Raw genomic sequence first — 72,089 nt, 5'->3', positions numbered from 1 at the left:
AGACGTATAAATATGTTGTTGCTGATGTTGACGCCAATTAATGTTTACATTGTTGTTGTGAGATGGCTGAATATCCGGAGGTACTGGAAGCTATACATTTTATGCATTGTCAGTATTGCACGTTTATTGCCGAGTGCATGCAATACAAATAGATACAAACTGCACTACGAACACAGACACCTAAGTTTGATTCCCGGCCATGGCGAACATGAGTGGCGAGTGACCAGCGTGGTGAAGTATGGTGAAAACACCTCCATGACTGACATTGATTGGCAGGCCTGAGTCCAGCCGCTGCTTTAAAAAAACCAAAGATCGATGTAATATATAAATTAATGTGATTAATAAAAATGTGCTATTTTTGTATAAGTTATTCCTGGCTGTTAGGCGATGCGTGTGTATGTATTGCATACACACGCCTAAGTGGTCACACCAATGAAAGCACCACCCTTTCTCTCGCACATTCCACATAAACACAAGTAAACGTACGACAACAACAACAATAGCTGCCACGACAAAGACTTCCCCGCCTCTACTGGACAGCTGTGAAGAAGAGCTTCGTTTCTCATCGGGTCCCTCCAGGATAAAGAAAGATTCCGATTCTGACTCAATAGTCTTTAACAGACTGCCTCAACAAGCGCTGTCAGCGAGCACCGATGAAGGCTGGTGTGACGAAGGCTGGTGTGATGTTGGTGTGACGAAGGCTGGTGTGATGAAGGCTGGTGTGATGAAGGCTGGTGTGATGTTGGTGTGACGAAGGCTGGTGTGATGAATGCTGGTGTGATGAAGGCTGGTGTGATGTTGGTGTGACGAAGGCTGGTATGATGAAGGCTGGTGTGATGTTGGTGTGATGAAGGCTGGTGTGATGAAGGCTGGTGTGATGAAGGCTGGTGTGACGAAGGCTGGTGTGGTGAAGGCTGGTGTGATGAAGGCTGGTGTGATGAAGGCTGGTGTGGTGAAGGCTGGTGTGATGAAGGCTGGTGTGATGTTGGTGTGACGAAGGCTGGTATGATGAAGGCTGGTGTGATGTTGGTGTGATGAAGGGTGGTGTGATGAAGGCTGGTGTGATGAAGGCTGGTGTGATGAAGGTTGGTGTGGTGAAGGCTGGTGTGATGAAGGCTGGTGTGATGAAGGCTGGTGTGACGAAGGCTGGTGTGATGAAGGCTGGTGTGACGAAGGCTGGTGTGATGAAGGCTGGTATGATGAAGGCTGGTGTGATGAAGGGTGGTGTGATGAAGGCTGGTGTGATGAAGGCGGGTGTGATGAAGGCTGGTGTGACGAAGGCTGGTGTGGTGAAGGCTGGTGTGATGAAGGCTGGTGTGATGAAGGCTGGTGTGATGAAGGCTGGTGTGATGAAGGTTGGTGTGGTGAAGGCTGGTGTGACGAAGGCTGGTGTGATGAAGGCTGGTGTGACGAAGGCTGGTGTGATGAAGGCTGGTGTGACGAAGGCTGGTGTGATGAAGGCTGGTATGATGAAGGCTGGTGTGACGAAGGCTGGTATGATGAAAGCTGGTGTGACGAAGGCTGGTGTGATGAAGGCTGGTGTGATGAAGGCTGGTGTGATGAAGGCTGGTGTGATGAAGGTTGGTGTGGTGAAGGCTGGTGTGATGAAGGCTGGTGTGATGAAGGCTGGTGTGACGAAGGCTGGTGTGATGAAGGCTGGTGTGACGAAGGCTGGTGTGATGAAGGCTGGTATGATGAAGGCTGGTGTGACGAAGGCTGGTATGATGAAAGCTGGTGTGACGAAGGCTGGTGTGATGAAGGCTGGTGTGATGAAGGTTGGTGTGGTGAAGGCTGGTGTGATGAAGGCTGGTGTGATGAAGGCTGGTGTGACGAAGGCTGGTGTGATGAAGCTGGTGTGACGAAGGCTGGTGTGATGAAGGCTGGTATGATGAAGGCTGGTATGATGAAGGCTGGTGTGATGTTGGTGTGATGAAGGGTGGTGTGATGAAGGCTGGTGTGATGAAGGCTGGTGTGATGAAGGCTGGTATGATGAAGGCTGGTGTGACGAAGGCTGGTATGATGAAGGCTGGTGTGACGAAGGCTGGTGTGATGAAGGCTGGTGTGATGAAGGTTGGTGTGGTGAAGGCTGGTGTTATGAAGGCTGGTGTGATGAAGGCTGGTGTGACGAAGGCTGGTGTGATGAAGGCTGGTGTGACGAAGGCAGGTGTGATGAAGGCTGGTATGATGAAGGCTGGTGTGATGTTGGTGTGATGAAGGGTGGTGTGATGAAGGCTGGTGTGATGAAGGCTGGTGTGACGAAGGCTGGTATGATGAAGGCTGGTGTGACGAAGGCTGGTGTGATGAAGGCTGGTGTGATGAAGGCTGGTGTGATGAAGGCTGGTATGATGAAGGCTGGTGTGACGAAGGCTGGTATGATGAAGGCTGGTGTGACGAAGGCTGGTGTGATGAAGGCTGGTGTGATGAAGGTTGGTGTGGTGAAGGCTGGTGTTATGAAGGCTGGTGTGATGAAGGCTGGTGTGACGAAGGCAGGTGTGATGAAGGCTGGTATGATGAAGGCTGGTGTGATGTTGGTGTGATGAAGGGTGGTGTGATGAAGGCTGGTGTGATGAAGGCTGGTGTGACGAAGGCTGGTGTGACGAAGGCTGGTGTGATGAAGGCTGGTGTGATGAAGGCTGGTGTGATGAAGGTTGGTGTGGTGAAGGCTGGTGTGATGAAGGCTGGTGTGATGAAGGCTGGTGTGACGAAGGCTGGTGTGATGAAGGCTGGTGTGACGAAGGCTGGTGTGATGAAGGCTGGTATGATGAAGGCTGGTGTGACGAAGGCTGGTATGATGAAAGCTGGTGTGACGAAGGCTGGTGTGATGAAGGCTGGTGTGATGAAGGTTGGTGTGGTGAAGGCTGGTGTGATGAAGGCTGGTGTGATGAAGGCTGGTGTGACGAAGGCTGGTGTGATGAAGCTGGTGTGACGAAGGCTGGTGTGATGAAGGCTGGTATGATGAAGGCTGGTATGATGAAGGCTGGTGTGATGTTGGTGTGATGAAGGGTGGTGTGATGAAGGCTGGTGTGATGAAGGCTGGTGTGATGAAGGCTGGTATGATGAAGGCTGGTGTGACGAAGGCTGGTATGATGAAGGCTGGTGTGACGAAGGCTGGTGTGATGAAGGCTGGTGTGATGAAGGTTGGTGTGGTGAAGGCTGGTGTTATGAAGGCTGGTGTGATGAAGGCTGGTGTGACGAAGGCTGGTGTGATGAAGGCTGGTGTGACGAAGGCAGGTGTGATGAAGGCTGGTATGATGAAGGCTGGTGTGATGTTGGTGTGATGAAGGGTGGTGTGATGAAGGCTGGTGTGATGAAGGCTGGTGTGATGAAGGCTGGTGTGACGAAGGCTGGTATGATGAAGGCTGGTGTGACGAAGGCTGGTGTGATGAAGGCTGGTGTGATGAAGGCTGGTGTGATGAAGGCTGGTGTGGTGAAGGCTGGTGTGATGAAGGCTGGTGTGACGAAGGCTGGTATGATGAAGGGTGGTGTGATGAAGGCTGGTGTGATGAAGGCTGGTGTGATGAAGGTTGGTGTGGTGAAGGCTGGTGTGATGAAGGCTGGTGTGATGAAGGCTGGTGTGATGAAGGCTGGTGTGACGAAGGCTGGTGTGATGAAGGCTGGTATGATGAAGGCTGGTGTGATGTTGGTGTGATGAAGGGTGGTGTGATGAAGGCTGGTGTGATGAAGGCTGGTGTGATGAAGGCTGGTGTGACGAAGGCTGGTATGATGAAGGCTGGTGTGACGAAGGCTGGTGTGATGAAGGCTGGTGTGGTGAAGGTTGGTGTAATGAAGGCTGGTGTGATGAAGGCTGGTGTGATGAAGGCTGGTGTGATGAAGCTGGTGTGACGAAGGCTGGTGTGATGAAGGCTGGTATGATGAAGGCTGGTATGATGAAGGCTGGTGTGATGAAGGCTGGTGTGATGAAGGGTGGTGTGATGAAGGCTGGTGTGATGAAGGCTGGTGTGATGAAGGCTGGTATGATGAAGGCTGGTGTGACGAAGGCTGGTATGATGAAGGCTGGTGTGACGAAGGCTGGTGTGATGAAGGCTGGTGTGATGAAGGTTGGTGTGGTGAAGGCTGGTGTTATGAAGGCTGGTGTGATGAAGGCTGGTGTGACGAAGGCTGGTGTGACGAAGGCAGGTGTGATGAAGGCTGGTATGATGAAGGCTGGTGTGATGTTGGTGTGATGAAGGGTGGTGTGATGAAGGCTGGTGTGATGAAGGCTGGTGTGATGAAGGCTGGTGAGATGAAGGGTGGTGTGACGAAGGCTGGTGTGATGAAGGCTGGTGTGATGAAGGCTGGTGTGGTGAAGGCTGGTGTGATGAAGGCTGGTGTGATGAAGGCTGGTGTGATGAAGGCTGGTGTGATGAAGGCTGGTGTGGTGAAGGCTGGTGTGATGAAGGCTGGTGTGATGAAGGCTGGTGTGATGAAGGCTGGTGTGACGAAGGCTGGTGTGATGAAGGCTGGTATGATGAAGGCTGGTGTGATGTTGGTGTGATGAAGGGTGGTGTGATGAAGGCTGGTGTGATGAAGGCTGGTGTGATGAAGGCTGGTGTGACGAAGGCTGGTATGATGAAGGCTGGTGTGACGAAGGCTGGTGTGATGAAGGCTGGTGTGACGAAGGCTGGTGTGGTGTAGGTTGGTGTGATGAAGGCTGGTGTGGTGAAGGCTGGTGTGATGAAGGCTGGTGTGGTGAAGGCTGGTGTGATGAAGGCTGGTGTGGTGAAGGCTGGTGTGATGAAGGCTGGTGTGATGAAGGCTGGTGTGATGAAGGCTGGTGTGACGAAGGCTGGTGTGATGAAGGCTGGTATGATGAAGGCTGGTGTGATGTTGGTGTGATGAAGGGTGGTGTGATGAAGGCTGGTGTGATGAAGGCTGGTGTGATGAAGGTTGGTGTGACGAAGGCTGGTATGATGAAGGCTGGTGTGACGAAGGCTGGTGTGATGAAGGCTGGTGTGACGAAGGCTGGTGTGGTGTAGGTTGGTGTGATGAAGGCTGGTGTGGTGAAGGCTGGTGTGACGAAGGCTGGTGTGATGAAGGCAGGTGTGATGAAGGCTGGTGTGATGAAGGCTGGTGTGACGAAGGCTGGTGTAATGAAGGCTGGTGTGACGAAGGCTGGTGTGACGAAGGCTGGTGTGGTGTAGGCTGGTGTGATGAAGGCTGGTGTGGTGAAGGCTGGTGTGGTGAAGGTTGGTATGATGAAGGCTGTTGTGGTGAAGGCTGGTGTGATGAAGGCAGGTGTGATGAAGGCTGGTGTGGTGAAGGTTGGTGTGATGAAGGCTGGTGTGATGAAGGCTGGTGTGGTGAAGGTTGGTGTGATGAAGGCTGGTGTGATTAAGGCTGGTGTGACGAAGGCTGGTGTGATGAAGGCTGGTGTGGTGAAGGCTGGTGTGGTGAAGGCTGGGGTGGTGAAGGCTGGTGTGATGAAGGCTGGTGTGATGAAGGCTGGTGTGGTGAAGGCTGGTGTGATGATGGCTGGTGTGGTGAAGGCTGGTGTGATGAAGGCTGGTGTGGTGAAGGTTGGTGTGATGAAGGCTGGTGTGATGAAGGCTGGTGTGATGAAGGCTGGTGTGGTGAAGGCTGGTGTGATGAAGGCTGGTGTGATGAAGGCTGGTGTGACGAAGGCTGGTGTGGTGTAGGCTGGTGTGATGAAGGCTGGTGTGATGAAGGCTGGTGTGATGAAGGCTGGTGTGGTGAAGGCTGGTGTGATGAAGGCTGGTGTGGTGAAGGCTGGTGTGGTGAAGGTTGGTATGATGAAGGCTGGTGTGGTGAAGGTTGGTGTGGTGAAGGCTGGTGTGGTGAAGGCAGGTGTGGTGAAGGTTGGTATGATGAAGGCTGGTGTGGTGAAGGCTGGTGTGATGAAGGCTGGTGTGATGAAGGCTGGTGTGGTGAAGGTTGGTGTGATGAAGGCTGGTGTGATGAAGGCTGGTGTGGTGAAGGCTGGTGTGATGAAGGCTGGTGTGATGAAGGCTGGTGTGGTGAAGGTTGGTGTGATGAAGGCTGGTTTGACGAAGGCTGGTGTGACGAAGACTGGTGTGATGAAGGCTGGTGTGGTGAAGGCTGGTGTGGTGAAGGCTGGTGTGATGAAGGCTGGTGTGATGAAGGCTGGTGTGATGAAGGCTGGTGTGGTGAAGGCTGGTGTGATGAAGGCTGGTGTGGTGAAGGCTGGTGTGATGAAGGCTGGTGTGACGAAGGCTGGTGTGATGAAGGCTGGTGTGATCAAGGCTGGTGTGACGAAGGCTGGTGTGGTGTAGGCTGGTGTGATGAAGGCTGGTGTGATGAAGGCTGATGTGATGAAGGCTGGTGTGGTGAAGGCTGGTGTGGTGAAGGTTGGTGTAATGAAGGCTGGTGTGATGAAGGCTGGTGTGATGAAGGCTGGTGTGATGAAGGCTGGTGTGATGAAGGCTGGTGTGATGAAGGCTGGTGTTATGAAGGCTGGTGTGATGAAGGCTGGTGTGACGAAGGCTGGTGTGATGAAGGCTGGTGTGACGAAGGCAGGTGTGATGAAGGCTGGTATGATGAAGGCTGGTGTGATGTTGGTGTGATGAAGGGTGGAGTGATGAAGGCTGGTGTGATGAAGGCTGGTGTGATGAAGGCTGGTGTGATGAAGGCTGGTGTGACGAAGGCTGGTATGATGAAGGCTGGTGTGACGAAGGCTGGTGTGATGAAGTCTGGTGTGATGAAGGCTGGTGTGATGAAGGCTGGTGTGATGAAGGCTGGTGTGACGAAGGCTGGTATGATGAAGGGTGGTGTGATGAAGGCTGGTGTGATGAAGGCTGGTGTGATGAAGGTTGGTGTGGTGAAGGCTGGTGTGATGAAGGCTGGTGTGATGAAGGCTGGTGTGATGAAGGCTTTATGATGAAGGCTGGTGTGACGAAGGCTGGTGTGATGAAGGCTGGTATGATGAAGGCTGGTGTGATGTTGGTGTGATGAAGGGTGGTGTGATGAAGGCTGGTGTGATGAAGGCTGGTGTGATGAAGGCTGGTGTGACGAAGGCTGGTATGATGAAGGCTGGTGTGACGAAGGCTGGTGTGATGAAGGCTGGTGTGGTGAAGGTTGATGTAATGAAGGCTGGTGTGATGAAGGCTGGTATGATGAAGGCTGGTGTGATGAAGCTGGTGTGACGAAGGCTGGTGTGATGAAGGCTGGTATGATGAAGGCTGGTATGATGAAGGCTGGTGTGATGAAGGGTGGTGTGATGAAGGCTGGTGTGATGAAAGCTGGTGTGATGAAGGCTGGTATGATGAAGGCTGGTGTGACGAAGGCTGGTATGATGAAGGCTGGTGTGACGAAGGCTGGTGTGATGAAGGTTGGTGTGGTGAAGGCTGGTGTTATGAAGGCTGGTGTGATGAAGGCTGGTGTGACGAAGGCTGGTGTGATGAAGGCTGGTGTGACGAAGGCAGGTGTGATGAAGGCTGGTATGATGAAGGCTGGTGTGATGTTGGTGTGATGAAGGGTGGTGTGATGAAGGCTGGTGTGATGAAGGCTGGTGTGACGAAGGCTGGTGTGATGATGGCTGGTGTGATGAAGGCTGGTGTGGTGAAGGCTGGTGTGATGAACGCTGGTGTGATGAAGGCTGGTGTGGTGAAGGCTGGTGTGATGAAGGCTGGTGTGATGAAGGCTGGTGTGATGAAGGCTGGTGTGATGAAGGCTGGTGTGACGAAGGCTGGTGTGATGAAGGCTGGTGTGATGTTGGTGTGATGAAGGGTGGTGTGATGAAGGCTGGTGTGATGAAGGCTGGTGTGACGAAGGCTGGTATGATGAAGGCTGGTGTGACGAAGGCTGGTGTGATGAAGGCTGGTGTGATGAAGGCTGGTGTGGTGAAGGCTGGTGTGGTGAAGGTTGGTGTAATGAAGGCTGGTGTGATGAAGGCTGGTGTGATGAAGGCTGGTGTGATGAAGGCTGGTGTGATGAAGGCTGGTGTGATGAAGGTTGGTGTGGTGAAGGCTGGTGTTATGAAGGCTGGTGTGATGAAGGCTGGTGTGACGAAGGCTGGTGTGATGAAGGCTGGTGTGACGAAGGCAGGTGTGATGAAGGCTGGTATGATGAAGGCTGGTGTGATGTTGGTGTGATGAAGGGTGGAGTGATGAAGGCTGGTGTGATGAAGGCTGGTGTGATGAAGGCTGGTGTGATGAAGGCTGGTGTGACGAAGGCTGGTATGATGAAGGCTGGTGTGACGAAGGCTGGTGTGATGAAGGCTGGTGTGATGAAGGCTGGTGTGATGAAGGCTGGTGTGATGAAGGCTGGTGTGACGAAGGCTGGTATGATGAAGGGTGGTGTGATGAAGGCTGGTGTGATGAAGGCTGGTGTGATGAAGGTTGGTGTGGTGAAGGCTGGTGTGATGAAGGCTGGTGTGATGAAGGCTGGTGTGATGAAGGCTTTATGATGAAGGCTGGTGTGACGAAGGCTGGTGTGATGAAGGCTGGTATGATGAAGGCTGGTGTGATGTTGGTGTGATGAAGGGTGGTGTGATGAAGGCTGGTGTGATGAAGGCTGGTGTGATGAAGGCTGGTGTGACGAAGGCTGGTATGATGAAGGCAGGTGTGACGAAGGCTGGTGTGATGAAGGCTGGTGTGGTGAAGGTTGATGTAATGAAGGCTGGTGTGATGAAGGCTGGTATGATGAAGGCTGGTGTGATGAAGCTGGTGTGACGAAGGCTGGTGTGATGAAGGCTGGTATGATGAAGGCTGGTATGATGAAGGCTGGTGTGATGAAGGGTGGTGTGATGAAGGCTGGTGTGATGAAGGCTGGTGTGATGAAGGCTGGTATGATGAAGGCTGGTGTGACGAAGGCTGGTATGATGAAGGCTGGTGTGACGAAGGCTGGTGTGATGAAGGTTGGTGTGGTGAAGGCTGGTGTTATGAAGGCTGGTGTGATGAAGGCTGGTGTGACGAAGGCTGGTGTGATGAAGGCTGGTGTGACGAAGGCAGGTGTGATGAAGGCTGGTATGATGAAGGCTGGTGTGATGTTGGTGTGATGAAGGGTGGTGTGATGAAGGCTGGTGTGATGAAGGCTGGTGTGACGAAGGCTGGTGTGATGAAGGCTGGTGTGATGAAGGCTGGTGTGGTGAAGGCTGGTGTGATGAACGCTGGTGTGATGAAGGCTGGTGTGGTGAAGGCTGGTGTGATGAAGGCTGGTGTGATGAAGGCTGGTGTGATGAAGGCTGGTGTGATGAAGGCTGGTGTGACGAAGGCTGGTGTGATGAAGGCTGGTGTGATGTTGGTGTGATGAAGGGTGGTGTGATGAAGGCTGGTGTGATGAAGGCTGGTGTGACGAAGGCTGGTATGATGAAGGCTGGTGTGACGAAGGCTGGTGTGATGAAGGCTGGTGTGACGAAGGCTGGTGTGGTGTAGGCTGGTGTGATGAAGGCTGGTGTGGTGAAGGCTGGTGTGACGAAGGCTGGTGTGATGAAGGCAGGTGTGGTGTAGGCTGGTGTGATGAAGGCTGTTGTTTTGAAGGCTGGTGTGGTGAAGGTTGGTATGATGAAGGCTGGTGTGGAGAAGGCTGGTGTGATGAAGGCTGGTGTGATGAAGGCTGGTGTGGTGAAGGTTGGTGTGATGAAGGCTGGTGTGATGAAGGCTGGTGTGGTGAAGGCTGGTGTGATGAAGGCTGGTGTGATGAAGGCTGGTGTGGTGAAGGTTGGTGTGATGAAGGCTGGTGTGATGAAGGCTGGTGTGACGAAGGCTGGTGTGATGAAGGCTGGTGTGGTGAAGGCTGGTGTGGTGAAGGCTGGGGTGGTGAAGGCTGGTGTGATGAAGGCTGGTGTGGTGAAGGCTGGTGTGATGAAGGCTGGTGTGGTGAAGGCTGGTGTGATGAAGGCTGGTGTGATGAAGGCTGGTGTGATGAAGGCTGGTGTGATGAAGGCTGGTGTGACGAAGGCTGGTGTGGTGTAGGCTGGTGTGATGAAGGCTGGTGTGATGAAGGCTGGTGTGATGAAGGCTGGTGTGGTGAAGGCTGGTGTGATGAAGGCTGGTGTGGTGAAGGCTGGTGTGGTGAAGGCTGGTGTGGTGAAGGTTGGTATGATGAAGGCTGGTGTGGTGAAGGCTGGTGTGGTGAAGGCTGGTGTGGTGAAGGTTGGTATGATGAAGGCTGGTGTGGTGAAGGCTGGTGTGATGAAGGCTGGTGTGATGAAGGCTGGTGTGGTGAAGGTTGGTGTGATGAAGGCTGGTGTGATGAAGGCTGGTGTGGTGAAGGCTGGTGTGATGAAGGCTGGTGTGATGAAGGCTGGTGTGGTGAAGGTTGGTGTGATGAAGGCTGGTGTGATGAAGGCTGGTGTGACGAAGGCTGGTGTGATGAAGGCTGGTGTGGTGAAGGCTGGTGTGGTGAAGGCTGGTGTTGTGAAGGCTGGTGTGATGAAGGCTGGTGTGATGAAGGCTGGTGTGGTGAAGGCTGGTGTGATGAAGGCTGGTGTGGTGAAGGCTGGTGTGATGAAGGCTGGTGTGGTGAAGGTTGGTGTGATGAAGGCTGGTGTGATGAAGGCTGGTGTGGTGAAGGCTGGTGTGATGAAGGCTGGTGTGGTGAAGGTTGGTGTGATGAAGGCTGGTGTGATGAAGGCTGGTGTGATGAAGGCTGGTGTGGTGAAGGCTGGTGTGATGAAGGCTGGTGTGACGAAGGCTGGTGTGATGAAGGCTGGTGTGACGAAGGCTGGTGTGACGAAGGCTGGTGTGATGAAGGCTGGTGTGATGAAGGCTGGTGTGGTGAAGGCTGGTGTGGTGAAGGTTGGTGTAATGAAGGCTGGTGTGATGAAGGCTGGTGTGATGAAGGCTGGTGTGATGAAGGCTGGTGTGATGAAGGCTGGTGTGGTGAAGGTTGGTGTGATGAAGGCTGGTGTGATGAAGGCTGGTGTGACGAAGGCTGGTGTGATGAAGGCTGGTGTGGTGAAGGCTGGTGTGGTGAAGGCTGGTGTGGTGAAGGCTGGTGTGGTGAAGGTTGGTATGATGAAGGCTGGTGTGGTGAAGGCTGGTGTGATGAAGTCTGGTGTGATGAAGGCTGGTGTGGTGAAGGTTGGTGTGATGAAGGCTGGTGTGATGAAGGCTGGTGTGGTGAAGGCTGGTGTGGTGAAGGCTGGTGTGATGAAGGCTGGTGTGGTGAAGGTTGGTGTGATGAAGGCTGGTGTGATGAAGGCTGGTGTGATGAAGGCTGGTGTGGTGAAGGCTGGTGTGATGAAGGCTGGTGTGACGAAGGCTGGTGTGGTGAAGGTTGGTGTGATGAAGGCTGGTGTGATGAAGGCTGGTGTGATGAAGGCTGGTGTGGTGAAGGCTGGTGTGATGAAGGCTGGTGTGACGAAGGCTGGTGTGATGAAGGCTGGTGTGATGAAGGCTGGTGTGACGAAGGCTGGTGTGGTGTAGGCTGGTGTGATGAAGGCTGGTGTGATGAAGGCTGGTGTGATGAAGGCTGGTGTGGTGAAGGCTGGTGTGATGACGGCTGGTGTGGTGAAGGCTGGTGTGATGAAGGCTGGTGTGACGAATGCTGGTGTGGTGTAGGCTGGTGTGATGAAGGCTGGTGTGGTGAAGGCTGGTTTGACGAAGGCTGGTGTGATGAAGGCAGGTGTGATGAAGGCTGGTGTGATGAAGGCTGGTGTGACGAAGGCTGGTGTGATGAAGGCTGGTGTGGTGAAGGCTGGTGTGACGAAGGCTGGTGTAGTGTAGGCTGGTGTGATGAAGGCTGGTGTGATGAAGGCTGGTGTGACGAAGGCTGGTGTGATGAAGGCTGGTGTGGTGAAGGCTGGTGTGATGAAGGCTGGTGTGATGAAGGCTGGTGTGGTGTAGGCTGGTGTGATGAAGGCTGGTGTGGTGAAGGCTGGTGTGGTGTAGGCTGGTGTGATGAATCCTGGTGTGATGTTGGTGTGATGAAGGCTGGTGTGGTGAAGGCTGGTGTGGTGTAGGCTGGTGTGACGAAGGCTAGTGTGATGAAGGCTGGTGTGATGTTGGTGTGATGAAGGCTGGTGTGATGAAGGCTGGTGTGACGAAGGCTAGTGTGATGAAGGCTGGTGTGGTGAAGGCTGGCGTGGTGAAGGCTGGTGTGATGAAGGCTGGTGTGACGACGGCTGGTGTGATGAAGGCTGGTGTGACGAAGGCTTGTGTGATGAAGGCTGGTGTGATGAAGGCTGGTGTGATGTTGGTGTGGTGAAGGCTGGTGTGATGAAGGCTGGTGTGGTGAAGGCTGGTGTGATGAAGGCTGGTGTGACGAAGGCTGGTGTGATGAAGGCTGGGGTGACGAAGGCTGGTGTGGTGAAGGCTGGTGTGGTGAAGGCTGGTGTGGTGAAGGCTGGTGTGGTGAAGGCTGGTGTGACGAAGGCTGGTGTGATGAAGGCTGGGGTGACGAAGGCTGGTGTGGTGAAGGCTGGTGAGGTGAAGGCTGGTGTGGTGAAGGCTGGTGTGACGAAGGCTGGTGTGGCACACGAGGAGGTGGGTGGCCAGCATCACGCCTGGCTGCTTTTGTCTTTCTAGTGGCGATGTTTACACGTCACCAACACACAGAGACAAATAACACAACATGTGTACACACCATTCTTGATCTGTAATTGTATTGCCGTTAGTGCAATATCATCCTGTAAAACCTGTTAATTTTAGGAATAATGAAGATAATACGCGTGCAGTAGGTATGCACAACTACGAGGCGGTGTGGCTGTCGGGGTTCATAATCGCCATGTCAGAGCACTGAGCCGGTACTCATGCGGCCCTGGCTTTGAATCCCAGAAGACACTCAAGATTATGCCGGGTTCACAATTGCGGCGGTGAGTTGGTGTCCCAAATGGAATATGTTTGGTGATCAAGAACAACGTATCAATGCTGATTTCGTTAAATGTATAATGATGATAGTTTAGGTTTAAAAAAAATCAAATTTGTGAGTTCGATTCCTGGATGGAGGTGAACTCATTTTGGGGCTAATGAAATGACCACCTCCTTGTTGGACGTCACCAGTTTCATGTTAATTCGTTTATTTTACCAAGTGTGAACTCAATAGACCAGGGTAGTCTCATTTCCAAGAGTGACGTGGGGCATTGGTGTGCCAGTAGGGGGCTATGATTGCTATGTATAATTCCAATTTAGAATTTTTTGAGTAACAATTTAGGAACAGCGCTCATACAATGATCAACCTGCCCTCTGCTCCTGCCATAGGAATGTGGAATTTCCATTGGTGGTTCAGCTCCACCAATATAGTTAGTATGAGTACTACCCATTGCTCATTGGACACTCTTTGAATTTGCAAGAGGGTCCTTTTTTGGGTGTTTGGTTGAATCCTTCTTGAGTGTGGGAATAAATCCGAGAACCCAAAACCAGAATCGACACATAAAAGAGAGGAACACTTAACAATCTGGATACACAGTTCGATCATTTGACTTACAAATTAAGTTAAACTGCTGTCAATCATACAATTGATAGGCAACGGGCAAAAACAAAATCGGTTAATATTTTGCCATCAATTTTTCGTATCAGCATTTAACGCCACTACTTTTATTCAAACATATATTCGCCTTAAAGCTTTCGTGACTGCAGGAATTCATCTTCTTGGTTCTTTCGGTAAAGTCACGTAGAAGGGAAGTAATAAAATAATAAAAATAATACATATTTTATTATGTTTCATTTTTATTATTGTATTACTTCCCTTCTACGTGACTTTACCGAAAGATCCAAGAAGACATATATTCGCCACCAACGATCACGGCTCCCCTTTCGTTGCCTCCCAGCAGACTTTTCGCCCCCCCCCCCCTCACCAAATTCACGTGGATCCCCGCCCTCCTTTGCCCCTCCACCGCAGCATCAAATGCAACGCCGGCAATGTACCACTCACGAGCCAATTAGGAGCAGACGGCAATTGGACATGACTCTAAGGGGGTCCGAAAACGTGCGCCTGATGGATGGTGCCCAAGTTAATATTGTACGTGTCACGCCTGCCATATAGAATGTGATACATTTGCCACCGCAGGGGTATTCTCAGCAGCGCAATCTACATTATTACTCAATATATATTGCCTCTTTCTGCCACTCACTCAATATCGCTCCCAAAAATATACCGCATAATAAAGAATAATATTGGCTCTTCAAAAATGCATGAATTTTCGCTCTCTCTTTTTTTTGACTCGTTGCTCTGAAATACTGGTGCTTATCTGGTGAGAGATACAGTTTTGCGTGTGTAGCAGAAAGGGAATCTGATTAAATGTGTTTATTGTCAGTGTTTGAATGATTTTTTGCAGACGCGGATGCGGTAATACATATTGATGTGGATGTGCGTGGGTGCGTGCATGCCTGCACATTACAAAGTACATACCCCTATGGTAGCGTAATATCTATACATGCATATTTCATAGTGTATAAGTGTACATATTGGGCAGCGAAGGCGCAGTGGTTAGCGCACTGTGCCACGAAACCAGTCGTCTGTGTTTGATTGTCAGACGCGGCTATCGGTCAGTGGCGACCAATGTCCCGAACTGGTTCTGGGTGGAGCCCCTCGGCACTAACCCTCAGTGACCAGTGTGGTGAAGTATGGCATGGGGGGGAGGGGGGGTGCTTCATTCAGTAGTGAAAATATTTGCATGTTAATTTATATATAGAAAAAATACATCATGATTATATAGAATAGGATGTCTTAATCGCAGAAATGTAATAATGTATCTGCTCCATAAGAACAGAACATGTTATAATATTAAGTAGTATCGCATGAACGTGCTTTAATTTTAGTGAAGTTATTTGAAATAACGACCGCATTGTTACTGCTATTTTTCTGTAGTAATATGGAACTATTCTTTGGGTCTTTCGATAAAGCCACGTAGATAGAAACATAATTAAAAATAATATATCACGACGTCTCGATCGCAACGCAAGCAATCGTCATCAGGTGAAAACATATAGCGAGAGAGCTGCTGAGGCAGGAAAAAATATTTGCATGTTAATTTTAATTTTATTATTTTTATTCTATCTACGTGGCTTTACCGAAAGACCCAAAGAATATGAATTCCTGCAGTCACAAAAGCTTTAAGTCAAGATGTAATATGTAACTCTTATATGTGTATAATCACATTACTATTATAACGATGATGTTATACGATTAAAAGTATGCTATTATACTCCGAACTTAACTTCTCAGTCGACATTTTCTAAAATGCTGTTCGGCTGGAAGTAGGGACAATTGGCATAAGGCACTACCACTAGAGTACGAGGAATGTCCATCCATAATTACCTCGTATTATTGAGTCCAATATTTACCCTATTATACTGTGAACTTTCTTAGGACTAAATAAGGCGAATTGTAAATGTTGTGGGTTTACTCTCCAACACATCGGTGTGCTGGATTCATATTATTGGTTCTTTCGGTAAAGTCACGTAGAAGGGAAATAATAAAATAATAAAAATAAAACATAATAAGATAAAAATTCTCACGACGTTTCGGCCACAACGCAAGCAGCCGTCCTCAGGTGGAGAACAGGGCTGTCGGAAAGAACCAAATTGGCACGTTCTGTTTACGTGACAAACCTTACTAATTGGCTGTGTCGGGTGGTGGCGGGTTTAACGACACATTTATATATTTACGCGATCTTGCCCAAAAGCACCTCTATTGTGGACAAATAAGGCGAGATGGCCTTCACAATTCCCCGAACAGCGTTCTGGAACGATTTTGCTGCAATGCAGCACAGTTGATGCTGCACTATGCACGCGATGGTCCACGTGTCTTGTGACCCTCAGTTAATGGACCCCTATTATATTCCCTTTGCATATTCATTTCTGTTTTTAATTAATCTTACTTTTAAAATAATACATTTAACAGAATTCAATGGGGGGTGGGGGGGGGCACAAGACACCTGGACCACCCTGTACAATGTTAAATACCTCGCCTGGTATGCAGGAGGTCGTGGGTTCGACCCTGACGACTGTATATTTGGAGTTTGTATGTTCTCCCTGTGGTCGTGTGGCTTTTTTTCAGGGTCTTCCGGGTATTCCCTACACATTTAGAAACACGCGTTTAGAGTATTGAGCTGCTATAAATTTCCACATGACGAGCCACTTAGTCGAGATATTGTTTGTGGCCAGGTCACTAGCTCAGTGGGTCTTACTTGGTAAAATAAAAATTAAAACTGTTTCTTTTTAAACAGTTTAAAACTATACTGTATAAAGCATATATCAATAATAATCACTGAAAGGGTATATACATAAACCAACGTAGTCAATTTCACAGTAAACCAAAATAGATGTTATCTTGTAGACAGCTGTCTACGTTGTGTGTGGGTTGTGTGCTCGTGGGCTGTCTCAAACGAGTTAAAACAAACTTTCAAGTACATTGTATGCGTCTTGTCGCAGTACACTCTCATGCCATCACTGCGGCCTGCGCCTGAAAGTCAATTCAAAGTGGCTTTCTCATTATCGAAGCTTTCAAACTTACGCCCGGGACACACAAATCTAGCTTCGCATCCACACGATCCATATCGGTGCCTTCGGCAAACCCACGCCGACCTAGGGCGACAAAAGTATGGTAGAATATCCTCCGTGACCGCCAAGGTGTGGGGGGCGGGGGGTGGGGGTGGGGCGGGGGGTGGGGGGCGGGGGGCGGGGTGTGGGGGGGGTGTGGGGGGGTGTGTGGGGGGGGGGGAGAATTATCCAGCAGTGGATGGAGCAGAGGGCCTTCGCCTACGAACCGGCGTTCGTCGCGTCCCGTCGTGCAACGCCAAACCGAGCGCGCTTCCTTTGAGCGGCGCAGTCCACGCGAGAGGCGTTGTCAGTGCTCGTTTGGTAGCAAAGAGCCCCCTCCCCACCCGTCTCCTCTGACTACGAGAAGACGGAGCCAATGCCCAGGGCGAGGCAATGGGCAGGGTGTAAGAATTTAATCACGCGGTTTTACGATTTAAATGAGTCGCACATCGCGGATTCTCAGCACTGTGGTGGCAGCCTAGCTTCAACACGGAGCACTCTCCTGCGTTGTGAACGCAATCCAACCCACGGGTTGGAAGTGTTCGAAGCGTCAAGCTTTGTTCGTCCGTCCCTAACGCGGGGGTTCAGGTAGACACGGCCCAGCAGGGAACTAAACTGCCCTGTAGATTCTAGATTTTAAGCTTTCGTGACTGCAAGGATTCATATTCTTAGGTTTTTTCGGTAAAGTCACGTAGGTAAAAAATTAAAATTAATAAAAGTAAAATAAAAAATAAAATAAAAATCACGACGTTTCGGAGGCAACACAAGCTTCCGTCTATATACAAATACTGTGTTCTTGGAATTGCTCTCACTTGATACAGCTATCGTGCTGTGACGGTTCCACCTGAAGACGGAAGCTTGTGTTGCCTCGGAAACGTCGTGATTTTTATTTTATTTTTTATTTTACTTTCATTAATTTAAATTTTTTACCTACGTGACTTTACCGAAAAAACCTAAGAATATGAATACTGCCGTGTAGAGTTGCGTTGTTGTTGTTGCTGAGGACTCCTCACCCAAGCACGGAGAACCGGCCACATTGGCCCAAACGGTTGTCCAGGCCCTCTCCGGCAGGGCCGGCCGACCGAGCCGCGTTGTCTCACCGTATCCTACGGACGGGCCCGCGCTTCCTTCTGATTGCGCGTATGTTGAACTTTTTTTGCACCGTACGTAGCCGAGCGTGCGAAACAAACCTAAACGAAACTACATTTATAACACGCTTTCTTTAACTCACTCTGCCTGTTGTTGTTGTCGTTGTTGTATCCTCAAATCTTGTAACTCAATTGTAACCCACTTCCCAATGTGCTATCGTCTGCACACTTGGTATACTTATGTCATACGGATGACAATACTATAGTCTATCATAAAAAAATATATATTTTTTTTTACATTCTTTTTTATATGTTGTGTTTCGGCTTGGGTCTAATTGTTCACAGTCAACTGACGTTGGCTGTAATTGGCTACGGTTCATTACGTTATGGCAAGCTTCGGGGCCACTTTCTGGAGTCGTGGAGTTCTGCCATCACTAGTATTTCATAAAAGCGTGTTTAAAAAAAAGTTGTTTTTAATATTACTTATTTTATTTTACCAGGCAAGGCCCACTGAGCTGCTATATCGCGCATTTTCATAAGTGGCCACAAATGAGAGCTCAACGAAGTGGCTTAACGTGATGTGAAAATGAATAGCAGCCCAATGCTCGACACGCATGTTTCTCAAGTGAGGAAGGACACAAACCGGAGGGCCCCGATAAAAATCCACGCGACCACGAGGAGAACATGCAAACTACAAATATACAGCATTAGGGTCTGGATCGAACCCACGACCTCCTACATACATGGCGAGGTAGTTAACATCTCGCCACCACAGTGCTAATCAGAGGTGCGGGATTAGATACCTCCAAGGCTCAAGGCGAATTGGGAAGCATGACAGAATCCATGCGTATGCAGATTTTTTCTTCCTCGTTTTGTTTAAAATGTACGCACCTCAAACAACATGTGTGGGTGGCCCAATAGTTTCACCGTTGATACCCACGGTAGAATTACCCTTCCACTGCTGCTCAGAAATCATGGGTTCAAATCCCAGGTTCCACGTTTCCTTTGTGTGGCGAGTTCACATGCAGAGACAGATATCCAATCATCCCCCTTCAGCAGAGGTCGCAACTGGGTACCCGATACCCGTACCCTACCCGATACCCGGCTACCCGTACCCGGCCAAGTACGGGTACGGGTACCCATTTGCGACGCTGGTGCGGCCGGGCACGGGTAAGGAATCAAAACCCGTTTGCGACCTCTGCCCTTCAGCCTTAGGGATTGTAGTCCCAAGTGCTGGACGCTAACACCTAGAAATGCTCCTACGGCAAATGAGGGAATGTCGAGGCGAGGGCCGTGCCCAGCCACCTTTGTCTTCACAGCGCGCACTTTTCGCACCACATCAGGTGCTCGTTTGATCACACGTCTCTAACGTTGGTGACGAACATCACATGGAACGGAATCATGGTCAATTTAGAGCCCAACCAACTATGCGAGCAAGACTGATTTAGGAAAATGTTTGTTCTACCGTGGACCATCGAGAAACTACTACACAGCAGAATTTGGAGATTGTGAAAAAACCCCAACAACATTGTATTGAGTGGACATTGATACAGTCACCCAAGCTCTCACAAATCGATAGCAATAACTGTAGGGATCCCGGGACACGTTCAGATAGCACTTGCCACTGGTGATGAGTATGGCCAGCTATCGAACCCTGTTTGCCAGAATGCTAGAGAAGTCCACTAATCACAGCACCCCCCCCCTTCTCCATCCCCAGTAGCCCTCCCCCTCCACTCACACACTCTCACTTAGATGGTATTTTTTTTTCTTATACTTGGTGCAGTCAGACCCAGCAGTAAAAGCTTATTCAGCAAATAGGCTGAATAAACTTTCAACATGCAATTATTTGTCACGCAAATAAATATTATAGTGATTTCCACTTCACTGAGTCTCATCACTGAGTCAGTGCAGTGCTTTCCACTGCACTGAGCCTCATATCCCATGTAGCTGGGTAAAGGTGCAGCCCTGAAATGTCTTGCTCACGTCACTGCTGGAAGAACGACCGCGACTAGAAAAAAAAATCTCTCTCGAGTGTACCTTGGCCTACTCTTCCACACTGGCCAGACGTATTGGAAGAGGTGGGAGTCCCCACACCTTAGCTCACCATGCGCGACCTGCCATTTCTACTGCTGGGTGGACAGAGGCATCTGGGGAGAGTTTAGAAATCAGCACCATTGTTTCAACTTCCACGCCGGGAGATCAAATCAGCGACTTCTGGATTGCAAGGCCAGCGTGCAGACCATTAAACCACTGCAGATTGTTCACATAGATGCTAGAAAATTAAACAGCGGCAAATGTACTGTACAGCTTAAACCAATTGCACAAGCAAGCCTGATTTCCGAAAAGTTTTTCTACCTGGACCACATACATCCTAATCCAGAAGATTTTGCAGATAATTAAAATTCATTTGATCCAGGGAAATTGATGCAGTAGAATATGTGCCATGTGTACTCATGCATTCCTCTTGTATTTCTGTTGTCATTCCTGTTTATATGTGGGGGGGGCGGAGACGCGGCCCAGCGTCAGCGCACTCGCAGAGGTTCACGGCTCGAATCCAGCAAGCCGCCCCGGTTATTACCATGGGTTTATTTACCGTGAAAAATACGACACACCTCATGCACGTGGCCGCCGATGTAACAGGATGCACCGGAGATGCCCCGGCAGTGGCTCAGTGGGCGAACGGCAGGCGCGTGCCAGCGTGCGTGCCAGTGTGCGTGCGTGTGTGCCCACCGAGCGCTGCAGACTGCGATCCTGGGCTTGATCTTGGGTTCAAGTTGTCACATTCTAAGAAATCGCTCCTTTCAGAGATGAAACCAGGTTTTCAAAAAGCTGTCAACATCCCCTGCATTAACAACACATTATCATTATTGTAGCGTCGTTGTAATTTATACCGCTCCACCACCAACTCCTCCCCAACCTCCTTACTCACAGAGGGCCCTATGATGTCTATCTCAGATCAAGAGGGTGTAAGATGCAACAAATGTGCGCTAATTATCTTGATGAAGATGAAGCAAACAGTTATAATTATTTTTCCACTTACATCCAAGGCAAGCCCTTTCATTGCTCTTGGATGTTGCCTTTCGTGTTCAGCCGTCAAACATGCGCCGAAGTCATCTGGGCCGATCGTGGTAACGCTGACGGGTGGATGAGCACATGGCCAGGACAGACGGACGGACGGACAGACATACAGACAAGCTGCTGGACGTATGGCCGGCTGGATGGATGGACAAACACGCGGTCAAGTAAAAAATATCTTCACAACGAGTGGACAGAGACGGCTTAACCATTATGGAGGCAAAAAGGTTAGGCTTCTCTAACGTGCATAATTTATCATGAATACAATTGTCAATGTGATATTCGTGCCATTCTCTTAGCACAGGGATATCATTAAGGTGCTGTGTTTCACAGACGGATATCGTCTGCCAGTAACGGACAATGTTGCTTTGTGTAATTCCACTTGAGTCATTTGCAGGTAATTTTTTCAACTTGGCAAATTGGCCTACTAATTTTTAATGACGTCAGTCAGACCTTTAACGTCCACTGCGCAGCGGACGGCGTGTATTGGAATGACTAATGAATACATCCGAAGTATTTACCAAGGGCGGCCAGCCGGATCGGAATCGCGAACCATCTGCAGCAAGTGGCACACGCTCTGCCCGCCGGGCCACATCGCTGTGCTACCAACAAAGCCATTGGGGGCAGCCTCCAAAAACGCCACGTATTGCTAAGAAAGAACTTAGTCACCAGAGATGAGCTGTCGCCGAGCGATCAGTATGCTCAGTACTGAGCCAGTGTAGCGCAAAATTGACAGTTCATTTCCCACAGCTGCTTAATAATTTCTTGGTGGAAATTATGATTTATTAAATGTATCGTCCGGATGTTCAAAAAGCTGCAAATTAATTAGCAACACTTCATTAAAGTCAGCGTGAGTCCGCATTCAAATTTGGAGAAACTGCCATCGTGTCGAATGTAAAGGTGCAGCCCTGCAATTGCCGGCTCATGCCACTGCTAGCGGACGGGGCCTCCACTACGGCGAGCTCCAGAGAGACCGTCTCGTAGAGTGTTTTGGTCTACTCTTCCATCCTGTCCAGATTTCTTGAAAGACATACAATTACCCACATCTTACCCCACCAAACACAACCTGATGATCGACTAAATACGGTGTACCCATTTGTACTTCTAGGGCAGGGGTCGGCAACCAAAATAACAAGAAGAGCCATTTCTTTACAATTCGGTACAAAATTCAGTATTTCAAGAGCCGCAATGCATCTGAGTACATACTGTACATATGTACATATCGTCAAGAAGCAGCCCGTAAAGAGCCGCATGCGGCTCCGGAGCCGTAGGTTGCCGACCCCTGGTCTAGGGGGACAGAGGAGGTGTGGGCGTGGGGGTGGGGGATTTAACAATCTGAACTCTTTGTTTCAACCACCGCGCAGGGAGATCAGATCGTACCGGCGACACCTGGATTGCAAGTCCAACCCACTACTGCCCATTACACCAGCGGCAGCCAGCGTCCTTCCATCGCGTGAACGGGTTTCCAATTATCAACGTGGGCTGTATCACAATTGATCAACATACGAAGAAGCATCGATTCGTTTAATGGACTGGATTTGCCAGTGTGAATCACTTTTTTTCCCCCTCCGGGAACACACTCGGGCCAGGACATTCCTTCCCTCTCCTGGACACACAATCACAAACTGCTTTTTTTTTTTGCACATTAGCCTCGTTGGCAGGTTGGCCAAATGCAGGACGAGGTGTTTCGACCGTCCTCTCCCCAGCTCACGCGATTTCACACACAACGTGTTAAATGGAAGCAGATCGTGGCACAACACAGTTTTATTCCATCACAAAGAGCGCCCTTTATTCGCGGACCAGATGTTCGGTTTTGGCGTCGATTCGTTTTGTCTTTTATGTGTGATCGGCCGTTGTAGCAAATTAAGATTTTTTTTGGGTCGCCTTTTAAGTTTTCTGCTTGTTTTTGTTCCCAATTTAAGTCATGTCCAGGTCACGTTCACCCATGTAAGAAGATGCTGTCACTTAAAAAAAGGACAATTTGTGGACGAATTGTCCAAAAGTAATGTATCTATCACCCGCACTCCTTTTTGAGGATGCGTGAAATCTACTTGTCAGCAAAGCGCACGCAAACACACCAAATGCGATCATTTAAACGGGAACGTGTTGAAGCCCGCAGTTATCGCCTCGTCGAGGTGAGATGGATGTGCCCATCACAAAGATCGTAGCGGCACAACGATCCCAGTGCAGCAGTTTCCCATAAAACGAGTCACGTCGAATATCCTGCGTCCCTGACTTGTGGAATTTGTTGTGGATCGAGACTCACAAGCGGCGTTTGTTCAGAGTGCACGTTGTTCTCTTCCCAGTCAAATTTACGATGTTGTTTGCTAAACTCCGTGTCATCCAGAAATATACCGAAATATACCTATTTAGCATCCATAATAGAGGGTTGTTTTGGGTTAGATCGCGTAAATATATAAATGTGTCGTTAAAACCCGCCATCACCCGACACAGCCAACTAGTAAGGTTGTCACGTAAACAGAACGTGGACAATTCGTCAACTAGTACAGCACACCGGTGTGTTGGAGAGCCAAGCCACAACATTTACAATCTGAATTTTGATTTAAAGCTTTCGTGACTGCAGGGATTCACATTCTTGGTTATTTCGGTAAAGTCACGTAGATGGGAAATAATAAAATAATAAAAATATTAAACAATTAAAATTCTCACGAAAAATTGCTTGCTGTGGATTTCACACCTGATGACGATTGCTTGTGTTGCAGTCGAAACGTCGTGAGAATTTGAATTGTTTTATATTTATATTATTTTATTATTTCCCTTCTACGTGACTTTACCGAAAGAACCAAGGATATTTACAATCTTGAGTACGACGTTTAGCTAGTAATTACAAGCCCACGTGTTAAACCTATTTAGCAACTGACCGCACATCCCGATGAATAAGAAAAACAACGTAAAAAAGTCCACATCTTCAAATTTACTGCGAGGCACTGCTAATCTATGTGGCTGAAGGCTCCACAGTGTTAGGGGCTGTCCATAAATGACGTCACGCGATTTTGGACGATTTTTGACCCCCCCCCCCTCGTCACACGGCGTCACAAAAAGGCAGACACCCCTTAAATATGACGTCACAAAGCTCTGCCCCCCCAAAATAAAACATTCTTCAAATCGCTTTAAACTATTGTCATTGTAGTGCGTATTTAATGTGGCGCTGCACTCTGATGTTGTAGGAGAAAACATTTATTAAAAAGTCTTTAATTAAGTAGAACGTGTTGTCTATATTTATTTAAAGTTGCGCATTTTGATGTGACGTCACATTTCTCAACCCCCCCTCCCCTCGTCACACATCGTCACAAATGTCTGACCCCCACCCCCCCCCCCGTGTGCGTGACGTCATTTATGGACGGCCCCTAAGGAGCTGAGTCGACCACCAATTGAGATTTGAAGCGGCAACCTGATCGTTTGTGGGTGTCGAGCGCTTTGCCAACAGCGCCACGTGGTCAGACATCCTGACCGAGTGAGTCTTGAGACACTTGCGAACACTTCCTGCATAGTTAATGGCCCGTGAGGAGTACTGCCTCGTATAGTACTGTACTGTGTTGTAAATACAGAACAGAGCAAAGTCGCATATCCGCCCGGCCCAATTAACCGCCCTCCCCCAGTGCGGCATTTGTGTGCCCGGTGTCAACTGTCAATCCACAGATGTCCCACATATCCAAACTTTTCACATATCCACCTACACCTCAGCCCGGAGCGATTCAGACGCGTGTGTGACGTTGTTACTGCGCTCAAACCGGAGAAGGGAAAACGTAGCGAGATGAATTCCTTGGAATGGCACGGAGAGACCCGTCGATTGTTAAGAAAGGTCCCGCTTGGTCGGTGGGTAGGATGCGTGGCTACAAATAATAATGATTGCCGGCGGCGGTCAAGGCCAATTGCAGAGTGGCAGCCCGAAGGATGGGGATGCGCCCGAGAGGACCCTCCGTCAATGCAGCCACGATATCCGCTCACGAGGAGAAACAAAATGTGGGTTTCCACTGAGGTTGACATTACTTACCGAAGCGCGAGAAATCGGGGCTCGGAGAACGTTCAACAAGCCACTGCCGCACAATAATGGCCCGAGCAGAGAAAGGGAGAGAAAGAGAGAGAGCCGAGGAGGGAGTTTGGGGAGCTGAAATGAGAGACGCAGGACAGATGAGAGAGACATTTTCTCTTGCCCTGCAATTGCCTGCTCACGCCACTGCTCACAGAAGGGCCTTCACTGAAGGGAGCTCTAGAGAGCCCCCCCCCCCCCCCCTCTAGTGGGTATTTGGCCTACTCTTCCACACTGGCCAGACGTATTGGAGGAGGCGGGGGACACCCACACTTTACCCCACCACATGGGCGATTTGCCGATCGACTAACTGTGGGTGTCCACATCTATACAGCTGGGGTTTGAGGTGGGGGTATTGAAACTCCCTGCCGCGCCGGGAGGTTGACTCTTACATCCAAAACGTGAGAGCTCCTCATGGAGACCGCGCGGCTATCAGAGGCTGTCCCGTGTGCAGCCACGTGACTTCAGCTTCATCGCGAGCAAATAAAACAGATTAGAGAAAGAGAGAGAGAGAAAAAAAATCCCCGATGGGTAAATGAAACAGGGATATTTATCAGACCAGTTAGTGTAATACAATACAGACTTTAAACAGATTGATACAAACACAGTTCTGGAAATAAAGCATGCATAACGTCGGTGGAAAATAAGGTAATAAATAAAAAAGCAATCACATGACATGAAGCATTGTGTAGCCTTGAGCTGTGTGTTGCTGGCGAGACGGCTGACCTGTTATAGAAATAGATTTTTTTTTTTCTGAAATAATATCACATCAAAAATATCATCGTCGTCATCGTCGTCATCATTGGTTATTATTAAAGGTCACCGTCTGGTGTAACTTGACCTGCTTTTAAAGGGAGGGGCATGCACAGCTCATGGAGGGGGGGGGGGGCAGCACGACCCAGCCGATGTTAAAAACACTTTAAACAAATGTTAAACGCTGCGCAGAATGGGTAACGATGCGAGATCCGCCTGCGTCTTGCCGTCGCGTGTTCCGCTCTGGCTCTCATCCGCTGTGTACACGAGTGGGGGCGGCCTGCTACTCCCATCGCTTCACGGCCACTGGTGTCAAATATAGCAGATGGAAGTGAGGGGGGGGGGCTGGCTAAGCCTTCCGCAGGGAGGGGGGGGGTGAGTGAGCCTCCTACGGACCCCCAACACCAATACCATGCCACCACTCCTGGTCATCGCTTCCTTCATTTTGCCACGTTCAGCAGTTGTTGAAAACTTGACATCAATCCTTCTGATGTACGCACTTAAATGCTATCTTGCCATCTGGTATCCCAGATTCAGATTTTTTAAAATCCTGGATAGAATCCCAGCGTCGAATATCCCTCCATCTGATATCCCACCATTTTGCGTCCCATCATCTGGTATTCCACCATCTGGTATTCACCATCCGGTATCTTACCATGCGGGTTCAGATCCTTTCCCTTAGCTCCTGACCAAACCATTCCGCACGCTGCATTGAGGCCTTTGCGAAATTAGGGATGCATATTATTGAAATAATAAAGTGTCTACTCATTGTGCATTGCCTGCAGTCACACTCGGATCAGGCACGTGGTCAAAGGAGATAGAACACAAGCTGAAAAGTGCACAAAGCAGCACGGAGAGATGCGTGTTTGGAATTTCACAGAGTGACGGGAGGGCGAGCACGTGGACCGGAAAGCTGACAAGCAGGCTGTGCACTTCGCCTTGACCGTTGAGAAAAGTGGGCTTGGCCAGGACACGTCACTTAGTCTAAGTGACGATGGTGTTCGAGACCTGTGATAGAATGCCAGCCAAAGGAGAGATGATGATGATGATGATGTCAACCACGGCGATGGAACTATACAACCAGCTGGCGTGCAGGGGCTCGAGAAGTTTGTTGCAATGGAAGGCCGTGAGTTATTCCCATGACTTGATCCAGAAGTGGATAGATCATGGCCCACTGTGATTAAGTAAAATTTGTTCTGAGATGTCAAAAAAACACATTTCACTATTTGAACGCTGACGCTATCAGTGTAGACATAGGAGCACATATGCCAGGGAACAAAAACAATTTACAGCAATAACACGTTTACAAAAGTGTACTTGGCTAAGACATCACTACAACCACACGCATCCTTGGATAGACAGCGTGTAGGTTACTATGACCTCCCGTTTAAACTGAGCCACAATCCTGCCAGACAGCATTTCCTGGGCAGGCACGTTGATGATACGAATGCAAGTACTAGCACCGGGGGATCCGTGGCACATAGTGTGCACACACGTCCCTCTGCCTAAGTAGCCAAGGGTGGTGTACACACGTGGCGCTTGGCTCATTCGCATGGTCGGGAGTTCAAATATTGGATGAAGTTCCACTGAGATTCGTAATCCTTCTGGGATCGTTAACACGAGCATCGCTGCGTAACGAAGTCAGCAAATCTTATCTAGAATGTATTATGAAGCGCTTTCGTCAAAGCGCTTTACAAGAATTGTACAGTTCATTAATATTGGCCGATGGGGGAAAATGGACGGGATTTGAGTGTTGAAGAGGCGAAGGGGTGGCAAGAAAATGGTAACGATAGGGAAAGTACAGAGGCGAGGTTAGGAAGGGGGGGGGGGTAAAGATTTGTAGGAGAAGGACAGGAAGTAGTAGAGGGCACGCTCGAGAGAAGAGACGAGTCTTAAGGGAGGAACGAACAATGGTGATGCCCTGTCAAGAGGTTTGTCTGAGCAGTATCACGAATATTGTTTGTCGTGAATAACAGCACTCTGGAGCACCACGGCTGGAGGCCGTACGTCTTTGTCGATGTGCATTGGCTATTGCTCAAACCTTAGTAGCTGACTTGGCATTATAATTTTTTATTAGTTTTTTTTTAAAATATATATTTTAGTCCATAAGAGTTCAAGTAAATCTGAAAAGTTATGGATGCATATTGTCAATAACTGTAATCTATTTACACGCAAAAAAAACCTACGTTATATTGGAATAACCTTTGGAAATTGAATAACAATAACAAATAACTGCGAAGTGAATTTAAGTACTCGCACATGTTATGGCAAGTGTTGTTAGTGAGCAGCTGTTAGGGCAAGCATGTCTGACGCGGCACACAGCGGGTGTTATGGCCAGCACCACACCCAGCTGCCTTTGTCTCCCTAGTCCTGATATTTACTCACCGTGCATCATTCATTGAAGGCGGGCTCGACTTGGGGGAGGTACGAACCTCCTCACGCATCAAGGGCGTCGCACCAAGCCGCCTTCGTATCACGAGTGCAAATGTCTAATCGCCGAGTTCGTAGCGCAGTGCGCTAACCACTACACTCCCCACTCCCAGCACACGCACACGCACACATACCCACACGGGATAGGCAGTGCTACTTTAATGGGACTATGCATGCGCAGCTCTGGGTGTACGCGAATGCTAAAATTGCTGCGTACTTACAAAATATATGGTCAAATCCGTTTCGGCAAAATTGCTGGGAAATGATATGTAAATGCTGCGAATAATGTACTTCCACATTACACTCAATGCGCTTCGCAACCAGCTTATGTTTGCATTAAAAAAATAAATTACTTTATTCATATTATACGGTGTGTATTGAATTAATATATAACACGTAATGGTCTGTGTATTTTAGAAAATTGAATTTATTCCAAAAGTAAGTACGTTATTTAAATTGTGTTTGAGAGGCTTAGGCAATTGCTGCAGGATATATAAAAGTGCGTTCCCTTTTAAAAATTGTGCAATTTTGTTCAACAAAAACATTTTGCTGCGTCCATGATATGAAATGCAAACCGTGCTTGTGTTGGATTGTTATAGCCTCCAGAAAGGTGCCGCGAATGACGCGACGCATTGTGTTCAAGCTCATATGCAATTCATTAGATAACGGGGGGAGGTAAAGGTGCAGCCCTGCAATTTCTTAATCACGCCACCGCTGGTGGAAAGGGACTCTGCCCTCAAAGGGAGCTCTGGAGGGCCTCTCTTAAGAGGGTGATTTTGGCCTACTCTTCCACACTGGAAAGACGTAATTGAAGAGGTGGGAGTATCCACACTTTACACCGCGGTGGCTAGGAGATGTTAACTACCTCGCCTGGTATACAGGAGGTCGTGGGTTCGATCCCGGCCCTGACGCCTGCTGCTGTATTTTTGGAGTTTCCATGCCTCACTCCCCGTGGTCGCGTGGATTTTTCTCCGGGTCCTCCAGTTTTCCCCGGCACATATAGAAAAACGTACGTTTAGAGTATTTGGCTGCTATACATCTCCACGTGTTAAGCCACTTCGTTGTGCTGTCATGTGGCCAGGCCACTTCTGCAAAAAGACCGACACAGCTCAGTGGAACCTTACCCGGTAAAATAAAACAAAAATATCTGTTTAGTTTTACGCCACCGAAAGCATGACCCGTCTATCGGCCGACTTACGGTTGCACCCTACTTACAGCGCAGGGAGGGGGCATTTCATAATATTGTTTCAACTGCCGTGCCGGGAGGATGAACTGGCGATTTCTGGATTGCAACTCCAGTGTGCTGCTGCTGCTCATCGTTTACACCGCGGCAGCTTCTAAAACTTGACAAGGGCAGGGCGTTGATTTGTAACAGTGTATACGTGTGTATGTGTGTGTGCGAACGTACACATATGAATACATTATCAATATTTAGTCATAGTTATGAATATGTAATGACAGGGTAGTGTGCTCTGGTTAGAGTGATCAACTCGCAATCAGGAACAGGGGAATAATCCCCTCTTCACTCGAGGCTAGACAAAATGAACACCACTTCTAGATTTGAAGCTTTCGTGACTGCAAGGATTCATACTCTTTGTTTTTTTCGGTAAAGTCACGTAGGTTTAAAAAGAAAACAAATAAATTAAATCACGACGTTTCGGAGGCAACACAAGCTTCCGTCTTCAGGTGAAAAATTGCTGCAACAGCAAAATTGCAGCAATTTTCGGGGGGGAGGTTTCACCTGAAGACGGAAGCTTGTGTTGCCTCCGAAACGTCGTGATTTAATTTATTTGTTTTCTTTTTTAACCTACGTGACTTTACCGAAAAAAACAAAGAGTTTTAAACCCCACTTGCCTTGAGTGGCGGTGCAATGCGCGAGCTAGCCCCTGCCATGGTAATGTCGAATTTCCACTGCTGGCTTAGCACTACCAATGTCGATGAATACTAACCTAATTCTCACGTGCACAAGGGAGTCCCCGTTGCACATACAGTATACACATTATGATCATCATCATCAGCCATGGTCAATCCACTGCTGGATGAAGGCCTCCCAAAGGCACTGCCACCTCTCTTGATCTTGTGGTAATCCACCCAGCACCTGCACGAGTTGATTTCATCGTTCCATCTCCCCGGCGGTCGAAATCGTTTAATTGTTTCATACCATCAATTACATGCGAATAGTATATATATTTATATATCGTGTAGACTATTGTAACAACTGCTGGTGCTGAGCACCTATTCAGACCAATGGTGCCTGCCCACCTTTATTCCCCAGTTCTGTTGCTCTTAACAACGTGAATGCACAACTTAATCATTTTAGGCTGAATCTACCTAGAGGAGGCCCAGATGCAGCCAGCTTCAGATGCCACTCTCCACTCGTGAATTGCATCCTGGTCAGGAGTTGAACCCACGTTGAGTCGATTGTCGTGCAGTCTGCTGACAAATGTACCAGCACTACACCCATATGTATATATGCGTACACATTCAATAAGTTAGATGCAAACGATACATATTTTATAAGGGATAATTACATGTAATAGGTGCTGACATTTGACAATGTATTAAATTAGAGTGTACATATGCATTGTCTCATGTATTATGTATCTCGTGTGTGCACTTCCATTTATAAACAAAATGCCGCACATGACATAGCGTGTGATTTATTGAGATGTACAAATATATTGCACATAACATGAGGCTGAATAATACATAATGTATATCAAATTTGGAATGCTTAATGTTTAACATTCAAATTAGCTCGTGAATACGTAGAGGAGAAATACAATATTCAGCAAATTTACAGTCGAACATATTTACTTAATGTAATCGATATTCTGTCTTTAAAATGTGTAGCCTATCCCAATCCTTCTATAATTGTCCGGAATGATGGATATTGTTTTAGTTGAATACACCGACTCTCAAGACGACATTTCAGAAGGATCCTGCCTTGTTACGTGAAGCTATTTTCCAAGTTTGCGTGTTTCTAGCGTGTGGAATGCAACCACAGTAAAAAGCTAAAGGTGCAACCCTGCAATAACTTAACCCGTGCCACTGCTGTCCACAAGGGCCTGCACACGCGACCTTCCTCAACGACTTTGGCGTGTCCCTTCATACCGCGAAACGCCCCCAATCGAGGCTATTTGGATTACTCTTCCATGATAATTGTTTTTTTTACCCTTTTATCTGGCAACAAAACTGACACCTCTTTTACGAAGAGTCATGTTTGCATAGACCACAATACCTGCAGTCATAATGCAAACAAAAAACACAACTCTGATAATGTATGCACCGTCGTTGAAGTTGATTGGTCCACACCCGAGACAGCTTTCCTTAGAGCCTAGTCTCATATGGGTTGGACCAGATGACGCCAAAAGGCGCACAACTCAAAGACAATGCACCATCAGAGTATGAGAGCTCGTGGTAAGCATTTACACCATTGGTACTTCATTTGCCAGTAAAAAGATATGATAATTGTGGTCTATGCAAACATGACTCCGCGTAAAAAAGGTGTCAGTTTAGTTGCCAGATAAATGGGTAAAAAAACAATTATCATATGTTTTACTGGCAAATGAAGTACCAATGGTGTAAATTACTCTTCCATGTCGGTCAGACGTTTCAGAAGAGGTCCCCACCCTTCATCCCACCGCACGCGACCTGCAGATTGACTTCAATGTGGTGTACCCATGTACACAGCTGTGTGGACAAAGGTTGAGATTTACGAAACCCGGAGTTGAACCGGCGACCGCCTCAGGATTTACGTGCTCACCATGACACCGTGGCAGCATCTCGCACGTCGGCCTACTTGCTGTGCTGCCCTCCGAGCACCTCCATGCCCGTTGACCGCATCTGTGTATTGTCCACCAACCCTAGCTCCAAACGGTTAGATTAAGCGGTGGCTTACGACTGCTCCCACAGTGGTCACGCAGGCCATCGAACGTGTGTCTTGTGTTTGTCTCTCGCAGATACAAAGCACGTATTGTCCCTCTCGAGCGGGAGGCATTTTAATGTTCCAGACAACTTTATTATAATAAAAAAAATAGATATACATTTTGGCACGGGACTGCCTTTCACCCTGCTATAAACACAGCACAGACGGCGCTCCATATACAAACAACGTTCTCACAGGCTTCAAAATCACTTGCACGTCAACTCCCGTCATCGTGTTTTTTGCTGAATAATCACAATTTTTATTGTATTTTTCTTTTTTTTACATTTTAACAAACAGGCGTCTACGATTTATGCTAAGCAAAGTCACAACAGCAAACATCCTGAAACGCGAAACTTACAAATGCTTTAGAAAATATTCACACTTGAAGAAGAAGAATAATGATAACAATGTCATCAGTGTCGCTTGGTCGATGCTTTATATATATATCCTCCGGCCGTGACCGCGTTACATGGGGACGATGTCGTTTCTTCTGCACAGGTTTTCAATGGTCGTGACGTCGAGGTGCGGGTGAAATCTGCGGAGGCAACGATACACGCACCGGGGTCAGCAAAGTGCCGCTCAACAGAAAGACTTTCGTCGGCGAGGGGGGTGGGTTTGGTATGTGCGGCAGTAGGCTGCGGCGTGGACACCGTGCAGGAGAAATTCGGAACGTGCGCCCCGGGGAGACAGCATCGTGCAAGCGCATCACAAAGCACGCTAACGCACGACTTGAAACAAATACATTGCGAGCGCAGAACGCGCTTATACGCGGCGTGAAACACATGCAATGCTAACAGTGTTAACTAGAGACTTGGCCACGTGATCTCTCTGCGTAATGTGGCCAGGGTAACCTGGGTGTAAGAGGGGGCACGGGGACCAGTGGTGTTATGAACCACTGGGTTAGAATTATGTCGAAAATAAAAAAAAACCGAAGCATTGTCTGCACACTCAAGTCGGCTCGTGTGCACGTGCTGGGTGGACTGACACGCCGCAGAATCGTGAGAGGCGTTACAGACATTTAGGGCTACCTTCATTCAACAGTAGATTTGACCACGACTGATGATGCAAGGGGAAACACAAGGTGACCGTTTGTGAATTCCAGCTTGACGAGTTTCTCCCGCCACGTTTAGACTTCCGGAACAGGCTGCTTTGTAAAATACAGAGAGGCCTTTGGGGCTTCTACACCGAATTCTAAGAATCCCAATTGTGCCAGCGTTGCTTCGGGACATCGTGACCATCCGGGTCGGCACTTGTGCAGCACTTGTGCAGCACTAGCGCTGCAGGTGTGGCCCTGGCTACCTTGTCCTGAAACAGCCAGATTACGTGGCGGTGCCGCTGCCGTTGCCGCCGCTGCGGCTGCTGCTGCTGCTGCATTGGCAGTGGCCCACAATGCACACGTCAAATTTCGACTTAAAGCTTTCGTGACTGCAGGGATTCATCTTCTTGGTTCTTTCGGTAAAGTCACGTAGAAGGGAAATAATAAAATAATAATAAAAACATAATAAAATAATTCTCACGACGTTTCGGCCACAACGCAAGCAGCCGGCCTCAGGTGAAGAACAGGTCTGTCGGGGAGACAGCGTCTGAATGTCTGAATGACGCTGTCTCCCCGGCAGACCTGGTCTTCACCTGAGGACGGCTGCTTGCGTTGTGGCCGAAACGTCGTGAGAATTATTTTATTATGTTTTATTTTTATTATTTTATTATTTCCCTTCTACGTGACTTTACCGAAAGAACCAAGAAAATGCACACGTAGCCAAAAAACTCAACACAGTCGTCAATAACACCGCGGCCTTAAAATGACAAAGTGCATAATAGGCGGCGTTCAGAACAATGCCCCTTCTTCGTAGCACATAGATAGGCCAGAGTTGTCAAGAGATGGGATTTGATAACGTGCTCATGTCCTTCATCTGTATGTCCACTCTACCTCTCTGGCCCTCCCGATGTGCTGCCAAGAAGCGCCATTGCCTAAAACGTCGCCTATTAAACACTCTTGATAAATCTGCAATGTTATCGGCGAAAGATGGTTTCTCCCCTATTTTTTAAATGAAGCACTTCACAAAGAGAATTGTAGGTGTCCGGCTGATTGAGCGAGTGCTGTTAGTGAACACCTATTACGGGTTGGGCTATCTCGGATGGGATGGGCAGGTCGTCGGGGATAGCAATAGCACCAGCATTGGGTCCTCAGTTTAGGCTGAGTTGACCTAGGAGAAGCCCAGGCCAGATTCGCCAACCAGTTTTAGTTAAACCCCAGATTGTTGGGCTAACAGAGCAGTGCGACCAGCCATACTGCTCTTAAATTCCGCTGCTTGATAATAAAGGGCGATCCATTTATAGTCACCCCACTGATTAATAATGATGCTCTGGACTTTCTTGTGAGCAGCTGATTGGATATTGTCAAAGCGATGGCTCCGTAATCGTAGATGTGGAGGAGTTTTAACATTTTTTTTATGAACCTAATTCGGATTCATCAGAGAGACGTAGAGACTTTGAAATGAATAAATGTTTTTTTCCCTACGCAACTTCATTCATATTATTTTAGGGAGGTTTCTTGTTCATGTTTTTGCTTGTTGCGGTTGCACCCGAGTCAAGAGCCGCATGGCTCACAGGGTTATAGCTAATAAAAGAAACTGAAACTAAAATGGATCCCCTGGTACAACGAAGACCATACCAACCGCCTAAAACCGACAGTCACATCACGGTGCCGATATATATTGCAATGCCGCAGCAGGTCACGTAACCCAATGCTGAGGCAGAGGGCACGATGTCGGGAGATACCTGCACTGAACTGTTACCGACAAAGCGTTGCCCAATACAACCGCGTCCGCTAATCTCCGCGTTTTTATTTACGCCACAGGCCCACACATCTGGTGACGTTTTCGAGTTCTCATGAATATTTGCCGGGCGCATGGCAGAGCGCGCGTGTGGCAATGCGTGCCCTAATTCGCGGGGCATTTGGGGAAGTGAGCGTTGCAAACCTGAACGTCTTCCGACTTTAGCGAGCGCCGATTGAGGCCAACGTTACATTACACCTGGCCACCTTCGTCTCCCCATTTGCTGTTGCTCATCGATTGCTGTTGCTCATAGACCACCAGGTAATCATTTAAGGCAGCGTTGACCCAGGGATAACTCAAAGCATGTTCAGATTCCAGTCACTGCGCTAGAATTCTAGCGCAGTGGGTGAACCACTCCATCTCCTCACCCCACTCCCCTTGTCACACACAAGGTACAGACAAAGATCCCCCGTGTAGCCTACACAGGCTGTTGGGGAACATGCTGGTAGTGAGCACCTATGAAGGCCACACGAGGGAGTGGTGTGGCTACCAGCACGCCTGGCCATCTTTGTCTTGACGGTGCTGATGTTTACACACCGTACCAGCTACTCACTTCAGGCTGGATTGACCTATCGGAGACCCAGGATCGGTTCAAATTATTGCCAAGAATGTTAACTGTGGTCAGGAATCGAACCCAGGTTACCGGGTTTGTAAAGCACTATGCCAAAAATCCTCCCTTGTAGCTTACAGAGGCTGGTAGGGCAAGTGCTGTTGGCAAGCACCGATAAAGGCCATACACACACTCATGAGAGCACACACAAAAGCAGAACTCACTTTCTGAAGATGGCATGGAGAGGTTTTGAGTCATTGCTGGCTTCTAATTCACCGTCTCGTTCTGAAATAGACAAATATACATTGGTCACTGTCAATGTGAAACGGTGTGTTGTGCTTACAATAACTTGCACACAAAGACAAAGATCCCCGTATAGCCGTAATAGACTGTTGGGACAAGTGCTGTTAGCAAGCACCTATGAAGGCGGGCACGGTACACGAGGGGGTGGGGTGACCAGCCCCACACCCGGACGCCCATGTCTCCCAAGTGGCGATGTTTACACACCACACCAGATGCTCATTTGAGGCTGAGTCGACCTAGGGGAGGCCCTGGACCGGTTCAGATAATCGTTACTGGTGTTTGGGCGTGAGCAGGAACTGAAGTCGAGTCGCCGGGTTTCGTAGCGCAGTGTGCTAACCGCTAGACTACCACTCCCCACGTGCACACAGACACACCCACGCAGACAAATATCCCCTTTTATATCTATAGACTGTAGGCGCAAGTGCTGTTAACTGACCACCTTTGTCTCCCCTGTGCCGACGATGACCACACTGCACCAGTGTAATAATGCCTATGGGCAGTCCAGACCTGGGTCAAGTACATCTTTCCATGTGGTGATGCATCATGAGCAGGGATCGAACCAGGGTAAACAGGGATCATAGCACGTGGTACCAACCAACTTGTCAATTCTGCAGATACCCCTACACACAATGTAATCATCGTTGTCTGGAGAAAGCCATTGTGATCGCGTGTCACAATCCAAATTCCGTAATTACCCATGTGCAAAGTGCAAAAAACACCACCTGTCATTATGTGTATAGAGTAACACAGAACCGTATTACAAAAGAGATAATTGATCTTAATGAACTCTCGGCGGGTTTAGAGAAATGCAACTCAAAGGACGAATGTCTCTTGTAGAGACACATCTATAAGTGCTCCGCAGCCCCACGAGACTTTACAGCTTTGATGAAGAGAGAAAAAAAATAAAACATTTTAGGCGACTTTCAGGTGTGCCGTCCGCAGCGCGAAATGTCACTTCGAGACTCCGCCCAAATGTTTCAAAACAACGTGAATGGATTGACGGCACAGGAGCGCTACGGTGGAGCGCGTGACTGTCCTGGTAATTCATGAAGGAACATCACCTGGACTGTCTTCGACGGCCGGGACATTGCCTCGGTGCATATCCGAGAAGCGTTTGGGGGGATTTCGGTGGCGTGCTCTCTCTCTTCCTATAACGAAGGAGCAGTCCCCGCGCACTGCGCTACGAACCCGGCACTCTGAGTTTGACTCCCGTGCCACGGCTAACGCCAATCACGTGCGATATGCAAAATTGTCCTGCCCCTCCCCCTTCATCAAACCCCAATGACCAGCATGGTCAAACAAGCTCCATTACTGGCACTGGGTTGGAAGGAATGGATCTAGCAGTGGATTTACGAAGGGATATAAATTATAATGTTTTAAATTATTATTATTATTAGAGTATTATTAATATATAAATTACATAAATTGGACCTTCCGTTTCATGGCCGATATGTTCATACTCACAAGTCGACACTGTGAGCGTCTCAAAGCAGTCGCGTCTGACATTCTGCAATTTAAGTCGTGACCAATTTCAAAAATTGCCGTTTGAGTTGCACCGTGCGTTGCGGCTAATGGTCTACCCTCGAAAACTACGTCGCCGTTTTTAAACGTCCCTTTCAGAGGGCGCAGCGCAATTTTGCTCTTCCCCGATCGTAAACAGAGGCGGCTCAGTGGCGAGTGTGCACTGGCAACTTGGGCTATTTAGCTGCGCAAAGATCTGCCGCTGAGCCGTCGTAAGCAGAGCAAACTCTGCTGGGCGAAATGCTTTTGAGCATTACTTAAGGTGCAGCACTGCAATTGCTTGCTCGTGCCGCTGCTAGCGGAAGGGTCTCCCCGCAAGAGGGTACTTTGGCCTACTCTTCCACTCTGGCCAGACACCCCGATTTACCCCACCACGCTCGATGTGCCCACCGACTTTGGTGTGGCTAGTCACACTTCTGGTTGGACACAGGTGGGAGGGGACTGAAGAAGCCTCCAGCAATGAATATGCTTTAGCCCCTTATCTACTTAGGCATGCAGTTAAACGCAGAGGGGGTAATTGTGTACGTGCGCATGTACGTATGTTAAACAATTTTTCTTGCACTGTGGTGTGGCTAGTGCCATGTTCGCCTTGCCCCCCTCCCCCCAGATTTGACGTCGGCCGCAATGCGCCACCCGTTCGCCGTTTGGGCTGAGCCAAGCTAGAGGAGTCCCAGGCCACATTCTACATTGAGAATTTCACTTGTTTGCCAAATGCGTGCCAATGACGACATTCCGGCGAAAGGGTTCACATTGAATTTTGCCAGTTCACTTGACTTCCGCCCATCACGTTGATTGACACATAGTATTGTGTAATAACAGACAATGCACAATAACATGCAAGAGCTGCAAATAACATAAACATTACAATGTCAATTAAATTGTATCTGCTTTGTACCATCTTCTTTTATTTGTGTTCCTTTAAAATGTATTCTTTGTACAGCTTTATGTAGAGTGACGTGTGCATATAATTTGCACGTTAATCTTGAATTGTAATGTTTACCAACAATACACTGAATTGATCAATTGTATCAATCGTCAGATCTGATGAGGGCAAGGGCCAGGTTCAGATATAGATGCAGTAACAGCCGCCATTTGCCACGATGACATCACCACAGTTCTCTTGCCAGGCTATGTGCACTTTGCCTCCAAGTACAGTTAATCATGTACATGCACACTATATATAGTCATATATATTATATTCTTGGTTCTTTCGGTAAAGTCACGTAGAAGGGAAACAATAAAATAACAAAAACATAATACAATAAAATTCTCACGACGTTTCGAATGCAACACAAGCAATCATTAGAATTTTCTTGCTGTGGATTTCACACCTGATGACGATTGCCTGTTTAATATTTTCCTTATTTTATTGTTCCCTTCTACGCGACTTTACCGAAAGAACCAAGAATACGAATCTCTGCAGTCACGAAAGCTTTAAGTCATATATATTAGCAAGATATTTAGATGTTAAACATATAATCACTCCTGTTGGCTTCTGGGAGGGTAAGATAGGCTATTGTTATTACTACTACTCTGGGTGTCGTAGCGAAGAAACGAGGCCTTGCCGACTGAAGGACACTTGGAGGAGTGTCAGTGTGCACACTGGGAGTTGACATTGCCCAAGCCCCAACATGGTTGTGTTTTGCAGAAGTTGGTCAAGCTCGTTGGTCTGGATATCATCTCAAACAGGCACGAAGCTAGACCTATAGCTGCAGAGACACGTTCTGTCAGTGAGCACCTACTAGGGCTAGGACTGCACAAGCGGGGGATGTTGTGGCCAGGACCATATCAAGTCACCTTTGTTTTGCCATTGCTGATATTCCCACACCATAATAGGTTCTCATCTAGTACCAAATCAATCTCGGAGAGGTCCAGCACAGTTTCAGATTCCAGCTGCCACCGTTGCAATCCATGATAAGGAATCGAACCCAGGGCAGTGGTATGAAAGCAATGTGCTGTAATCACTGCACCACTGCCTCCCAGCAACACGAACTAGCAAACGCACACATGGTGCAGCGTGCACCGATGAACTACGAACAAGGGCTGGCGTTTCCAGCACCGTGCTTGTACACACACGTACACACACATACAGCGCACTGCCAACATCGCCGGCTCACGACGAGTCACTCACCCGTTGCTCTTCCACATCGCAGGTCTAGCGAGCGGCCGAGAGGGTCGGCAGGAAGGCAGCACGTCTCAAACGCTGCTCGCTGCTGTTGCTGTTGCTGCTGCTGCTGCTGAATCCTGATGCTGGCGCCCCACGGTGCGAGCCGTGCCGGCCCAACGGGACAGGTGAGCTGCAGCGGTCGTGCGGCCAGGAAGGCCGGGTGGTGGTGATGGTGGTGATGGTGGTGGAGCGAGCCGTGGTGAAGCTGCGCCGCCGCCGCCGCCGCCGCCGCCCCGGAGCCGCCGCCGCCGCCGCCGCAACGCAGCGGCCTCGGGGAATCTGGCGCCGTGGCCGTTTCGGCCAGCGACCAGATCTTGGCCTTGCAGGGCGGGTGCGGCGTGCGCTGCCGCCGGCGCCTCTCGTCCTCCGCCTCGGCCTCGACCTCCGCCGCCGCGACCGCGGCGGCCTCTGCGCGGCCGCCCTCGCGTGTCACGGGCGACGGGGGGGCCGGCGGGGACGCCGACGGCGCGCCGCGCTCGGCCTCCCCGGGCGGGCCCCTCCTCCGCGGCGGTTGGGGCGACCCCGCGGCCGTCGCGGCCACGGCGGCGTCCTCCGGCCCGCCCGGGTGCCGCTCGCCGGACGACCGCGCTCGGTCGCCGCCATCGCACCCCGCGTCCTCCGCCTCGCTCGCGTCCAGCTCAAAGTCCACCTCATCGTCGTCGTCGTCGTCCTCGTCGTCGTCCTCGTCATCGCCCCGCCCCCTGCCCCTCTCCGGGGTGCCGGCCCACGGGGAGCCGGCGTCTCCGCGTTGGCGCGCGGCCGCCCCCGCCGCCGCCGCCGCGGCGTCGCCCGACCGGCTCTCGGGCCGGCCGTCCCGGTCGGCGTCGCCGGGGGCCGGGGGGGCGCCGCCGTCGTCGTCGCGGCCCCAGGGCTCCCCATCCTCGTGGTCGCCGCTCTCCGGGCCCCGGCTCTCCTTCTTGAGGCGGCGGCGCGCGTTCGCGAACCACGTGGAGACCTGCGGCAGCGGCGGCGGCGCGGGCGGCACGGGAGGCGCGGTTAGAGCGGCGCGCTCGGAGGAGACACGGCGACGCGCTCGTCGTGACGGCGGGAAGCTTCGTTTGTCAGAATTCAACAACACGCCGCGATGTGCGGCATCGCACGCGTAAGCGTCCGCAGCCTTGTCCAGACCACCGGGTCAATAGAAGTGAACGTGCGGCCGGTTTGTTGTTGAGACCGCCAACTCAAAGTGTTGGCGAGGGCTATCGAGATACTCGCTGCACTTGAGGGATGGTGGCCCACTCTAGAGATTTGAACCCAGGATCTCAGCTGTGCTGACTCAGCACTTTGACCTTTGAGCCACCCAGCCATCAGACCTTCGACTACTAATTCGTCTAAATGGTTTCATAACCAGCAAATGAAGGGTGTGCGAGCACGCCAGGCTGTGGAGTCCTATGAAACCGTGTAACGTTGAGAAACGTGCACTGCAATTAACTCTTGTAATTCATTTGCTTTCCACAGCTGCGTTCAAATCGTGTGCAACTGTAACACTTAAAACTTGGGGCCGTTGCACAATGGACGGAAACGCAACCGAGCTGACGAGCGAGAGAGAGAGAGGGACACGCGTTTCATCTCGGCTTAACTGCACCCGTATCGAAAATTATAGGGGCGTCAGGAAAACTAATTTTCTCGTGGAAACTAAATATTAACCTTCTTAGGAAACGGTTACATGGTTGTCAAACTTGCAAGTGGATTGTTTTGTCTAGCCTTTGAGAGTTATCCCACCATGATTGTCTGAACACAATGTATAATTTACAAATTAAATAAAACGCGGTCATTCTCAAGCCACCAACGGCCGAAGGACTCGATCGTTTTCTTTCTTTCTTCTACTCATCATACTTTACTACTCTGGGCAATACATGCTCGGGAAGGGAAACGGAGCCCAGGACTGACCCCGGCGTCAATCGTCACTGGCGCTCACCTTGGCAAGGGATCAAACTTATGTCACCAAATTCGTAGTGACGGTGTCTCCCTATCCAAATGGGCAATCGGACAGTGGCTCACCTCCGCTGTCGACCCTGAGGCAGTTGTGGAAAATTCCACATTGCTGTGGTGGGTTCTAGTTGATCACCCGCATGCCTATTGGGGGTACCAGTTTTTCCATGGGACAGCCACCAATAATGTCCTCACACAGATGAGTATATATTGTAAACACATTCCTCCTGCTGCGGAGGGAGCTGGTAGGAACGTTGGGTTGCTCGGTCAATGGCCTGCAGGGTCAACGGCGGCGTGGCGTATTCCGCAAATATGCCCGAATGTGAGGGCGGGCACAAGCCGGCGTGAGTAGGTTAAACGTTGAGTTTTATAAGGGCACCACGGGGTGACCAACCCCTCCCCACCCAGCCCCACCCTCCCCACCCTCCCCACCCAGCCACTCCCCACCCTCCCCACCCAGCCACTCCCCACCCTCCCCTCTCCACCCAGCCCCACCCCTCCCATTTGCGAATTCAAGATTGCAACTTGAATTCGCAGTATTTCAATCGTCAGTTGGGTGTACACTACGGACTCTAATCTGTAATTAACCGCAAGAGGTAATTTGCGTAAAAATGTATAAGCCGCATTTTATTTTCTTGCGTACATTTTCGCAATGCGGTCTCTTTCAGATCATGCGCGTATATATACGCACCGTGTGAAATAGTGTTGACCGAAATTACTTTTAAAAGACGAAAACCCGAATAATAGCTGGACGTTTTACGTTTAAGAAAACTCTTCCAAAGGAATCATGTCGACTGAAATGTCCTTAAAGTCACATTGCAGGATGGGTTTTTATTGATATGTGGTGGTTACACACATCCATTATTATTCACTCGGAGAATGCGATATAGCTACAGTGTGACTGACATTTTGTTGCTTTAGGTATATTAATTAACCTTCATTACACACTAATACGTGTTAGTATTATTATAACTCAGCAACGCAATGCATGCAGTCTCACTCACACATGCCAGCACGTCATACGGAGCACAACGGACTCACTCCATGTCCATTGTACTTCATATAAATATTACCCATTTACTGTCATCCATGATTAGGAATCGAACACTCGCTAGCAAGTGTCTATTAAGGCCACAAACAAATCAAACACAATATATACAAATCAAAAACAATGTATCCTTACGCGCGTAATTTGGCGAGCGTAATTTGGTGCGCATGGCATCACGGCGCTTGCACCAGCCTAGGTGCACTTTGAGGTGATGTGAAGCATCAAAGGTTTTGCTAGCAGGAGGACACGGGACAGACCCTGGTGCCATGGGTTAACTGACTGAGATGAGTGGCAGATGCACCCCCTGTGCTCCCCACTGCGACAACTTTATGCGTTTTAGCCGCCGCCCGGTGCTCCGCTCGTTGTTGTGAGCTGCTCTCCGTTGTTGCTGGAGGACAACTGCCTCCAACTGCTCGGCAGCATCCCTTCACAAGCCCCCTTCACAGCTGACAGAAAACCCACTTGCACCACGTGGTGTGATGTGACCTGGCCGAGCAGTGGTGCGTTTGCTCATTGTCACAGGAGTTTGAGGTTCGAGCTCAGCAGGCTGCCCTGGTTAATACTGCCGGCGTACTAACCCTTGGTACCATGCACTGAATTGTTGTCGCGACGTTCGAAAAAAAAGTGTAGGCCATGTGTGCCGGCGTCAATATCCAAATTAGAAAATTGCTCCCGAATTGACTTTGATTAACACACCACAGAGCAACATTGACCGCGACTGTAAAACCACCGCGGTATGTGAAACAAAGCGCCTTTTGCAATCGCCTCAAGCTATAAGAACAACAAGTACTCATGTACTCGTCAAGAAGATGAAAAGCCCATCTCTTCTGTAGTCCGTGCAGACAAACACAAGCACCAAGACCCCCCCCCCCCCCCCACGTATAGCTTTAACAGACTGTTGGGGCACGGCACACACGTGGGCAAAGGTAGCCAGCACCGTGCCCAGCCCTAGAAAATACTTTTTGGGGCAAGTGCTGTTCGTGAGCACCACACCCCCACCCGCCTTTGTCTCCCCACTGGCGATGTTAACCTAGGGGAGGCCCAGGCCCAGTTCAGATAATCCATCACTGCTGTCGGCAGCGATTGGAAAACCGAACTTGGGTCACCGGGCGACCCAATGCGTGCTAACCGGCCGCTCCGCCGCGCGCTCTCTCTCTCAGCACCACCAACCTGGGTGAGCGTCATGCGCGTGATGATGGCCAGCATGATCTTCTCCCCCTTGCTGGGGTAGGGGTTCTTGCGGTGCTCGTTGAGCCAGGCCTTGAGGGTGCTCGTGCTCTCGCGCGTCGCGCTCTTGGGCCGCGACGGGTCTCCGATGCCGTAGGGGGCGTAGGGGGAGGCGGCCGCGTAGCCCCCGTAGAGGCTCACGCCGGGAGGCACGCAGGCCAGCATGGCGCCGTGCGGCTCCTTGAGCTCGTACGGCGAGCCCTGGACACACAACACAGGCGCTGTGAACACCAAGAGAGCCACAGGCGGACACGGGGGTGAACGGCCCTTACGCGGCAAACACGGCAGGGAAGGGGGCGACGCTGGCGGGGGCAGGGGGGGGTGAGGGGGGGGGGCGAGGGGGGGTTAGTGGGGCAGCCAACCAGACTCTGGCCCCAACATGAACTGGCCAACCGGGCAATATGTATGTTGAACTTATTTCGCACCGTACGTACCCAACAGCAGCGTTAACGCTCACATACCGTCAAACCGGACAATGTGTGTGTGTTGAACTTATTTCGCACCGTACATGCCCGACAACAGCTTTAACACGAACATTATCAATATCATAAAAAAAAAATTGGAATCAAAACATTTATATTTTGGAATATTAATTCATACTAAAGGAATCCGATGAGCTGTAAAGTTCTTTTTCACAGATGTCCAGTAACAAACTAACAAACTGACCGACCAGACACGAGTCCTAACCATAACAAACGAGTGGTCTGTTTTATATTCATCGTGCTTACATATGTATTGTTGTTGTTGTTGTGTTTACACTTGTATAGGGTACATGTAGGGTGTGCGTAGGTGCTGTGTTTGTAAAATGGGTCACATCTGTTTGGATGCAGCGCTAGTAACTGGGCTTTCAATCGTGAGCATAAAAGCCGACGGACTAGTCAGTCAACTCAGCCAAATCATCATCATCATCACCACCCTCCACAAGTATCATAAAGAGCACCCCATTGTTAGAAGTAAAAGGTGGTTGTCATGCTAACGATACACTTATCCATTCCATAATAATATTGTAAAGCCCAGTAAACCCACTGCTGGATGAATAACTTTCCAAGCCACGTTTGCCAAGGGGGTTGTTTGGACCATACGTCACCACGTAGGTTACTGTGAGTTGGTGAAGGGCATGGGGGGGGGGGGTGACCTGGTAGCGGTTCAGGTGTCTCTCGCACACGGATGTTCACCATGTCCGGTAATCAAACTCAAGCCGCCAGCGTCACAATGCAGTGCGCAATTCACGAACAGCGATGGAGTGTCAGCCAAGGATCTGAACGCGTCCGAGAGAGAGAGAGAGAGGACGCCAACCGTGGAGATGGAGCTGTGATCGCAGCTCGTGCGTGAGCGGCTCGGCAGGGTTTGACACCGCAGGATCGGGACCAGCAGCTTGGGGAGGAGGCCTTTGCGCAGCAGTGGATTGATACGGACGATATATTTGTATATATTTTAAAAAGTGATTTGTTTACCTTTCTCTCCTATCGTGTTTTTGTATTGCTTGTTGTTGTAACGTTCTGCACCCGCTCCTACTACTGGGCATCTGTGAACAAAATAGCTTCATAGCTCATCGGGTTCCTCCAGAGTAAAACGCGTTCCTTCGGAGTGGGCAGGTAGGAGCTTGGTTGGACAGACAAATATGCACGACAGACAAATAATCCCTGGTGGGAAGTGTGGAACCTGTTGTTCCTACCTGTATAAAATATTCTGATTCTGATAATGACGAGCCACTGCCTACCACCACCACCTACCACCACCACGCCCGACTCCAGCGATGTGGATTCTCAGCCACCGCCTCTCTGCGCCATCGACAGCCACTGCCACGCAACGCCCCGGCAGGAGAGGGCATCATAGGTAACGTCGAGTTTGAGAAGCGTGGTTTATTTTACAAGGGCACATCTTGTCTCGGCGGAATGAACAATGTTTTTACAAGTAGACTCGTGATTCTACTTACAAAAAAAAAGATACGAGCCGGAACAACTGCGTCAATCATGCCAATAACCGTAAACTGTTACGGCCACGTCAAGGCGTGTTGGTACAATATCTAACACCGGCGGCAAATTAAGCGATGGGCGTCGCATCCTTTCCCTCGGAGCAGAAGGCACGATAGACACACGCAGATTGTACTGTTACTCATTCTGTTTCGCAATTAACAATTGTTTAGAGTTTAACATTGTATGTTGAGCATGTACGTATGTTGAACTTCTTGCACGCCGTACGTAACCAACTGTGCTAATCAGAGGGGCGATAATGGTACCAATGCTGCTGACGATGGCGGTGCTGATGGTAGCGATGATGATGGCAGTGATGGTGAGGATGGTGCTGGTAGTGATGATGGTAGTGATGGTAGTGATGGTGATGATGGTGGTGCTGATGGTAGCGATGATGATGGTAGTGATGATGGTAGTGATGGTGAGGATGGTGCTAGTGCTGGTAGTGATGATGGTAGTGATGGTAGTGATGGTGAGGATTGGCTTTGACTTGCCCCCCCATCTAAGTATTTTTCCACGCACCCCTCCTTAAAAATGTTCACGCTCGAGTGTTGCATAGAATGTTTAGCACTTTTTTAAAAGTATAGTGATGCTGCTCCCCCACCATAGAAACGTGGAATTTCCCACCACTGACTTCAAGGCCACCGATATAACCGACATGAGTTGTGCCCCACGCACGTCTTGAGCGGGGAGACACACGATCATGTTTGGAGCCGACAGATCGCAGGGTGCGCAAGCCCAAGCCAAATACGGAGGTTCCGAGACGCAACGAGGCGAAACACGCCAAGGTGATAGGTGCCGCGGTGGCGAGATGTTAACTACCTCGCCTGGTATACAGGAGGGCGTGGGTTCGATCCCGACCCTGACGCCTGTTGTATATATGGAGTGTACATGTTCTCTCTCTCTCTCCGTGGTCGCGTGGATTTTTCTCCTGGTCCTTCCGTCTTTCCCTCCACATTTAGAATCAACGTGCGTTCAAAGTATTTGCAATAGTCAGGTCACTTCTGATGAAGAGCTATGAAGTGAGCTCAGTGGGCCTTACCTGGCAACATTTTTTTAAATAGTTTTTATTTTGTTTAGTTCAAGTCATGAAACCGAACCTGCAATACCTGGTCTACCCCAGCAGAGTGCACATACAGACAAAGGGCCCTCGCTCTATAATTAAATCACAACGACGATGTCACCCTCCGTCTCAACGTTAACTTCACACTCTCGCAACGAGGTTTCTCGAAAGAGGCTTCGCTTCTGCCAGGGGCTGTCCGGGGGCGCTGAGCTCCAGATAATATTTCCTCTGTTGGAGTCTCGGTGCTGGGCTCCTCCACCTCACCAACTCGCATCGACCGGCGTGGTGAAGTATAGTCAAACGACCGACTCGGTGTGGGAAGCTCCTCATTTAGTAGTGGAATGACAAAGGCCTGGACATTATTGTTGTTGCTTTTTTTGTCCTTCGAACAGTGATCAATCAAAACAAGTAAAACAATTCAAAGTAAAATGTTAAATGTAAGTTGATAGCAAGTAGCCTAGCGTAACGTATTCAGCTTATCCCGACGAACATTTATTAAACCAAAATTAGAGCTCCTGCAAAGAGAAGCTGGGATAAGAGAGACCTAGAGCCTGTGGTTACGGAGATCATAATTGCTATCATTATAGTATTGTTATTATTACGATTTTGCAATACGGGAGCCAACGATTACAAGACTACACACACAGTGGCCTACTCTTGCAAATGAAGTCACAGGGTCTTAAGATATCCAAGCGCGTAATAGCCTGCTGGTTTTAAACGACGTCATGTAGCGTGATTGAGACTCGGGAACACAATGGCCTACATTTCAGTATTACCGAACGGCATTTCACAAGGACGCAGACTGTCTCCGGGTGGCAAACTGCAGCGGGTATCAAACCTTAGCATGCGCTCATGTCTGTTGGCACCCCTAAGTGTGGCAAATTCCACGTTTCTTTGGACGAGGGCCAGTGCATCCATTGGATTGCCACTGGTTGCCTTCCCACGAAGTGGTACTCGTTTAATTGACGTCCCCACACCTCCCCAGGAATTATGGTTTCAGTCGGCTCCCAACCTGGACTTGTGCTCGAAACCTTCTAATGACCGCGAGTCGCGCTCTCTCGTGCGGTAGTTATCATCAACCGTGTTCAAGCCACTGCTGGTTGAAGGCCTACCCATGCCGTTGTACTTGCAATAGACCCCGTCGCGTGCAGTAGTTGTACTCCGAGCACAATGTCGCACGGAATCCGTGGAATATTTTCCGGGTTGTTCCAACCCCCTCTCCCCGCACCAAACGCAAACCCGGTTGCTCCCGTCGAGACAAAAGTGTCTACGGCATAACGCGCAAGGTGCGGAAATATTTGACGGGGCTCAGCCTACAGGGCAGCTCCCGGCCGAAATTAAGCCTGCTGGCTTAACTAAAGCAAGGGCTTTGATGACGGCGATGATGACGACGATGCGACTTGACTTCGGCGTTCGGGTGTCGATTGTACGACAGCTTCGGGATCTAGCAGCAGGATAGGAAGCGATGGGCGAGGTGTGACGGCGTCAACGGCATTGGCCATGATGAACCGGAATTACTATAATCTCCAGTCGCTATCTCTTGAAATGTATGCGAATGCCTATGCGGTGTAATGCCGTACCGACCGCCATGCCAATGCAGTTTGAACACCGCATCAAGTTCCATCGCACCTCCGATTAGCACGGTTGGTTACGTGCGGTGCGAAAGACGTTCAACATACACACGTACAGACACTGACATAGCAACAATATGGTTAAATACATGCAAGTATTTAAACATATTTCATTTAAAACGTGTCATTATCCATTCAACAGATTTAAACTTGGACGTGTGATTTGCGCATACCATACGCTCGAGAGAGAGAGAGATTATCCATTCAACGCAGGTGTGTAGCGATCTATAAGTAAATGACCTATTTTGTAACATGACGTGCTTTTTCACATCGACAACATAGACGACTGCATATGCCACGGTTGAGCGAGCGTTAGCCTCAGTGATTAGCGTATTACGCGATCTCAACCCGGCCACCCAGAGTTCGACTCCGGGCCACGGCTGGCATCAGTGGCAATATCTGCACCGGTCAACGAATGCATAATTAAGTAGATAACTAAACATATCGGTACTGCCCTCAAATGGACGTTTTTAATTGAATACGTGCACAAAAAGTACACAACACAGGCATATTAGTTATACCGTCTTACATTGTTATATTTAGTCATACACACATGCATACGCAATCTTTGCACAGCAATGTTCTTCAATTACGATGTGGAAATTCACGTGTACGTACACACCTGCAACTCAGGCCTACAGTTATCTGGAGCACGTGATCACACTTACACATCAGCACACAAACACGATGTGCACCGCCCTGCGAACCAGGCGTCCTGAGCTCGAACCCTAAACACGGCGAACGTCAGTGGCGATTGACATCTGAACCGCTTTTAAAGAAGGGCTTCAAAGGCCGACGTGGCGTGGCGAAGCATTCATCCAGCAGTGGGTTGAACAAAAGGGCCGTGCACGATCGCATTCATTATTAATACGCGCGCGCGCACGCACAATCCGCGGCGCAATGGGTGATATCAATGCAGCGATGTGTAATTGTATACACGTAAATAGAACCATAGGAATATCTGCACAAGTACCGAGAGGCTGTTTCGGGCAAGTGCTACTCTTAGGTTTTTTACGGTAAAGTCACGTAGGTAAAAATAAATAATAAAAATAATGGAAATAAAATAATAAAGCAATATTTTTTTTTCAATTTTCTTTTTTACCTACGTGACTTTACCGAAAAAACCTAAGAGTATGAATCCTTGCAGTCACGAAAGCTTCAAATCTGGGACAAGTGCTATTCGCGAGCACCTGTGTATATTGCACACATACAAAGATACACAAAGACAAAGATACCCCGTATAGCTTTAACAGACTGTAGAGGCAAGTGCTGTTAGCGAGCACCTATAAAGGCCGGCACGGCACACGAGGGCGTGGGTAGCCAACACTACGCCCGGCCGCCTTTGTCTCCCTACAAAGATGCACTTACCACTCATGCATATTTTCATACGTACATATACAGTACACGAAAAATGCATGTACACATACCGTACACACGACGGCGCATAAACCCCCCTCGCTTATCCGCGCCGTTTAATTGTTCAATAAGCTCACCCTTATCAAGTATTCATGCATTAAGAGTGGCGGGTGATAATAATATTATTATTACCACCATGATTACAATATACCACGACACGCGCACACTGGGCCACGGCGAATCGGGTTATTGTACAACAGCTCCTTCCTGTCGATCCACTGCTGGATGACCCCCCCCCCCCCAATCAGAACGACAGAGTTATTTTACCATTCTGACAAACGCCGGTCAGTGAAGGAATTGGTCATTGTTCAAACACCGACGAAGAACAGCAGCAACAACAACAACAACCCCTCTGCTTAGACCCGAAAGATCACCCAGAGAGAGAGATAGAGAGAGGCGAGTTTGGTTTGCGAGCACCTATTAATGTCCATCACGGTGCACTCAAGGATTTGGAGTCGCCAGGAACTCCATGGCCACCCCACCCTGGCCACATTTGTCCTGAACACTGACCACACGGCTATATCGCAACTCGCATTCATCTTCATTTTTGTTAGGGCTAAGTCCACCCAGGGGAGAATCTCGGGGGATTATCTGGGCGGGTTTTGTTTTGTACTGCACGCGCCGCTGCTGATGCGTTCTTATAATAGCCAGAGGTATCGAATTCCATACGTCGCATGTACAGGTCCCATATATGTCCACACAAACCATATATGTCCACACAAACCATATATGTACACACAAACCATATATGCACACACAAACGTACTCAACCGTAACCAGTACGACCACAGTACATAAACACATACACGACGCGTGGCGAGTGTTAGCGCCCTGGCAATAGGTGAGCCAGTTACACCCAAAGTTCGATTCCGAGGCCACGGTTCACATCAGTGGCAAGCGATAGTTACGCCCCGTCTGTCTGTCTGTCTGCCTGGGCTCTTTGCCCCGAGTCTTCACCAAACCCCCTCTGGACCAGCGTGGTGAAGTATGGTCAAGCAACCCCGGTTGCAGAATAACGACGACGGGTGGGAGAGGGGGGCTTCATCCAGCAGTAGATAATGGACAGAGGCGGATGGCAATTTTAACGCACACACATGCGTGGCGATTGGAACATCAATACAGGTACACGCATATACGTACACACGTATGCACAAAACACGTGTAAACCTATAAGTCCACATACACATGTAAACACTGCAATGTATACACTTTTAGACAACGCATGGCTTACGTACAATCTTACTGCTGTACAAACACAAACACATAGCGTACATAAACATACAAAACGATACGCGCATTAACATACGTGTACAGTACGTATACAGTGCATGTCATTCCACTGCTGGATGAGAGCCTCCCCACGACTTTGCGGGACCGTGCGGGACTATCTGACCATACTTCACCACACTGGTCGGTTACAGCACACGCGTGTACATCCGATTACAATTGCACGCACCCCATCGCATAGCCTTAGGAGGGCTGTCGGTGCTCGTCATAGCGATCACCCGACGCACACGTCTTTGTCTCCCCAATGCCGATCGCTTACACACCGCACCGGCTATCTTCATTTAAGGCCGAGTCGACCTAGGGCAGGCCCAGCACCGGTTAGACAACGCCACGGATGATAGCCCCCCCCCCCCCCCCCCCGGGCAGGAATCGAACTCGTGGGGTTCGGGTTCGTAGCGCGGTGCGGCTAACCACCGCAAAGTCAAAGATTCCCCGTATAGCCTCGACAGACTTTTGGGGGCAAGTGCTGTTAGCGTGCGGCACCTATGAAGGTCGGAACGGCACAAGGGGGGGGGGGCGGCGAGGAACCACGCCCGGACGCCTTTGTCTCCCCCAGTGGCCATGTTTGCACAGCGCACCAGGTACTCAGTTGAGGCCGAGTCGACTTAGGGGAGGCCCAGGACCGGTTCAGATAATCGTCACCGGTGTTAGCGGCCGTGAGTGGGTTAGCGCGCTAACCGCTGTGCCACCGCTCCTTCTCCACACAGCCGCGTGTGTGTGTGTATATATGCATGCATGGCACCGCTGCCATTTATCAAGATGAGAGTTGACGTCTCGATGTGTTAAACGTAAGGAGGAAACATTATTTTTCCAAAACCGCCAACACGAGCGGGGATTAACCTCGCGCCGTACTGCGGCGGCGTTAGGGTCTGCGCGAGCCACAGAAATCTCGCATCCCGCGCTGCTGCGTGCGTGCCGTGCGCGAATCATCAAGTCATTGGCTGCGTACAACGCCCAACAACATCATCATCCATCGGCCACGGTCTCAATCCACCGCTGGGTGAAGAAGGACCTCCTCCCCAAGCCGCCGCAGCAGCAGCAGCAAAACTCTCACGATGCTTGCGATGCACCCGGTCATCACTCGCCCGAACGACACGGCGAGCATGATTTACTCGCTCCGTCTCCACGTTCGCTGTTCGGTGTTGCGACCGTCCTCTCGAACGCGTTCAATCCCCTCGACTTGCCGAGTCGGTGTCGGGGGTGCACTCGGGAGCGGTCGCAACTTCCCGTCCGCGGAGGTGGCATTGAAATGACCCGCCTCTTAATTTCGTAGTAAAATCCGTGGAAGTGTCCGAGACTCGCCACGACGTTTCCGAGTTTCTGATGACGTTTGGCGCGTGATCCTTTAGTTCACAGGGGATGTCTTCACGCGATCGACTTTCATCGAGATTTTATACAGGCGACCCCACGCGCGATTTCATCGCTGTATATGCCTACACGTACAATTCACTGTCGTAGAAAAAAATATATATTACAGCGACTGCGAACGCTTATTCACAAATATCTATGAACATGACTTCAATGGAGAGGTGTTTTAGTACAGCACATCAAAAGTACACTTTAATTCTCTATGCGCTCATGTATCGATACTTGTGTTGCACTCAAGTGACTGCTACTCGGCTTCATATATAGATCTATTTAAGCGGGGCTCACACGCGAGCTTTTACAGATGGTTGAGATTCATGACAATACCTGGGCCACGCATTCGACTACGAATCGCTAGAAACTCCGTTTCACCTTTGTATGTATCGCCGTGACGTGTGGTGCGTATACTGTCAGTAGTCGTCAGTGGCACCCCACCCGCTTTCATAGACGTTGACAGACCTCTCTACTCGTGGTCAGAGAAAAAATCAAAACAACAAAACCTGAGGCCACTGTTATATCGCCCACACCACCAGGCGTTGCACTTATACCGTATGCTTCGGATTATAAGACGCACTGCACCTCCCCCCTACCCCACTATGCCCCCTCTATGCAAAAGCAATGTGTGGGGTGCGTGCCCAGATGAATATCGCTTTTTATTGACACCGGCCACAAAGTTTGGAGGTGCGTCTAAAACCCAACCATCACAGGCGTGCGCCGTTCCTGGCCTTTCAAAAGGTGCTCGCTAACAGCACTTGCCCCAACAGTCTGTTACAGGCTACACGCTGGGGGAGAGAGAGAGCGAGGGGAGAGGGGTTGTTGTCCTTGAGACCTGCAGTGTACTCGAAGACGAATCGGTCAAGTCTGGAAGATCGAGCGAGTCCTCGACACGGAAGGAATGTGTCAGAGTTTTGTTTGTTTGTTTGTTCAGTTTTGTTTCGCGTGCTTGTGCGCCACAGTCCCTCGCACACACAAACAAACTCTTCAACGCGAGTCCACGGAGGCGGAGGGTGTCGCTCTAATAGGAATTCAATGAAGGGGGCCCTGGTTAAGACATCAAGCTTATTGGTTTTGCGAATGTTCCTCCTCCCGACAGGGCCTCTGCGCCGCTGGGCATTCATTTGGGTTCGGCCTTTCTGCGCAGATATTTCACACGATTTAAATACAAGGGGGGGGGGGAGGGGGGATGAGAGTGGTGGCGCAGTGGTTAGCGCACCGCGCTCTGTGCCTGGCGACCAGCAATGAATAACGAATCCTTTAACTTTTGTCTTTCCAGATCAACAAGACAAAAATCTTAAGTCTTTTTATTTTTGTACACAACCCATCGGCCGTATGGCCTTCTGGGAGTTGCATCTCATCAACAGCATCGGTTAAATACAAGCAAACTTTCGACGATGCATGAGATTCGTATTATAATATGAAAATCAAACATTCCAAACGTTCCCGATCCACCAATTAAATGCCTCCTCACGCCATGCCTGCAATTATGGTGTTTTGTCGGACCATACTTCACCACGCTGGTCAGTGCGGGTTTGTGAAGGAGGCGGGCAGAATACAATGTTGATATCACGCGCACCGCTGAGAATAGAAATCGGTTTGTCCGGGCCCATCGTGCTGCGTGCTAACCACTGCACCACCTCTCAAAGCCGACATCCGCGTGACGTGATGCTAACACGGGGGACTCGACTCCACGCGATCTTGTAACGCAAACGACACACGGTACACATCCCTACAGTTTTGGAGGGGAATTATAATTAATTATAATAGGAGTGGTGGCGCAGTGGTTAGCGCACCGCGCTATGAACCCGGTCAAACAGAGTTCGATTCCCACGCCCACGGCTGACATCAGTGGCGAGCGATATCCGGTGGCGAGGAATGGCCAAACCCTCCCACCCCCCCCCCCCCATAGTACAGCATTAGGATGGCCTTCATCCAGCAGTGGAGTGACAAAGGGGCGTCATGTGTAGCTGTTCTCACACGCCGGGTGGGTACCGCTTGACGTGTACAACAAGCCGATGTCGCAATGTAGTCCCACCTATTGCTTTAATATAGCCACGCGTGCGTGCGTGTGTGCGCTGTGCGTGTGTGCGTTGTGTGCGCGCGTGTGTGGGTTAATTAGAGGGGAGCGGCGGTGTAGTGGTGGCTAAGTGCACTGTGCTACACACCCGGCTAACCGAATTCGATTACCGCCTACGGCGAACATCGGCGGCGAAGTTCTGAACCGGCCCTAAGACGCTCCCCTAGGTCGACTCAGCCGGGCGTAGGCCTCGTCACGCCACACCCCTGTGCCCCGAAATAGGTGCTCGCTAATAGCATTTGTCCTGACAATCTGAAAAGGCGAAACACGCGGGGATCCGTTGTGTTTAGTAATGATCTAACGCGCTCTTAGGAATAGGAAGAAAATAATGTGTAACCCATGTTCGTTGTGTAGTTTTCAATGCGCATCGCGTGATCGTGAGATATTTCGGCGGCTTGGGGAGGCCTTCATCCAGCAGTGGATTGAGTATGGATGACGATGAGATGTGAAAAGTAATACAATAACCCTTTACTATGTCGAATGATAATGATCTCGTTCGATTTTCTTCATTTAATTGTGCTTATTGTACGAATTTTAACATTTGCGTGGGAGATCTTTTAAGCGAAATACGGTCAATCAAAACGATGATTTCGTTTCAATTGTATTCAAAAGACAAGCATTGAATGTTTAGCCTTGTGGGTTGTTAGCGAGCACCTGTTCAGTCTGAAACCACACACCGGGTACACAGTACACGCCTACAAAAGCCCAACATTTATCATCTTAAATATGTGTATAGAAACAAAAATGTAAACAAATATTGACTTTTACTTTTTTTCAATCGTGCTTTGTCAAGCGCAAGTCGGTCCCATAATTACGGAACGCCAAACGGCCAGTAACCAGCAGCACTATTATAATAGCTCGCGAAATGTATATTAATACGTTGAGAAAAAAACAGGTTTGAATGAAGACAAGCACAACACATCACACGTGTCACAAAAAAGACAAATCTATGTAACGTGTTTCACCAAGCTTACGCGTATTGTACGCAAAGACTGCGTCAATCGCGTTCACATTTAACATTAATTCGAATATTGCATCAAAATATAATAATTGGTTTCTATATAAACACCATCGGTTATGTTTTCGTTGTATTGCGATACAAATGTAGTTACGCATTCTGCCCTTTCAGCGAATATATATATGTAAATTCTAAACAACAACAAACAACGATTCATATTGCAGCCGAATAATTACAAAAGGAACCAAAAATACACAAACATAGATCGACGTTTCGCCCCGTATAGACTGTCGAGATAGATACAGCACAGTACTGTTGTGAGGTGGGAACGAAAAACACACACACACGAGTGTAGACTGCACGTACACACATATACTGTATATATATATATATTTGGTTTTAATTGTAGGGTTTAGTTGCCAACACTGGAATTATATCCCACTCAAAGATCTGGGAGGAGTAATGCGCGAATTATTTACGACTTAATAATCCGATTATTGCGCAAACTATCTGTATTAAAACAGGTATCTGAAAATATAACGAACACGCACGTATACATAGTTAAAACCATATAATATACACGCACACACCGCGCACAAATACATTGATTTATACTGTAATGTTTTCTTTATCTGCGTTTAACATAACACGGTAGATGACAGTATTTATTAGAAGTTCGCCGACTGCTGAATCGCATGCGGTTGTTTTCACACGAACCGTGCATTTTATACGACACGCGATTTGAAACGTAGAGTGACTCAGCCTCGTGAAGTGTGTCGCGTCAACGCATTTTGTTGCGCATTTTTTCGTCGTCCCTTGCAAAACACGCGATCACTTTAAATCGCAACCTCGCACGAAGCGAGACGAACTCAACCTGGCCAAACCCGCGAGATTTATTTGGTATCTTTCTCGAGGCGAACGAGTTCGATTCCGGCTCACGTCCAGGTACCGGTGGCGTATAACTGAACCGGTTTCTGGGTCTCCCCCGAGATCGGCTCAGCCTCGAATGAGTAACGTGGTGTCGCGTGGAAACATCTCCACTGGGGAGACAAAGGCGGCCGGGCGTGGTTCTGGCCACCCGGCAGCTCATGCTATAGGGGGGGGGATCTTTATCCTTTGGGCGTATTGGTACATCGCAAGATCGCCAGAGCTGGCAGCGACAGTTCGGGGGAGGCCTGGGGGGGGGGCATTCATCCAGCAGTGGATTGGCCATGGCTACTGCTGATAATGATGACCAGATAATTATTGTCGTAACTATTTTTGTGGTTTTAATACCCGCACGTGAATACGCAACGTGGGGAAATAAAACTTCGACGCAAATTGCTCCCCGTAATGTTGCTGGGCTCACGCATGCCGTCGTGCGCACACGCGAATGGATATATGCGACGCATGCCAAACGCTTAAATTGTAACGAAATCAACAACAACATATATTTAATACTCCCCCTCGCTTTATTTAAATCATACCGCGTTTATTTAAGACTCAATGAGACGCACGCAAACGAACGCGTAATTTACGTAAACAAAATTAGGTGAAAAAATAAAATTAAACACCGGCGTCAAATGTTCAACGTGTGTGTGTGTACACTGTGAGCAAAGCAGTGGCACGCAGCGTGTGCGCTTTATAGGAACACGAAACGTCAGGACGCGTTCTGTACGATTACCACAATTTAACTTGTACCGGTCAAACAGCCCCTCGTCTTCACATTCACCATTTCATATTATTGACTAATAAACTGTTCCTTACGTTCCAGTAGAGTAGGTGGGCTATAGAGTATACGCGTGTGTGTATGTGTGTGTACACACACGCGTATCGCGTTACATAACGCGACCTATGGCCAATACACGTCGCCTCCTCGACACTAAATCCGCGTTGCCTCCCCGCTGCGATGCACGCGTGCCACGTGGGAGCGTCCGTCTGTCTGGGGGGTGGGAAGGCGGTAGCCTAGTGGTTACCCGCACTGTGCCGTACGAACACAGCGGGGCCCAAGATTCGATTCCGGCGGCGAATATCGGAACTGGTCCTTGATCTGACCTCCTCCCGCCACCCTTCGCCTAGGTCGACTCAGACTTAAAGGGAGCGTGTGGCTGAGACAAAGGCATCCGGGCGTGGTTCTGATCACATGACCCCTTCGTGCATCGTTCCGGCCTTAATGGGTGCTCACTAACAGCGCTTTCCCCAACAGTCTAAGCCATATACGGCATCTGGGTATGTGTGCGTAATATGTGTGTGTGTGTATCTGTATTTTGAATGTGCGTGTGTATAACTATATGTATGTCCCTACACTGCGTGCACGTATCTTCTGTACTATCTGTAGAGATAGGCACACGTGTGTACCGTATCGGTACGTGCGCGCTTCTGCGTGTGTGCATGTATGCGTGTATGTATGTAGCTACGCGTGCATGTTCGCGTACGTTATTGTGCGCATCTAGATACGTATCAGTATGCGTGCGCGCGTGTGTATGTGCAATATACACGGCTGTGTACGCCACGCGCGTGTGGGGGCATGTGTGTGGATGTATGTCTTTGTGTATGTAATGTGTCTATTGTGTACCTTATGTGTCGATTGTGGGGAGCGGTAGCCCAGTGGTTAGCGCACTACCCTACGAGTATCTGAACAGGTCCTGGGCCTCTCCCCTAGGTCGACTAAGCCTCAAATGAGTACCTGGTGCGATGTGTAAACATCGCCACTGGGGGAGACAAAGGCGGTCGGGAGTGGTGCTGACCACCCACCTCCTCGTGTGCCGTGTCGGCTTTCATAGGCGTTCGCTAACAACGCTTGCCCCAACAGTCTGTTAAGGCTATGGGGGGGGGGTCGTTGTCGTTATGTATGTGTGTAGTGTGTGTGTGGTGTGTGTGTGTCAAGATTAACTAAGATTAGTGTGGAAGCGCTTCCGACACGGCCAGGGGTGGAAGAGGAGGAGGCGGAGGGGGGAGGCACAGCGCGGTTGACGCAGCGCGCGCGGACGTCAGCAGCGGCGGGAGTCGCTGTGCGACTTGAAGCGCAATTAATTGACTCGCGAGCACAATGCTGCATTGTGCTCGCGAGTGTGTAAGGTTATGTACACATTATAATCATAGCGCGTGCAAGCGCCACGCGTGCGTGCGCAGAGTGGGGAGCGGTAGCGAAGCGATCAGCGCGCTGCGCTACGAAACCCGCTCACGGGCAGACGACAGCGATGGATCATCCGAACCGGTCCTGGGGCCTACCCCTAGGTCAACTAAGCCTCAAATTAGTAGCCGGTGCGAGATGTAAACATTGGCCCCAGTCCGTTAAAGGCGGTACGAGGGAGGTGCGTCTTAGTGATCGTTGCGCGGAGCGGCGCGCGTTCTACGATACCCGCTCCAAGGGCGCGAGATTCGCGACGAAATATCTGAACAGGACCCGGCGCCTTTCGCTAGGTCGACTGGGCCTTAACATGTACCTCTCCACACCACAACCCTCGTGCGCTCTAACAACTCTCCTTGCTTTGCTTGAGGTGCTCGCTAACAGCACTTGCCCCAGAAATCCCTGAAGGCTATAGGAGCATCTTTGCGTGTGCTAGTTATTCACAGTCGGTCTAAGTGTCAATGACCTACCCTTTGGCAACACACACTCACCCGTGGTGCCATGTACACGAGACGCACGCTACACGTACAACGCACAACTATACGGTCCAGGCACATAGATCTACAATCCGTTTGTCGATCCACTGCTGGATGAGTGTCTCCTCCCCACGCCGCTGCCGCACGGGTAGCGGAGATTTATTTGACCATACTTCACCGCGGTGGTCACTGCGGCTTGGTGAAGGCTCACAGCGGAGACGTGTGAGAAGTACAGTACAATAATTAGATCACATACACGTGTACTCGTATACAGATGCGTTTCGCTCGTTTGACGCATATACAATGCACACACGTATTTAAAGTAGAAATGTATCACGCATTACAATGTACACTTGCCTACACTATCAAATACAGCGTGACACATACATACCATGTGGTACACACACGAAATATGTAAAATATACCGGTAAAGTTATATCAACTGCTAGTTGATGTATATGTGTAGTTGGTTATTCAAACGCATCACCCGTTTACCGTAGTTTTTGTTTCGCATTAATATCAAAAATTATATTTATATATTAATAATAAAAAAATAAAAATAGTGCACGTAAAATACGCACAAATACACCACACAACAATTGATACTAAATCGCACACATTGGTATACAGTACATACACACAAAGACCAAGTTTCCCCGTGTAGCCTGTAACAGACTGTTGGGGCAAGTGCTGTTAGCGAGCACTTATGAAGGCCGGCACGGCACACGAGGGGGGGGGGGTGGTTGGTGGCCGTCACCACTCCCGACCGCCTTTGTCTCCCCAGCGGCGATGTTTGCACACAGCCCCAGGTACTCATTTAAGGCCGAGTCGACGTACACACACACCACAAAACACACACGCGCGCGCTTCATACGCGGTCGTTAATAATGTCATTCATTCACAACTCTATTCTAGCATATCATGCCAATGTCCAGGGATGTCAGATGCCAATGTCCAGTTGTGCTGGCCACGACGAAAGGACTTCCCTTCTCGAGACAAGAATTCGTGTAGTTTTTGTTTCCTACCGATCCGGACATTGTGTTACAACGACTTTTGTAATGTGAACAAAAATTGCTTTGAGACCCCCCCCCCCCTCCCAGTGTTTATTGATTCCGAGGAAGTGAATACGAACAAACTCGACCGTATCCCACAGATACAATCCGATTCGTCGAACCGAAGCACCCATTTTTACACGGACGTGTAAACACGCCAGTGTGTGCGTATACGCAGAGTTATATTCGCATAATCCACAAGGATAAATTATACTTTTGGGTAATGTATGATATAGGTTCTGTGTATGCGTGCGTGCGAAGCTGAGTTACGTAGTGACCACGTACACCGACACGTTTAGCACACGCAGTGCACACAGACAATCTGGCGTAATCCACACGCATGAATAATACAATAATACGTGTGGAAGCATGATATTAGTTACGCTGTATGTGTGTACGTATGCTGTTTATATAATACACACGTTTATATATAAAGATGCATGTACAGGTTGTGATACGTATATGTATATTTACTGCAGGCATGTGTGTGTGCATCTTTATATCACGGTTCAAATGTACTTTTTAGAAATTTGGATGCACGATGAACCCCCCCGATGCATACATTTTCAAATACACAGATTGCGTTGTTTACGCTCACGAACACAACATACAGCCTTGCACCACACGCCCTGCTGCCTTTGTCTCCCCAGTGGCGACGTTTACAACACCGGACCGGGTACTAATTTGAGGCTGAGTCGACCTAGGGGAGGCCCAGGTCCGGTTCAGATAATCGTTGGCCGTGAGCGGGAATTGAACTCGGGTCGCCGGGTTCGTAGCGCAGCGCGCCAAAAGCACTACACTACCGCCCCCCCCCCACACACGTACACACACACACACACAGTCACACGTACACACACACACACAGACAATCACACGTACACACACACACAGACAATCACACGTACACACACACACACACACAGTCACACGTACACACACACACACAGAGTCACACGTACACACACACACACAGACAATCACACGTACACACACACGCGCATGTGTAAATGTGTACGGCTTGGCTGATGCGCGTGGGAATGCAGCATTGCCAATGCGTAAACAAAACACTTTGTGTTCTGCTGCTGACACACATGACAAAGGTGTGCAATTACACATCTTATAATTCACATATGTTCCTGCTCACGGTAACATACACGGCATATCGTCTATCATAATACAACAACGCGATTTAAATGTATTGCATGTACAAAAAACAAACTGTAGTGGTGCATCATCATTATTATTTAGCACCCGCAACTGGATTTAATTCTTAATTCGCCCTACAAAGCTGACCAGCGCGGTGAAGTATGGACAAATGACCCCCACGATTCGCATGGCGTGACTTTACCGAAAGAACCAAAGAGTAATTCCTGCAGTCACGAAAGCTCCAAATTAAGATTTGTCCCTCCTCATCCAGCAGTGGATTGACAACACGGGTGGTAAATATATTACAACATCCTATTAATTAATCACTCTTTGTCCTGTATTATACACGCGGTGTATATAAAATATATATATATACCGTGCGAGATAGATCAATCGCGTACACATATACGTACATCAACATTATGTAACTCGATACATTATATAATGATGATGCTGTACGCTATGCGCTCCCGTAACCTCCTACGTTTCGTGACACGGCATTGATGTTAACACACTGGCATGGCCGTGTTCGTGTGAACGCTAAATCATTTTACAGCCAATTGTCTGTGCTGTGCGAAATCTGTGGATCGTCAAGCCCGTCAGTTTTTCCACGTGCGCGGCGCTATGCACGGGATTAGCAGGAAACAAACTGTGGGTCCGGTGAGTGTATTCAATTAATGTGCGTGCGAGTATGGTGACGGCACTTGCCCCGACAATCTGTTAAGGCTATACGGGGGATCTGTGTCTTTGTACGTACAGGTGAGTTTGAGTATATCGCCTGGTTTGATTCGACAAGGAAGCGGGCATGCGTTGTCGTGTCCACGGTTGACATGGTTAACAAAAGCCGCATTATTCGCTCACTCGCGACGCAACTCGTTCGATCACTCATTCACTCACTCAGATTCGCCATCGATCATTCACTCACTGGCTCGCTCGCTCGCCCGCCAGTGAATTTGCTCATTCAACCCCCCCCCCCCCCCAAGAATTCACTCACCCGTTCTCACAATTCACTCCCCCCCTTTTTTCCTGCCAATCATCCACTCACTCACTCGTTCGCTGTCACTCATCTACTAACTCGTTCGCCAACCCATTCCATTCGTTCTTCAATTCGTTCGCTCGGTCGTGCAACCGCCGTTACTAGAACTCGCGCATAGAGACAAAGATCACCCGTATAGCCGTGGCACACTGTTCGGACAAGTGCTTAGAGCTAGCACATATCAAGGCCGCAACGGCACGTCACGCGATGGGGTGGGCACACCCGACCGCCTTTGTCTCCCTCGCGGCGATGTTTACACACCGCACTAGGTACTCATTTGCGGCCGAGTCGACCTAATTCGAGTACACACACGCGACACCGAACGCATGTACGCGCACTCGGTCATTTACGATTCTAGTCCACACTCCATTAGCAATGAATAATCACATCTGCCTCGCACGTGAACACACTCGCTCATCCCCTCGCAAACTCATCCTCGACGTAGTTAGTGCACTCGATAATTTACACGCATATACGCGTACACTCGCTCTTGCTATTTCACCCACGAACTCAATTGCTCACCAATTCGCTTGCTAATTTACGCGCAAACATGATCATCCATGCGCTCGTCCAGTGATCAATACTCTAACCCATTAACTCACCAACGCTAACGCGATCCTTTGCTCACTCACTCTATCTCACGAATCCACACACGCGCCCATCTGCCGGCTCACTTAATCAGCCATTCGCTTCCCTTCCCACCCATCAACTCACACTAATACCTCACCCACACTCATTCATCCACTAAACTCATCGATGGGCTTACCCACTCGCACACTTACCCATATATTCACTCGATCACTCGTCCATCCACCCACTCTCACTCATCTACCCAGAATGCAACTCACTCGCTCGTCCATCCATTTACCAGCTCGGTTTGCTCATTAATTCACTCAACAACTCGTTCACTCACTCAACTGAACCATTCACCCACTGCCTAACCCTTTCCCTCCCCCACCACTTAATTCCGTCAACTACAAACTATCTCACTCACACGCTCGTTGACCTACCTTACTCATTCACTCACCCACCATCAACTCGCTCACTCATCCAAATGTTCAATCGCCTATTCATCGACTCATTCGCTCACCATCCACTCATCAAGAACCAAACCCATCAACTTGCCCACCAGCTTACTCCATAACCACTCCCGTCAACTCAATCTTTAACTCCCCAACTCATCAATTAAATCACTCGTGCACTAACCAACTCACGCTCGCATCAACTCACTAACAACTCAACTAATCATTCAGCAACTTACTTAGTAACTCACCTAACTCACCAGGTCACTCATCTACCATCTCACCAACGCACTCACCTTCCCTCCAACTCACTCACCCACTCACCATCTCTCACTCACATAATCACACTCCCATCAACTAACTTACTCGGGTACAAACTCTCCCACTCACTCGCGTATCCACCGACTCACCCGGGTATCCCCTCGATTATCTACTCCCTCACCAACTCAACCACACACTAACTAAACCACTCACTCACTAACCAACCCCCTTATCCACCAACTAAACCACTCACTCATCAACTCACCCACCCAATCCCTTACTTGCTCATCCACTCACTCACTCAACCGCTCACTCATTAACTCACCCACCCAATCGCTCACTCGCTCAGCCACTCTCTCATCCACCAAACTCAGCCACTAACTCATTAAACCCACTCGACCAACTCGCTCACCCACCGACTCACTCACCAACTCACCCATCCCTTCAAACGCACGCACGCACGCACGGACCCAACCCACCCACCCACCAGATGCGGGAACAGCCCCAGGTCGGCGCCTCCGATGGGCCCGGCTGCCGGGTAGGACATGTAGTAGCCATGCGCGCCGTACGAGCCCGCCGCGTACAGGCTGAGCAGAGAGGTCGGCGGAGGAGGAGGCGCGGGCGCCGAAGCCGGCGGGATCGGGTGGTGCTGATGCTGGTGATGGTGGTGGTGATGATGGTGGGATGGCTGCGCGGGGTTCTGCGGCTGAGACGACGGCCGGACGGGCGAAGGAGGAGACGTGGCCGACACCACGGCGGCGGGAGGAGGAGGAGGCAGAGGCAGCGGCAGTCTGTCGGCGATGCCGGCCAGTCCCGCGTAAAGCGAGGGAGGAGAGCCGGGCTGCTGTACAAATCGGAGCTGATATCCTTGCTGCTGTTGCTGTGAGAAGGCCATGTTCTTCTATGCGCGGATGACCGCCTCGGTATTCGACTTGATCGTTGTCACACTCTTTAAAGAGCCCACGCCGACGATACGCACGCACGCACGCACCGAGTTGTCGGCAAAGTCGTGTTGGCGCAAAGCGCGACGTTTATCTTGGGCAGCGCGTCTCGCTTTTGTTCGCGTACTCGGCAGCAGCTGTTGGCGGCAGCTTGGAAGAGGTTGCTTCTGTTCAGGCGTTCGCCTCGCTTTCGTTGCCTTGTTGGAAAAAAGCAAAAGTGCCCGCCAGAGGGGAAGGAAAAAAAATGACAAGTCCAGATGATCTTAGGTGCTGTAGTGTCGTCGTAGTGTTTACAGAACGCGTTCTCTTCGTGTAGTCTACAGCACGCCGAGTGGACTCACTCTAGGCTAATCTCGATGTAGCTTCTCTCTCTCTCGCTGCGTGTTCTGATCAAACTTTAATACGCGTTCCGCAGGTGAACGCAATCTCGCAACGACACTCGCTACCCATGCACTGGGGGCTCTAACAACAACAACAGCAGCAGCAGTAGTAGCAGCACGGCGCGCAGCGTGCCACACGCACGGGTACCACACCACTCGCAACAGCACCGCCTAGGCACCAGCAGCACAGTAGCAATGTAAAGTGTTCCTTTAAGATTCCGTTTAGCGCGCTGTGACGGCCTCGCTGTAGGCGATATTGATTTCTGGAGGAGGTCGTGAAAGGTCTCAGCAGGTCGGCGGAGATTATTAGTTTTGTCGGGGAATGACGAAGTCCTGTTGGCGTAGCTTCTCCCTCCCCTCTCTCGCTCTCCCCTCCCCTCGTCTCTCTCTCTCCTCCCTCCCACTCCTCTCTCTCTCTCTCCGCCCTCTCTCCTCCCTCCCCTTCTCTCTCTCCCTCCCCTCCCCTATCTCCCTCCTCTCCGCGCTCTCCACTCCCAAGCGTTCCTCGCTCGCTCTGTCACTCCACCCTCTCTTCCCTCTCTCGCTCGCTCGCTCCACCACCACCGCCCGCGCGCTCTCTCTCTCTCTATCTCCTGCCTCGACTCGGGTCTATTCTCGTCTTTAGATTTGTTAACACGCCCCTCAGATTGTCTTAGTTCGGTGTGTAAGTAGGTCTGTCTACTCTTACCCCGGCGGTCTGTTCAATTCTCTTTCTTTGTTTTATGATCGGAGGAAACAAGAAGATGCTCGGTGTAGTCGGCACTTTGCTTCGTTCATCATTTCGGGTTTTTTTTCTTCAATGTTTTGCTTAATGTGCCCCCCCCTCCCTTTTAAATGAAACATTTCACAAGATTTCACGCTCTGCTCTCTTCCTCTCTCGCTACGGGGCTGTGTTGTTGGGCTTTCGCCCCTTGCCGTGCACAGCCCCAAAGACCCGACACGCCCAGCGGCCAGCAACACACAGCACCATTAAGGTTGTACTATGTACGAGTTCAATAAGTACGTTTGGCCACGTATATACTCATTTTCTTTATAGTAAGGAAGGTATCACTCCTTCTCAAGCCTCTTCCGTCATTAACACCTGCCTAGTAATAATAACGTGAGATTATACCGCAGGCTTACGTGGTTTCTGGCAGAAATTCAAAACAAGAGGGCACACGGATTGTTGGCTTCAAGTATGTGCCTATCCCTCCCCTCCGTCCCCTTGTAACTATCTAGCTGGCTGATTGTTGACGATCTCAGCCATCTACGCCCCCCCTCTCTCTCTGTTAACCCATAATTACCGATACCTCTCGCTTATATTTGCTAGCCTCCCCCTCCCTCCCTCCTCACCCTCCGCATTGCTGCACGCCGAGTCAGAGTGCTGTCTTAGAACGTATCTTCAGCGCCTTGCAAATAAAGCGCGCGTTGTTGTGATTCTGCGCTTGGCAGTGGTGCACGAGAACAAATGACACAATGAGAACAATTCATCACGTCCGTCATGAGCACTCGGGCAATGCTATTTTCAAACGTATAAATATACCCCCCCCCCCCCTGCGGTTCATCTGTGGGCTAATTCGCCGTCAGCTATCGTTCACTCTCATTCCCCGTCTCCGTATCTCGCTCGAGCAAGAGCGTGATTAGCTCCTCCCTCGATGTTAATGCGCTTGGACAATCGACGAAGGGGAGATGCTTTGCGCACGCCCAGTCCCGGCAGCCGAGAGCAAATTACAAGCACGCGCCTTTGGGCTCATCCTAATTTGTATATTAACAGCCCAACGCGTGTACGTATCAATGTTCCAATGTATGTGTCACCATTAGCCAATGCCTGCCGCGCTGATGAATCTATCCCCCCCCCCCCGCGCCGCCCCCCGAGTGCATACTGATGTAACGATCATCGATTAATAATCATTGTTAAGGCACACGGTTACGTGCGTTGGATAGCGTGTGAGAACACGTTTGATGTATTTCATCAAACCAGAGCCAATCCACTGCTGGCTGAAGGTCTTCTAACCCTCACAAAATCCACAAGGCACCTGCTGCACGGAGTCGATTGAATCGCTCCATCTCCTCTGCATGACGTGCTCGCTCGAGAAGAACGCGGTCCATTTGCTCGGCGACAACTTCTCGGTCACGTACACTGCGGTGTGAAACCGGTGACTTGGGTTTGATTTCTGACCCTGGCTGTGATCTGTGGCGAGCGATATCTGAACCGGTCCTGCCCCCTTTCTTAAGGGGACCCGCATTGACCAGCGTGGTGAAGTATGGTCAAACAGAAGCACGTGACTGACACGGCGTGGGGGAGGCCTTCATCCAGCAGTGGTTTGCTAAAGGACTCCTCAACGTTATTGTGCGAATATACACCGTTGCGTGCATTTTAACTGCATGCAAATGAAACGCTGTTGCATCTTGAGAAAATTGAGCCAACGAGACTGGCACAAACGAGACGGCGAAAACCCGCAAAGCATAGAAAGGTGACGGAATTAAACGAGAAAATATAAATAACGAGCGCTTCCAACATCACGATCATAACACGCCGCCCATATCCCCTTACTTCATCATGCACTCCGATTGCATTTAATCGACAGATATGCCACCCCTGAGGCGGCCTGCCTATTTAATAAGCGTATGCTCACCATATGTAGGCAACATGAGCAGTATATTTTAACGCGTTGATGCTGTTTAATAATCATTACGAGCGCTGACAACAGGAAAGAACGGGACGATGATAAGAAATGCAGCAGAAGGATTGAGTGATGTCGATAGCCGTCTCCACAGAGTTCCCGAGCCTCCTTGAAGTGAACACCTTGAACACCTTCGACCCACAACGACCCAAGGCTCTCTCATCCCCGGACGGAAGAACTCTCTCCGTCTCCCGTTCTCGGGCCGTGCGTGTTAAAGAAGCTCCCCATTCAGCGGCACGCGCAGCGAAACGTCGGACATCGTGCCGATCGACGCGACGCGACACAACCGGAACACATAAAAAACCGAATCGGAGAGTTGTACCATCGTCGGCAGCAATTGCCACGACGAAGCGATGTTTGTGGTTGTTTGCTTAAGAACGTGGGGAGCCACGTGGGGCCGGGTACGCTGAGGACGGATCGTCTCCACACTCCTGGTGGCTTATATCCCCGTTTCCTGAATACGTCTCCGTGTTCAAAATCGGCGAGAAGATGTATTTCCCACCGACTTAATTGAAGCCCACTCACCGATAGGTCGAGGCAATACTCCCCGTGCGATTGCTCCTTTCTCGGTGTGTGTGATCTGATTATCGTCGCTTACCGTATATTTGTTGATTACTGTTTATAATTACCCCCAAAAAAATCAATTCTAAATGATTATTGCCACGCGCTTTTCCGTTGTCGTTACCCTGCTTTTTCTGAGCAAACACCCGCAACACACCGCGCTATCTAAGGCACAACAGGTCGGTCAATACGTTTACTTGCATTTGCTCAAGGTTATGTACGAATTTGAGCGCTTGGGTTGTTGCAAGGAAGAGAGAGAGCAACGCTCAATTGGAGATCGCGTCACAAAGCTCGCGAGCGCGTGGAACATTAACACATCGTGTTGTTTACGACCAAAGCAGCTGGAATGTGCTCGGCCACAGCTCGTATGCTAAGCAGGTTTGAGTCTGTTTTGTGAGCTTGCATTAGAGACTGGCTGAAACAACAGGCGTCGTGGACTTGGGCTGCGAACGTGACCAGGATACGGCATTACAGCACTGGATTCTTGAATCTATCTGTGCGGAGCCTGAAGGCTTCACCCGGTTTAGTCTCGCGAACAAAACGCTCCAAGGTCCCCACACTGCAGGACCCTCCTGAAAAGCGGAATCGCAATATTGATTCATGCTGGGGGAATTCGATGAGCTATAAAGCTCTTTACCCACAGATGTCCAGGAAGGACGTTACAACAAACAAACAGCACAAAAACACGATAGCAGTGCAAAGTACAAGAAAGGTAAACACATCACCCAAACACAAATAAAACGAGACCATCCCCATCCTACCAGGTAAAGCCCACTCAGGATAATAAAGGTGTCTTGGGAGCCAGGGAGGCTTTCCGAGGTAAATGTAGTTAAATAATACTCGTGTTATTTTAAATGTTAAATTAAATTATTTTTGTTTGTATGTAATACTATAATACTGAAACGTAGTCGAGCATAATCTTGGAATAAAAAAAAAGATTCGAAAATAATGACCAGTCAAGTGGTGTCATGATAGCCTTCATAGGTGTTAATACAATATTATATCTGCATAAACATATACCATTATTTTTTTATATAACAAAGTATAGGGTTACATTCTGTTACTTCTAACCCTCGAATGAACAGTAACCGGTGCTTAGAAACCCAACCGAAATAGTCCAGAACGCGGTTACGGGAATTACCATCGCGGGCTATTTTATACGGCACGATAATATATGAGCATGGATAGGCATAACGTCTACTCTGATGGTAGTGCCTTACACCGATAGTCCATACTCCTAGCCAGCTTTAGAAGCAGCGTTCCAGAAATGATCGAGCGGGCTGAGTCGCTCGTCCGCTTAAAAAAAAAGGATGCACTGTTTGCATAGGAGTATTGTGAGATCGCATCAATGCCTCCAGATGTGACCCAGGCTGATGTGCAAAGATGAACAAGATGTGAGCGTAGCCCCCACACCCACACCACCCCCCACTGTGAGAGCAACGCGAGCTCCGTGGCTCGTCTGTGCGCTCCCGCGGATGAAATGGCGTGATGACACACGATGTGTGTCAGCGCAGCGCGCCAAGCTCCCTCTCAATGACACGAGCGTTCTCACCACGAGGCCTGCCGTGCGTGTGCCCGAGCCGACGTGTTCTCGATTGCTGGCCCACCTCTGGATTGCAAGTCCAGTGCGCGCGCCATGTGCACCGTGGCAACATCGCAATGTATTATTTGATTTCGATTTAAAGCTTTCGTGACTGCAGGGATTCATCTTCTTGGTTCTTTCGGTAAAGTCACGTAGAATGGAAATAATAAAATAATAGACATAAAACATAATAAAATAATATAATGTTTTATTTGTATTATTTTATTATTTCCATTCTACGTGACTTCACCGAAAGAACCAAGAAGATGTATCATTTGATGTTGAATGTTTGCCGTGATGCGTGGTTCACGAGAAATGGCGACGCGTGTTTGCCGATGTCGTATGTGCCTACTTAATTCCGTGGATATGGAATCGTGAAACCCGCTTGTGCGTTGGAGATTGATGGGACGTTGCAAGGCCAGGAATTGATCCGAGACGACGAGGTTTTTAGAACTGTGAGCCAACAATTTACAAGCACCCCGGACTTAATTTCAGCCAGCGCAGTCCGGAACGTTTCATCCATGGCACCTTATTTAGCATGGAAATTTAATGAACCTGTTCAAAACATCATAAGAATATTAGGGAACAAAAACTGTTCAGATAGGGTGTACTCTAGTGGAAGTGCCTTGCGCCAGGATATCAACATTCTGGAAAACATCGAGTGAGACATTAATTCGTGACACCACTGCTCTCTCTCACTAGGCATAATTACAATATGCTTACTCTTTTCAATCTGAATGTGTGGTCATTAACAGAAACGGTACGAGCTATATTCTTGAACAGTTTAACCTTTATTATGGATCATCAGTACAATGTTGCACCGCTGCCCAAAAGCCGCGATTGTGCCGAGGCCCATTACATGGAGCGACCTTCCCAATAAACTGTGGAGCCTTCATAAAAAGAGGAATTGGCAAAGTATAAAGGCTTGTTAAACAAGCTATAATCCTCTCCAGCTGATGAGAAACCCCATCAGCTGGACAAAACATGTGAGCACAAGCCAGAACAAATTGTCAAATTATACACGCTGAGATGAAATATATTTTGGCTGCACAGCATTATGGGAAAATTCCGCACTACCTATTAAGTCCACCAGAGCGCATGTAGAGAGTGCACGTTAATTGGCCCGTATGTTCAAGTGTCGGTAGTCGGAATGAGTTTTCGGATTTAAACATTTGGGATTTTTCAAAGTTCAAACGCCCATGGTACGTTAGTGGAAACAATGGGCACGTTTATTTTTTAACCCCCCCCCCCCCGACCTATGTAACGTGTGGATATTCTCACCTATTCCAAGACTTCTGACCAGGGCCAAAGAGTAGGCCAAACAATATCGTATGGGGCTGTATACAGCTCCCTCTAGCGGATGTACTTGTCATAAATTGCAGGAATGCACCTTTATTAGAAAATTATTTTTTTCACTCAAAAGTAATGAGGAAATCTATATTTCCAATATATCATAGCCATAAGTCAAAGGATCCCTTATGTTAGCATGCGTATATGTTTGGAGTAAATGCTGTCAGCTGGCACCTATTAAGGTTAGAATGATACACAATGGGGGCACAAGGGGATGGTATCTGACAACATTCGACACCTTATGGTTAATTAATTAATATCGGCTTACCTTATCTAATGGAGGCGCAGTCTACGTTTAAGTCACATTCGATTGGTGTTGTGCATGGCCAGGAATTGAACCTTGGACATTGTGATCACATTGAACAAACATTTATGCAGGTAATGACACACTGATGCCTCAGTTTGGTCTTATAGAATATCAGTTCACTGTTAGAGAGGACCTAATCGGTTTGACATGGCACGTGAGTTGTTAATGTGGCCAGGGCCGTGCAATATCACCGGCACCACACATTTGTCTTTTTATCACTGATGCGAACCACAACACCACCACCACCACGGCACCAGATTACCATTTGAGGCTGAGTCGACCTAGAGAATGCTCAAGACAAGTCCACAAAGTAATTGACACTGCCATTGTGCACCGTGGGTAAGTATCACACCGAGGTCGCTGGGGCTGTGGTGAAGTGAAAAATGCAAACAATCCCCACATAATACATACACACACATATACAGCGCACGGTATCATAATTACGCATCATTCATACTACTAATGGAGGAAGGGTGAAGTTTGTTTGTTCCTCTGTTTGTCACGTGCAGCTTTTTTTCCAAAGCCCGTTTTTTGAACGCATAAACATTTGTGAAAATGTAATATTCAATTACAGGGCGATTTTTTGTTTTCTATTTATAAATGTCAGGAACAAAAATATTTAAAAATTTGGGAAACATTACAGGCGGTCTCCGGTTTACGACGGCCCCATTTTAAGACTCAGATTTGCGACATTTATATAATGCCACAATGGATCGATTTACGACGCAATAACTTAATTTACGACGCATCTTTCGACATGACATTTGAACAGTGAAACGTCGTCGAAAGTCGGTGAGTTTTTTTCCCCAAAAAGGTGAAGTCACTTAAACGAAGCCAGGGTGTGATGACACAAATATTCCTGAACGTTGTATTTTCTATCAATTTATTACTTTAGAGTCGTTTACATTTTAATATTTACCTTAGATTAGGCTTCACATGGTTATAATTTCATCCAAAAGACCCACAACCCTCCACAGGAGCTCGAACACGAGGGCCCTACATCACCATCAGCTATGTTCCATCCACTGCTGGATGAAGATCTCCCCAAGCCCCCATCATCTCTCATGATCCTGTGATGTAATAATCCACCCATCGCCTGCCACAAGGGCCGATTGCATCGTTCCATCTC

General features: G+C 49.2%; 1 protein-coding gene across 1 annotated transcript; it reads right to left on the bottom strand.

Moving 5' to 3' along the window:
* Positions 1–31,796: 31,796 nt before the first annotated feature.
* LOC144727800 (uncharacterized) lies at positions 31,797–64,868 on the bottom strand. The gene is made up of 5 exons (XM_078606911.1): positions 63,664–64,868; positions 43,251–43,508; positions 39,065–40,055; positions 35,334–35,394; positions 31,797–32,260 (listed from the first exon to the last, which is right to left on the bottom strand). Exons 1-5 carry the CDS (start codon positions 64,069–64,071, stop codon positions 32,191–32,193), a joined length of 1,788 nt encoding a protein of 595 aa, XP_078463037.1. The 5' UTR covers positions 64,072–64,868; the 3' UTR covers positions 31,797–32,190.
* Positions 64,869–72,089: the final 7,221 nt, after the last annotated feature.

This window comes from Lampetra planeri, chromosome 26, assembly GCF_965212315.1.
Source record: "Lampetra planeri chromosome 26, kcLamPlan1.2.h2, whole genome shotgun sequence".
Lineage (NCBI taxonomy): Eukaryota > Metazoa > Chordata > Hyperoartia > Petromyzontiformes > Petromyzontidae > Lampetra > Lampetra planeri.
This window is presented reverse-complemented; position numbering and strand designations above follow the sequence as displayed.

Coding starts and splice junctions, on each gene's coding strand:
- LOC144727800 (XM_078606911.1), bottom strand. CDS start 64,071: ATGGCCTTCTCACAGCAACAGCAGCAAGGATATCAGCTCCGATTTGTA. Junction 35,395..39,064: donor GCGATGTGGAAGAGCAACGG/GTGAGTGACTCG, acceptor TGTCTATTTCAG/AACGAGACGGTGAATTAGAA. Junction 32,261..35,333: donor CTCCATGCCATCTTCAGAAA/GTGAGTTCTGCT, acceptor TTGCCTCCGCAG/ATTTCACCCGCACCTCGACG.